General features: G+C 44.3%; 1 protein-coding gene across 1 annotated transcript; it reads right to left on the minus strand.

The window, feature by feature from the left end:
• Window positions 1–33,207: 33,207 nt before the first annotated feature.
• LOC130884128 (L-amino-acid oxidase-like) lies at window positions 33,208–40,122 on the minus strand. Its single transcript, XM_057785098.1, has 8 exons — window positions 40,035–40,122; window positions 39,649–39,814; window positions 37,734–37,948; window positions 37,290–37,402; window positions 36,300–36,501; window positions 34,781–34,849; window positions 34,434–34,570; window positions 33,208–34,175 (listed from the first exon to the last, which is right to left on the minus strand). The coding sequence occupies exons 2-8, from the start codon at window positions 39,698–39,700 to the stop codon at window positions 33,368–33,370; spliced, it is 1,596 nt and encodes a 531-aa protein (XP_057641081.1). The 5' UTR covers window positions 39,701–39,814; window positions 40,035–40,122; the 3' UTR covers window positions 33,208–33,367.
• Window positions 40,123–60,948: the final 20,826 nt, after the last annotated feature.

A 60,948-nucleotide genomic window follows, 5' to 3' on the forward strand; every position in this document is an offset into this window, starting at 1 on the left:
ATCGTGTGTGCACACCCCACAGGGTGTGTGTGGGGGTCAGAGAACAGCGTGTGGGTTCTACTGTGTGTTCAGGAATTGAGCCGTGTCATCAGACCTGCACAGCCTTGTCCACTCAGCCGTCTCACCAGCCCTGGAAACAGGTCTCCATGGCACCTCGGCACCCTTGAAGCCAGCTGTGTTAGGTCCACACTGTGCGGGTTTCCTGATGGACATCAAGTTGGTGTTTTTTCAGAGGAGCACAGATTCCTGCTTTGACTTAGTGGATCATCCTGTTGGGAATCCCACAGGCTTATGGCTCATTTCCTGCAGGGCAGAGTTGCCTTTGAAAAGCTCTGGGCTGCCTCCTGTGACACACCAGAGCCCCTCTGTAAACTATTTCTGTTCAGAGCAGCAAGAGGCTTTGTTGATTTGTACAGTGACATTTTAGGATGGGTGACTGGGACATCACAAGGTCTTGTAAGTTTTTGCCCATATCCTCCTGGAAGGAACTGCTTAGCTGAATAGAAGTTGGCTTGGGGGGGGGGGTGGTGGGAAATCATTTCCCACCCTGAATCCAGAGCTGCAGTCTTCCTGCCTCACAAAAATGTTCTGTTTTTCTTTTTCAGACAGGATCTCAAGTAATGGCTCACCCTCCTGCCTCTACTTCCCATGTTCTGGGACTGCAGGCGTGTGCCACTGCGTGCCACCACGTACATCACGCCTGGCTGAGTTCTGCTTTCTTCTCTGAACTGAGGATGTGAGAAGCCTACAGAGGAAATGCAATTTAAAAGATTTTCCTTTCCTCCCCGCTGACCTGGAGCACTGGCTCCTTCCTCAGGGTGGCTCCTGCGTAGTTGTGGGTGTGAGTCTGGTTTCTACACAAACTGCTGACCAGTTTGCCTAATCTTGTGGCACTGTTATGAAACCCTAATTAAATTTAGAAAAAGGTCTGAGCAAAACCCAAGGAATCTCTGAATTTACTACAGTGTTGATTAATCCCACCTCCAAACTCACTGCTGGGTATTTCTTTTTTGCTTTTCCTAATTTTTTTTCTTAACCTAAAATATTTTATTTGACTTTATTTTGTAAGCATCTGGGTATTTTGCTTGCATGCATGACCGCACCACATGTGTGCCTACGTAGGCCAGAGAGGTCATCAGATGCACGGAAACTGGGGATGCAGATGGTTTTGGGCCTTCAGGTGGGTGCTGGGAATTGAGCATTCAGTCATCTCTCCAGCCCCTGCTAGGTGTTTCCTAAAGGTCATGATATCTTAGCAAAGTTAGTGGCTTTGCTCTGTTGAAAGAAACAGCCCTCCCTCAGAGGAACAAAAGATATGGAACCAAGTATGGGGACCATGGCCTGAGAACATAGATTTAGGTTTCCATGAATACTGTGGTGTAGACAGAGACTGCTTTTCGTTTCTCAGCCGCCCAGACTGGAATAATCACACAGAAACTATATTAATTACAACACTGTTTGGCCAATGACTCAGGCATATTTCTAGCTAGCTCTTACATCTTGAATTAACCCATTTCTATTAATCTGTGTATTGCCACAAGGCTGTGGTTTACCTGTAAATGTTCTGAGCGTTTTTCTCCTTCGGCAACTACATGGCATCTCTCTGACTCTGCCTACTCCCTCTCTATCTCTTCCTGGCTATATTCTGCCCTGCCATATGCCAAAGTAGCTTTATTCATTAACCAATAAAAGCAACACATATACAGAAGAACACCCCACATCATCTCCCCTTTCCTGTCTAAATAGAAAGGAAGGTTTTAACTTTAACATAATAAAATTACATATACAAAACAGTTATCAAGCAAGAATTATAGTTACAATATTTAGTCCATTTACATTTGGCAAATTAAGGAAAATACTCTATCATAAGTCCTATCTTTGTGAGCCTAAAGTTTTACGTTTCATATATTCTTTATTATAACTAGGGAAAACTATAATTATAACTATCTATTCTTCAACTCCATCAAAGACCCCAGAAGGATATAATATTACCTAAGTAAACAGGAAGTGCATTGTAAGCAACTTCCAAAACTCTAGAATTTATAAAGACATCTAAACAGTCACCCAAAGTTCTTCTGTAATGTTGGAGCATCCATCTTCAGTCTACAGGCCCATAGTATCTGTCGGACTTTTCCATGAAGCAGGAAATTTGAAAGACTGCTTTGTCTATATTGGCAATTTGTCAGTTACTTTCTTCTGTATTCTACAGAATGTCTGGCAGATTTTTTCATGAAGCAGAAACCCTGAAGGACTGTCTCACTTTCTTTAGGCAAGTTTAGCAGTTATTTTTCTTTCTTTTTTTAAAAATATTTATTTATTTATTTATTTATGTATACAATATTCTGTCTGTGTGTATGCCTGCAGGCCAGAAGAGGGCACCAGACCCCATCACAGATGGTTGTGAGCCACCATGTGGTTGCTAGGAGTTGAACTCAGGACCTTTGGAAGAACAGTCAGTGTTCTTAACCTCTGAGCCATCTCTCCAGCCCCTAGCAGTTATTTTTCTGTGGGTCCTGCATATTCAGTTCATACAGCACACCGTTAAGCAGTCCAGGCAAGAGCAGTTTCTTGCCCAAATAGCTAGCCTTGTCACATTGAAGGCAAATTCCATAACGAGTTTCTTTGATGCCCATTAACCTCTCTGAAGAAATTGGTGCTGCCAGAAGCAGACATGTCTCATTGTTGAGGAAAGTCTAAATTCTTAAAACATTTAAAATGCTATATTCTATAGGTGTTTAAAGATTTAAAGAATATCTATTTATCTGAAATATATCTCTGTACATCTAGAAAATATAACTAAAATAGCTACAGTTTGACTATTATAGATGACTATTAATTTGTATTTCTTAACTATACATTACATTTTTAAATGAGCTGCACAAATATACTACCCAAGCAAGAGGAGAAATACATAAGCACAGTGTAATAAATCAACCTTAAATTTGTATCAATAGACCAAGGTCCATACCAATGTAAAGTATTCATCTCTATATGATATACCCCTTATTTATTTATTTATTTATTTATTTATTTCGAAATTGACTGTGCCTATTAATATAATCAACCCTTTTAAAGTGAAGATAAGCATTTATAAATAATCATTCTTGAAATTTGGGCATTGTTTTATACAAACTGCTTCCTGCTTTTTGTTGATTGAAGTATTTTCAGGGTTCATGGAGAACTTTCAGGGGGTCTTGTTCCATCAAACCACATTAGCCTGGAGGGAATCTACAGGTTCTCATCTTCTATGGAAACAAAAGCAGAATCTCTTTTCCAAAGCAAAATTTCCGTAGACACAAATTTTGAAGTCAAGATACCTTTATGCTGTTTTAATTTAACAGCCCTCAGAAACAAATGTCTCTCCGTAGTTAAAAAATTCAAAGAAAACACAATAATATGCATAATCCAGACTCTCTGGGTATTTTCCATCTTTACGTGGCTTATTTTTCTTTACTCCTTTAATCTACGACTGTTTGTACTCTTTTATATTACTTTTACTGTCTCTTTAAAGACTTTCCTTTTTAAAAAATAACTGTTCATACTCTTTCCCCTCTTTCTTCCAAGTCTATGTATATTTTTAAACACACTGTGTCTTGTTTAGAGGTGTTTTATGTCTGAATCTGTTCTGTTGTGTATCTAAAATCTTTTTCTGACAAGGAGCAATGTAAAATGGTAAGCAGTGTGGTTGTGGCAGCCCTGGATGCTGGCTCCACCTCTCTTGGCCTTTCAATATGGCAGAGTTAAGTTTATAGCCAGTTCTGGGACTGCTGAGTGGGAGCCCTGCTTACCACTCCAACTCCGGAAAGCACCGTGCAGCACATAAACCCTTTTTGTCTGGGTAAAAGCTAAATCTGTCATGTAGTGCACTGTGGGGCCTGGAAATGTCTCTGTGTACGGCGGCGATGGGAATCTGCCATGCTGTCCTGCCTGTGCACACCTAGCAGACCCAATCCAGCTGTTTTCCCAGGTAGGGTGCTGAGCAGCAGGCATGCTCTCAGCAACTTTTCTTCTCACCCTGAGCAGGCATACAAACCCCTGGACCTGAAGCATGTGGCTGGCCGTGTGGATTAGCCCCAAATGTATGGGCACCATTTTGTAGGTGGAGACTGCTTTTTGTTTCCCAGCCACCCAGAATAATCACACAGAAGCTATATTAGTTACAACACAGTTCAACCAATGACTCAGGCATATTTCTAGCTAGCTCTTACATCTTGAATAACCCCTTTCTATTAATCTGTGTGTTGCCATGAGGCTGTGGCTTACCTGTAAAAGTTCTGAGTGTCTTTCTCCTTCCGCAGCTACATGGTGTCTCCCTGACTCCCCCCTACTCTCTCCATATATCTCTTCCAGCCTGGCTATATTCTGCCCTGTCATAGGTCAAAGTAGCTTTATTCATTAACCAATAAAAGCACAAGGACATCCCATACCACTGTAGTCCATCTTGATTAACAGGTTCATAAAGTTGTGTAGGAACACAACAGAGAAAGTTGTAGACCAAGACACTTTTCAGTTGTATTGGTGGGAACATCAGGCAGGTGACAGCCAAGTAGGGGATCCAGCTAGAAGCCTCATCTATTGGATGGTATTCTTAGCCTTTTGGTTAGGAAGCTAGGGGCCTTGGGGTCTGTACAACCAAAGGGTTTCTCTAATGGTCACGAAGATGTTATGTCACACACGGAGGAGTGTGATAAATGGTTATTAAGAGGGTAGCTATGCCCCAAGATAATTCAGCTCTGGATTTGCATCATTCTCTCCATGTCACTGAAGTTCTCCGATATTTAGTCAGTCAGTGTTTGTGGTTACAGCTTCTTTTCAGGAATTCCCCTTCCCATCACCCACAAACTCCTCGAGTGAGACTGGAAAGTTAGAAATTGAATGAGATAGTTAGAATTGTAATGGATTTATAGTGACTTGATAGATTAATTTGGGGAACCATGCCATTTTTACAGTGTTGAGCCTTCCAGTCTGTGAACATGGTGTGTTGTTAAGCATTCATTTGGTTCTTTTAAATGTCTGTCAATGAACTTTTATATCCTCCCCAGCCCTCCCCTTTCCTGCTTGTAAATTATTTCTCTCAGGAATTTATTTCAGTAATGGGAAGATGCAAAGCTGACTAACACAGACACTTGGTTAAAATTAAAATCTTCAGGCCACTGATAAGATGACTCAGTGGGTGAATGTGCCTGGGACTGAGTCTAGGAGCAATTCTAAGACCAAGCCTGGAACTGAGCTTGAGACTGAGCCTGAGGCGGAGTCTGGGACTGAGCCTGGGCCCAAGCTTGAGACTGAGCCTGAGATCGAGCCTGGGACTGAGCCTGAGACAAAACCCGAGACTCAGTCTCGTGGTTTGAGTTTGGTTTCTAGGACCCACCACCTGGAAAGAGAAAACTGACTCCCTCAGGCTGATCTCTGGCCTCTACTTGCACATTTTCCTGTAATTTTCATTCTTATTTTAAAATCTGTTTTATTATTTTATGTGTAGAAGTGTTTGCCTATATGTTTGCATCACAAGGGTGTGGTGTCTGGTATCAAGGACGCCAGAATTCACTGTCAGATTCCTTGAAATGTAGTTACAGATGATTGTGAGTCAGTACGTGGGTGCTGGCAATCAAACCCTGGACCTTTGGAAGAGCAGCCAGTGAGTGCTCTTAACCACTGAGCCATCCCTCCAGCACCAATTTTATTTTTCCTTATGATTGGATAATGCTCCATTGTGAATATATACCACATTTTATTTTTTTTTCATTTATGTGCATTGCTGTTTTGCTCACATGTATGTCTGTATGAGGGTGTCAGATACCCTGGAACTGGAGTTGCATTGTGAGTCACCGTGTGGGAACTGAGCTCCTGTCCTCTGCAAGACTGCTCAGCTATCTCTGGGGTTCCTGTTTGTATTCTCAGTGATGACTGTCTCAGTCAGGGTCGCCGTGGCTGTGATGAAACACCAAAGTCAAAAGCAACATGAGGAGGGAAAGACTTTATTTGGCTTTCGCGTCTAGAGTCACAGTCTGTTGAGGATAGCCAAGGCAGGAACTCAAGCTAGATGGTTGAGCCTGTAGGCAGAGCTGATGCCGAAGCCTTAGAAGGGTGCTGCTAGGTGCTGCTGCATACTTCTTGCTCCTCATGGCTTGCTCAGCCTGCTTTCTTATAGTACCCATGACCACCAGCCCATAATTGGCTGGGCCCTCCCACAGCAATCATCAATCAGGAAAATGACCACAGGTTTTCCCTACAGGCCAATCTAGTGGGAGCATTTTCACAATTGAGGTTTTTTTCTCCCAAGTAACTCTAGTTTGTGTCAAGCTGACATTAAACCAGCCAGCACAGAGACCGTTCTGACCAGAGCTGGAATCTCAATGTGACTTTGATTTAGATTTCCTTGATGACTAAGAATGTTGAACATTTTCCAAACATTTTTTTTTTTTTGGCCATTTTTGCTTCCTTCATCTTCTGAGAACTCTCTGTTCATTTTGTTTCCACATTTATTTATTAAATTAATTTTATTTTTTAGACAGAGTCTTACACATCCCAAGTTGTCCCCAAACTGCCACATTGCTGAGCATGACCTTAAACTGTTCATCCTCCTGTCTCCACTTCCAGAGTGCTTGGCTAGCCGGTGTGCGTCACCTGGTTTACCAGGTGTTATGGATGATCGCAGACTGAGTCATATGTGTAGCCCATTTTGAGGTTCCCATGCATCATAGGCATTGATCTCTGTTGGGTGGGTGAGGGCAGAGCTGGCCCCCGTCTGGGGGGTTGTGTCTTTACTCTGCCGACTGTGCAGCAGTGTGGAGAAGTTCTGGAATTACGCGTAGTTCCGTTCCTTGGGTCAGTTCTGCAGCTTTTGGCGTCCCTCTCAGAAGACTGATGTCTGTGCTACATCCTGATGTGCCTTCTTGATGTTGCACACCTTATGTGAAGATCTTCAAGCCCTTTAAATTGATTTTCATGCTAAGTGAGCTGTGGCAGTTTGAAAGAAAATGGGCCCTGAAGCGAGTGGCGCCATTAGAAGGTGTGGCTTTGTTGGAGTGGGTGTGGCCTTGTTGGAGGCGGTGTGTCACGGTGGAGGCAGGCTTTGAGGTTTTCTATGCTCAAGCCATAGAGACCGCTTCCTGTTGCCTGCATATCAAGATGTAGAACTCTCAGCTACTTTCCCAGCACCTTGTCTGTCTGCAAGCTACCAAATTGCACTATGATGATAACGGATTAAACCCCTGAAAATGTAAGCCACCCCAATTAAATGTTTTTCCTTTATAAGAGTTGCTGTGGCCAGGCAGTGGTGGTGCACACCTTTAATCCTGGCACTTAGGAGGCAAAGACAGGCAGATCTCAGTGAGTTCGAGGCTAGTCTGGTCTATAGAGCAAATTCCAGGACAGCCAGGATGGTTACATAGAGAAACCCTATCTTGAAAAACAAACAAAAAAGTTGCTGTGGACACGTTATCTCTTCATAGTAATAGAAACCCTAAAGCAAGATCTGACCTCGTTTTACACAAGGGCATCCAAATTCCCTAGCACAATTTGTTGGAAAGGCTCTTTTCTCTGGCGTATGGGCCTGGTTCTGACTCGACCATGTCCCACTGGCTACTCCAGACCTGGTTTGTGTCAATACTGCAGTGTCTCTTTCTCTTGTCGCTCAGTGGAAGGGGGCCTTGATGGGGTCCCAGGGCCATTGTCCCGTCTGGCCACCCTCTCCTTTATTTGGCCTTCTGTTGGGGGGCAGAGCTTGTTGGTGTGGCCGCACTTCCTGTGGAGGATGATAACGTGGGGTGCAGGCTTGCGTGACACCTGTGGTGGATCAGCTCTGTGCTTTTGGAAGAGTCATATTGTCCCTGCTGTGGTCTGGGAAGACTTCCCTGCTCAAACACACACAGAGATACACACAGACACAGACAGACACAGACAGACAGACACACACACAGATTTCTGAGATTTTTTTTAAAAAATGTGATTATTTATTTCTACATCCCGACTGCAGTCCCCCCCCCAACCTCCCCTCCTTTCCTAGATGTTGCGCCAAGTCATTTGTATAACTTACATATAACAAATTTATTTAATGAGAGTGTCTGTAGTTATGTCAATATCCAACAATTAGCAACAACTAGCCAGGCAGTGATGTTAATTGAGGAACTCCTTGATGCTGGGGATTTGGACTCTGAGACTATGTTTATACAACCATCTCACCCTCAGGAGGGTATCCTACGCGGCAAAGGAATCAAATGAGGTCCGAGGGTCAGACAGTAAAAGGTTTATATGGTGCTAAGAAGTATGGCTTTTCCCTAAAAGACAGTAAGCTCCATATGAGTATTTTAGATACACTTATTTATTGTGTGTGTGTATGTGTGGGCATGCCCAGGCCACAGACCACATGGGGAAGTCGGAGGACACCTCCCTGCTACCCTCTCCTTCCAAGACAAGGTTTCTCTGTGTAGCCCTGGCTGTCTGGAATTCACTCTGTAGACCAGGCTGGCCTCCAACTCAGAGGTCACATGCCTCTGCTTCTTGAGTGCTGGGATTACAGGCATGCGCCATCACCACCCAGCTTTTCTTTCTTTTTCAGAGGACAGCTTGCGGTAGTCAGGTCTCTCCTTTCATCATGTGGGTCCTGAGGACTGAACTTAGGTTGTCAGGCTGGCAGCAAGCCACCTTATCTGTTGAGCCATCCTGTCAGACCAGTGTGTGTATGTGTGTGTGTGTGTGTGTGTATGTATGCATGCATGTATGCATGTATGTATATATTTCTAGTGCTATTACTAATGTGATTATTCTAGACTCTGACTGTCGCTTTCTACCTAAAAATCCTTCTATGGCAAGCATTGTGGTACAAGCTGTAACCCTGGCTCACCACAGGCTAAAGCAGAAGACTTGTTTCTAGAAAGAAATCACACTGGCACCAGCCTGGAATATGATGTCAGTAAGGAAGTGTGGATATGCCGAAGTCAGTAAGAAGGCAGTTTCAGCCCAGTCATGTAGTGGTATTTCCTTTGTATTTTAATAAATAGAGCTTGCTTGAAGATCACCTTAGTTTCATTCTAAAGATTCGTGGTGACAGGATCGCCATTTCAGTTTGAGGTAGAGAGAGGTAAGAGCCAGTAGCTGGCTGCTTTGCTTTTCTTATCTTCAGTTTGAGCCCCAATATTGGTCTCTGGGTTTTTATTACTTATGCTACACAGTGACGGGGAGGGTGGGGGAGGAGGAAATGGAGGGAAAGAGAGAGAGAGAGAGAGAGAGCGACAGACACACACACGCACACACACACACACACACACACACACACACTCTTAGCCCAAAAGATCATATATTGCCAGGCATTATCTAAATACTTTATGAGGACTGCCCTCTTTGTTGCTCTCAACAACCATGTGAGATTGGGGTTATCTTCATTGTATAGATTAGGAAGTGGAGGCCTAAATTAAGAAGTAATTTGTTTAAGGCCACAAGGGTACTGGCTTAGGGACTGGCTTCCTGGCCTCAAAGTCTAACCTGAAATCTATACCCTCATCCTCCCAGCATGAAACAGGGACAATAGGGAGAGAAAGAAGTAGCTTGGGGGCTGGAGAGACGGCTCAGTGGTTAAGAGCACCATCTCTAACTCCAGTTTCAGGGGATCTTCTGCCCTCTTCTGGCTGCCTTGAGCACTACACGCATGTGGTGCACCAACATACATGAGGACAAAATACTCACACGCAAAAGGAAAAATAAAGGAAAATTAGTTAAAAACTTTAAAAAAGGAAGAAGTGGCTAAATGGAGACTATTAAGGAGTCCCCAGCAAGACTGGGTGGCAGGTAAGATAAGGATTCGTAGGACGACAGGAACTGAAGCAGGCATTCAGGCCCAGGCAGACCCTGGTCCTCATTGTGTCCTCATTGTGGGGGTAGTTTTGAGGGGAACTCTTTTTTCTCTTGCATATTTACTCCTATCTCCTTCAGGGAGACAGAACTTGACTACGAGGAAAACATTCAAGCTACTCACTCTGTCCCTTATCTTTCTCGGAGTCAGTCTGCATTTTTCTCTTCTGTCTTACAGGGATGGGCTACCAAGTAAGAGCCTGGAGCTGCTGAAGACTATTTTGCTTGGATTGTGCTTGGAAAGAAACAGAAATCCCAAACAACTCAGAGGCAGGTGGTTAACATTTTTCCTTCCGAGGTGGTTTCCATAGAGGACTGGCATGGTGGCGTTGCCCTTCTGAAGCCCTGAAAATTCCAACTGCTTTCTGCTCACCCTCAGCATGAAGGGGTCTGTGAGAACATACATACTGTCCCCGGCACACATTTCCAGATGGGGGTGGAAGAGGGAAGGAAGACGGTGCACAGCAAATTTTAGCATTTTCCTTAACGCTTTCTTGAAGAAAACTGCTTCTATCTTATGGACCCGCATGCCTCACTCTGAGGGAATCCTGAAGGTTTGTATCCCAAGCAGCTGCTTCTTCAGTTCCAGATGAAGAAGTCTATTGAAGGGGCTGGGTTGACTTCCTGCTCTTCCAGAGGACTTTGCCGCCATCTGCTGGCCTATGTGGGTATCTACACACCTGTTATACACATAAATCAAAATTAAAAAAAAAAAAAAAAAAAAAAACCAAACCCTGGGGCTGGAGAGATGGCTCAGCGGTTAAGAGCACTGACTGCTCTTCTCAAGGACCCGGGTTCAATTCCCAGCACCCACATGGCAGCTCACAACTGTCTGAAAATCCAGTTCCAGGGGATCTGACACCTTCACACCAATGCACATAAAATAAAGTTAAATAAACCATAAAAAAAAAATTAAAAAAAAAACCCAGCATGTTATGGTGGCACATTCCTTAAATTCCAGCACTTGGGAGGCAGAGACAGAAGGATCTCTGTGAGTTCAAGACCAGCCTGGTCTACATAGAGAGTTCCAGGACAGTCAGGGCTATGTAGAGAGAGATTGTTTCAAACAACAACAACAACAACAACAACAACAACAGCAACAACAGCAACAATAACAACTCTTTAGAAGTCTATTAGTAAAAGAGGAAACAGGTACTACATTATTTTTACTTATTTCCTTAACTGCAGTTGGTGAGAGCTGGCCTACTCCAGGACCTACTACATCTTAGATGTCAGAACCAAGCAGAGAGGGATTACATAAATGACAATGGTATTTATTCAGGGACAGCAGTGTACTGAGCCCTTTCAGGTAGGTTGAGATGAAAGGAGATGTTTAAAGATAAAATGGTCATCCTTGGCCACAGTGATATCAGTCTGAGGTTGAACATACAGTAAGTCGCCAGACACACATCCTTGAAGGTGTGTGTGTGTGTGTGTGTGTGTGTGGTTGTTGTGGTGACGTCTGTGCAAGCTGGTGGTTCTGGGCATCTTTTGGGATGACGGCTGTTCAGGTAACCTTGTAAAAGAATCTTTTCTTCATTAACTCCAAATTTTATTGATTTGTTTAGGAGAGACATGAGGGATTTAATTTATCCCAATCTGGCCTCAAACTTGCCACATGATATCTTGAACTCCCAATCCTTTGGCTTCCATGCTGGGACAATAGATGTGTATCAGCCTGGTTTACACATCAAGTCGAAGAGCTAGGCTGCAAACCTGGGGCTTTGGGAATGCTGGAGAGGCACATTGGTAGAAACTGAGCTGTATCTTGGCCCATTTTCTGAAGTTGGCTAGTATTTTGGATCTCAAGTTTCTATCTTTTACTGTCGTGAGATTCCCCAAGATTCTGGTCCATATCTCTATGTGTCTCTGTAGCATGCTGAGTTTGCAGCTTGCATTCTGAAAATTTTGCTTGTGCTATGGAGGTAACCTGCCACCAGATGTCGTCGGAGCACCTTGGGCAGAGCCACACAATAGATCTGGTTGTCTAATGCCATAAACAACCCTCTCTGTCAAATAAAGCCTAAGTTCTGTGTGTTAAATACAAAGATGGTTTTCTCAATGGAAGGTTTTCAAGTAAACCACTTGGTTATCACAGAGATTGGTTCACTGAGGGCGGATTTATGACTTACATTTTGCTAAGTGCCATATTGACTGTTGTTTTATTTAAAAATATTTATTTATTTTATGCATATGAGTGTTTTGTCTGCATGTATGTTTGTGTACCACGTGACTGCCTGGTGTCTGTAGAGGTCAGAAGAGAGTATTGGATCCCCTGGAACTAGAGTTATAGAAGGTTGTGAGCCACCATGTGGTGCTGGGAACTGAACCCATGTCCTCTGGAAGAGCAGTCAGTGCTCTTAACCATGGAACCATCTCTGTACCAGACTGTTTTGATTGAGACTAGTAGTTAGTCCAAGGTTGGGGTAGCAAATGTGGATCGGTTGGCATGAATTTAGGCTGTCTCCATGAGAGCTTGTGTATGCCCTTCTCTTCAGCAGTGTCTTCCCTGGACCAGAAGAGGGTGTTGGGTTTCTTGGAGCTGGAATTACAGGTAATCATGTATGTATGGAGGTCAGAGGAGAACCTGAAGGAGCTGGTCTTCTTCTTCCAGTATGTGGGTCCTAGGGGTTTGTCAGGCTTAGTGGCAGGTGTCTTTATCAGGTGAACTGTCACATTGACTCACTGATTACTTTATAGTTGGGTTTTTAAAAAAATTGTTGAATGATAGGGGATCTTTATGTTTCTGCATAAAACCCTTTGTCGGGTCAATGGTACATGATTTTTTTTAAAAATTATTTATTTATTTATTACCAATTCTGTGGCTTTCTTTCTCTCTGTCATTTTTTAATTGATTTTATTGAGCTATACATTTTTTTGCTCCCCTCCCTTCCTCTCCTCTCCCTTTCAACCCCCTCCCATGGTCCCCATGCTCCCAATTTACTCAGGAGATCTTGTCTTCTTCTACTTCCCATGCAGATTAGATCCATGTATGTCTCTCTTAGGGTCCTCATTGTTGTCTAAGTTCTCTGGGATTGTAATTTGTAGGTTGCTTTATGTTTTTGCTTTATGTTTAAAAACCACTTATGAGTGAGTACATATGATAATTTTCTTTCTGGGTCTGAGCTGCCTCACTCAGCATGATGTTTTCTAGATTCATCCATTTGTCTGAAAATTTCAGGACATCATTATTTTTTCTGCTGTGTGGTACTCCATTATATAAGTGTATCACATTTCCCTTATTCATTCTTCAGTCGAGAGGCATTTAGGTTGTTTCCAGGTTCTGGCTATGATAAACAAAGTTGCTATGACCATAGTTGAGCACATGTTATTGTGGTACGATTGAGCATCCTTTGGGTATATACCCAAAAGTGGTATTTCTGGGTCTTGAGAAAGGTTGTTTCCTAATTTTCTGAGAAATCGCTATATTGATATTCAAAGGGCTGTACCAGCTTGCACTCCCACCAGCAATGCAGAAGTGTTCAGATGATGATAAGTTGTCATCAGTGTTTTTGATCGTGGCTATTCTTATAGGTGTAAGTTGGAATCTCAGAGTTGTTTTGATTTGCATTTTTCTGATGACTAAGGATGCTGAGCATTTCCTTAAGTGTCTTTCAGCCATTTTAGATTCCTCTGTTGAGAGTTCTCTGTTTAGGTCTATACCCCATTTTTTTTTTTAATTGGAATAGTTTTTCTTTTGATGACCAATTTCTTGAGTTCTTTGTATATTTTGGAGACCTGACCTGCAGAGGTCTCTGATTCCTGCCTACTCCCTTGGAGGTCTCTCTAGACTGATGCCCGGACCCACAGAGGTCCTGGCTCAGGCCTAGTCCCTGGGAGGTCCCAGACTCATGCCCGGACCCACAGAGGTTTCTGACTCTGGCCCACTCCCTCAGTGGTTGCTCTCCTGTCCTCTCTGTCATTTGTATCGTCTGACTCTCAGCTATTGTAAAATTTGGGGGTGGTCTGATGTATCTGTTTCTTTCTTTGTTGACTGTGGTTGTCAGTGCCATGTACAAAGTCTGGTGCCATGATGCTCCCCTACCTATCATGTTTCTCCCAAGAGTTGCACAGTTTCAGGTCTTATGTCTGGGTGTCTGATTCATTGTAAGTTGACTCTTGTAACATAAAGTTTAATTTCATTGTTTTGCATACGGGGGCCCAGTTCTGTTACCATCACTGTTAAAAAGTCTTTGTTCTCTTGTTGAAATTCATGCAATCATTTAATCACATACTCAGGGGTTTATTTTTGTTAGTTCTGGTCTATTCTACAATACGTATGTCTGTCTTCATAGTAACACAGCACTGTCTTGATAACTGTAGCTCTGTATAGGTTTTAAAGTCATGAAGAGGGGTACCCTGCATTTTGACTTTCAGTGTTGAGGCTATTCAGGGTTTCTTGAGAATTTATTCATATTCTAAATTGATTTTTTTTTTTGAGACAGGGTTTCTCTGTGGTTTTGGAGCCTGTCCTGGAACTAGCTCTTGTAGACCAGGCTGGTCTCGAACTCACAGAGATCCGCCTGCCTCTGCCTCCCAAGTGCTGGGATTAAAGGCGTGCGCCACCACCGCCCGACTTAGATTGATTTTTCTATTTCTGTAAAATTAGTGGGTTTTGGATAAAAATTATACACATTCTGTATATTGCTTTCTATAGTGTTGACATCTTTTAAAAAAGATGTGTTTATTTATATGTATCTGAGGTTTTGTCTGCCTTGTGCATACCCTGTGTATGCAGTGCCTGCTGAGGTCAGAAGTGGATGTTGTGAGCCACCACGTGGAGGCTGGGAGTTGAACCCGAGTCCTTTGCAAGAACAGCCAGAGTTCTTAACCATAGAACCATATTTCCAGCCCCAGCCCCCTTTGATTTTAAGGTTTAGTATTGATATCTTAACATATGTCCTCTCTCCCGTGAACACAGAGTGTTTCTGCGGATGAATGTTACTGAGTTCTGTAGTTTTGTAGTTTCAGTATGCATGTCTTTCACATGTGTGGTTAACTTTACTCCTAAGCATTTTCTTTCTTTGAGATTCTATTGTAAAGGGGCGTTTTCCTTTAACTTCCTCTTTGGATTGTTCATTGTTAGTGCATAAGAACACAGCTAAACTGATTGGTGTATGTTGATTTTGGATCCTGTAGCTTTGCTGAATTCTTTTATTATTATTAGCATTTTTTTGTAAAATCTTCAGAATTTTATGTATAAGATTATATTGTTTGATTTTTGAAAAAAGATTTGTTTTTATTATTTTTAAGTATGTGTATACATGTGTGTCTATGTGCGAGAATGTATACATAAATGTAGGTGTGCTCACAGGCCTGCAGAGGGCATCAGATCTCCTGAAGCTGGAGTTGCAGTATTTGTGAGCCTCCCTACAAACAGCCTATGTTCTTACCTGCTAAGCAGTCTCTCCAGCTGCTCATGTTGCTTGTTAATAGAGGCAATGTTGCTTCTTCCTATTAAACAAGGATATTGTGGTAGTTAGAATAAGAATGGCCCCCATAAGTTCATATATTTGAGTGCTTAGTCATCAGGGAGTAGTACTACTTGAGAAGGATTAGGAGGTGTGGTCTTATTGGAGTAGGAGTGGCTTTGTAGAGAAAGTATATCACTCGGGGTGGACTTTGAGCTTTCAAAAGCCCAAGTCAGGCCCAGTGTCTCTCGTTCTTCCACCTGCATGGGGGTCCAGGTATAGAACTCTCAGTTACTTCTCCAGCACCATTTCTGCCTGTGTAGCACCATGCTACCTGCCATGGTGATAACTGACTAAACCTCTGAAACTGTAAGCAAGTCCTGATTAAATGCTTTGCCATGGTCATGGTGTCTCTTCACAGCAATGGAGCAGTGACTAAGACAGATACCTTTGGTTTTCTTGCCTAATTGTTCTGGCTAGGACTTCTAGCACTATGCTAAGTGTTGGAAGCAGGCATCCTTGCTTTCTTCTTAATGTTAAAGGAAGAGTCTTTCACCATGGAATGTGATGTTTTCTGTGGATCCTTCATACCTTATTATAGTTGATTTATTTATTTACTTAATTTATTTGTGTGTGTGTGACTCTGTGTGTGTGTGTGTGTGTATGTGTGTGTGTGTGTGTGTGTGTGTAGGACAGAAGATGGCAGTGGCCATCCTCCTTTGTTACTCTTTGACGATTATTTTTGAAGCAGGGTCTCTTCCTAACCCAGGGGATCATTTTTATTTCAGGTAGAATGGGAGCTGGCAAGCCCTATAAATCTTCCCTGTCTCTACCCCACTTGGAGCTGGTGTTACAGTATACACAGGATAGCTGACTTGTTACATGGATGGTGGAATCTGAACTCTATTTCCCACGATTGCACAAATGCTCAAAACTGTGGAGCTATCATGCCCCAGTCCAACAAACCTTCCAGACTGTCTCGCTTTCCCTAAGTGCCTCTCCCTGTTGTTGTTGTCCATCTGTGGCCTCAGTCTGCCACCCACCATGGACATGAATTGCACTTGTCACTGCTTTCAGTCACTTCCATCTAATATTCAACATTATACAGCTGCTACTGTCTGACCTTTGGGCCACACAGGACAAAATCAGTTCTTTCTGTGAGATTTAGACAAACCAGAATGCTGAAGATAGTAGTCACCCCCTTCTTTCTCAAGGGAAATAGAGGGTTTGGCTGCTTTCTTATTATGATATGCTGGAAAGGGCTTAGACAAAGATGTATAAAAATGTCATGAACTCTTCTACTTAAAAAGCTGTTGCTATGGGGATGGAGATATGGTTCATAGGTTAAGAACACTTGTTGCTCTTGCAGAGGACTGGTTTGATTCCCAGCACCCACGTGGTGGCTCACAACCATCTGTAACCCAAGGGAATCCAATAGGTGCACATGTGGTATGAATACAGGCATGCATGCAAAATATTCATATACATAAAGTAAAAATAAACAGATATAGCTGGGTGTGGTGGTTCATGCCTTTAATCCCAGAGCTCAGGAGGCAGAGACAGGGTGATCTTTGTGAGTTTGAGGCCAGCCTGGTCTACAGAGTGAGTTCCAGAACAGCCAGAGCTATAAGGAGAGACCCTATTTCAAAAAAAAAAAAAAAAAAAAAGAACCCAATCAAACTCCAAAAAAATGTAAAATAGAAGAATAAAAAGTTGTTGCCTTTTCTTGATTGAATATCAGTTTGGTTTCTTTAAGTCTTTGCTGGTTTCTAGAACCCCCACAATTCTATTTCCAGTCAATCTATTGTTTACTTTTCTAGGGGGAAATAATGGCCAAGTATTTTTGTTAAATCTTGTTGATGTCACTGTCAGAAAGTTCTAGAAGTTTTTGTTACTTACTTATTATCATTTTCTTTTTTCTTTTTTTTTTATATTTTGGTTTGTTGAAACATTGTTTCTCTGTGTAGCCCTGGCTGTTCTGGAACTTGCTCTGTAGATCTGATTGGCTTCAAACTCAGAGATCCACCTGCCTCTGTCTCTCTAGTGCTGGGACTAAGGGCGTATGCCACTATGCCCAACTTGTTGCTATTATTTTTATTATTCTAAGCTTTATCTTTTTGTATATCATGACTGTGATTAGGATTAGATTTTATAGACAACTGTCTCATTTGATCTATAATGCTACCATATTCTTACTATATAGCTTGGTGAATGTAGTGGTTTTAATGAGAACAGTCCCCAAAGACTCATGTATTTAAATGCTTAGCCACCAGGGAGTGGAACTCTTTGAAAGGATAAGAAGATTAGGAAGTGTGGCCTTGTTGGAGAAAATGTGTCAGTGGGGATGGGCTTTGAGATGCCAAAAGCCCATGCTAGGTCTTCTCTTTCTCTCTCTCTCTCTCTCTCTCTCTCTCTCTCTCTCTCTCTCTCTCTCTCTCTCTCTCTTCCCCTCTCACTTTCTCTCTCTCAGTCAGAGAATTATGATGTAGCTCTCAGCTACTGCTCTAGGACCATGCATGACATTATAATGATAGTGGATTTAACTTATGAAAAACTGTAAGCAAGGCCCCCATTAAATGCTTTTTTCTGTGAGTTGCCTTGGTCATGGTGTCTCATCATGGCAATAGAGCCATGACTAAGACAGTGATAATTGCTAATTTTTCTCTGTGCCTCAGTTTTCTTCACACCCAAAGGAAGGACAAGGCAAGCACCGTTCTGAGAGGAGTGTGCCAATGTCGTTCATGTGGATGCAAAGGATGGAGAAACATGAGTGGACAACCGTGTGTGCTGTTGACAAATGTGCTTGCTATGGACACTTTTGCATCTTTTTGATCTAGTGACCCATTTGTACCCTGGAGACTCAGAGGGGACTGAGCTGATTAAGACTGAGAAAGTCTTAATGGGTTAACTTTGTTGCTTAGCTGAAGGAGAGAGCTCCGAGAACTGAGGAAGCAGGCCAAGTTTGGACAGTGGGCTTCTCTGTGTTCTAGGACCGTGGGTTTCCTTTCGCTCCCATTTCCTTATTTGTACCATGGTGCCAGTTTGAATACACAGCGTTTCTCTCGCATGTTTTTTATTGATCTAATCATTAGCTTGTTTATAGAAACTTCCTGAGTCTTCCCTGTTCATGTGTTTCCTGGGGGCAAGGCTAATTGTTTTGTGTAGCATTTCCCAGAACCTAAATGGGCCTTCTGTACTCAGTTCCCTGAGAATTTTGCTAAAATATGAACCAGAGTCTGGGATTAAATTTAGGAGTCAGGGCCTAGGAGCAGCTTGGAGAGCTGACTTAATTTTGGGAAGGAGTTCTTTGTCTTTTTTGTGTGTCCAGTTAACTTTAAAATTTTCTGGAACATTTGCCATGTATGATCACGCACACCTTTAGCCCCAGCACTTGGGAGGCACAGACAGGCGGATATCTGTGAGCTGTGTTCTTATCAAAAAATCTGAAATATTATAAAGAATTTTTTCTCAAATCTGGAATTGATTTTTCCCCCCTTAGGCTAGTCTTTTTTTGGTCTCTAACTAGAAGTAGCATTATGCTGTGAAGTGAGTTAGACTTCCAAGTCAGACAGCCCTGATGTCATTGTCGAGTCAATTAAAAGGAGAACAATACATCTCTCAGAGCAGTAGAGGTTGAGGATCTAATAAACACTCTATAATAATAATCCATAATCTCTGGATGTGTTTTTGCAAGATCTTAAACTCTCTTGAATACAGCATAATGTTTTCCTTATTTTTCAGATGATGCATAAACTCAGAAGATTTAAAAGGTTAATGGGTCAAAAGTAGCCTGTATCCACCATTTCAAGTCCTACTTTGATATATATCTTATCCTCAGCATCAATGCCTGTTTTCTGTGTTTGTGGATTTATGGAACCTGCTCCCCAATTCCTTGTTATAGTTTGTTCATGAAGAGGCCCCCAGGAAAGCTAAAGTGTTGAAGGCTTGTCCTGTGATGGTGATCCTACTGAGGGATGATTATATCAGGAGGGCTCTAATTGCACAAATGACTAAAATCCATCTGAAAGGACCTCGAAGTTGGTACAAGACACCCCAAGACCAACCTTTCAGAATAAAGGAAAGTTATTTGCCCCAGAGGGACAAAGGACAGAATAAGAGACAAAGACAAGAGACAGAGGATGAAAGAGAAAGGAAAAGGAACAAGAGAGACAGAGAAGGGATATTTGCCTCTGAGGAATGAAGCACTGTCTCTGGATAGAGAGGAGACAGATGCAGCCCATAGGCAAATGGCGGTTTATAAAGGGAAAGAGGAAAACCCTGTGTTAATTTTAATTGGGCACGTTAATTTGGGTAGCCAAAAGGGGGTTTATGATTGCTAGACTTCAATACTTTGATAGATGGACCTTGGTAGTCAACCTCAGGGAGAGGGAGTGAACAATAAGGGACTAGATCTTGGTGGATAGCTTTAGGAATACAATCTCATGGTTTAGAAAGGTAGAGGGGATGGGGAGAAGGATAAGGCCTGCTAGAGCCGTGTTTGCCATGTTCAGGCTGGCTAGAGCCCTTCATTCTCTACCTTTTGTTTTATTATTTGGTCACTGGGTGTTGGTAAGTAGGTGTCTTTCTCCCTGGATGCTTTCTGCTGACATGGGGGTATCGTTATTAGGGACACAAGGAGGCTGGGATGTTGGTCAAGATTGGGAAGATCAGTCTAGGTTCTACAGGACCATCTGAGACTAGGGAAGTTGTCCTTGAGGCTGGAGCAGGATGTAGATCCCAAGGAACTAGCCGGGATGGGTGCTGAAGTTGCCGGAGCAGATGGCAGTTGCTTTGAAATCTGCTAGAAAAGATAGACTAGGGACAGAGGTAAAGTTAAACAGTGTAGAAAAAATTTAAAAATATTTTTTCCAATTTATTTATTTATTTACTTAATTTTACTAATGTTTGCCTCTATGTATGTCTGTGTAAGGGTGTTAAATCCTGGAGTTACAGACAGTTGTGATCAGTCATGTGGGTACTGGGAATTGAATCCAGGTCCTCTGAAAGAACAGTCAGTGCTATTAAATGCTGAGCCATCTCTCCAGCCCCAGAATTTTATTTATGTTTATCTTGGCTGCACATTTAAAATTGTTTGGCCCATGGTCTTGGTAGTTGGGAAGAGGAGTCCCAAGTCCAAGTCCTCCCAAGAAAGGGGGAGAGATTCCACCCACAGAGATAGGCAGTAGCTAGGAAAACTTAGGCTATTGGTTGGCAGGGGTATTTATCTGGAATCTGTTTGAGAGGATCCAGGAAAATTTAGATTGGCTATCTAAGGTTAATTGGGAGAACATTTGTCCTCTGAAAGCAGGGTCTGGTTGTATTGGGGAGAATATAATTTGAGAGACTTATGTTACATCAGAAATCTTCCCTGGGGTGTCTGGGTGGGTTTTAAAACTGAGATATTTTAGTTACATGAATGATTGGGAGTCTCTTGGCAAACGGTGAGAGAGGCAGTCTGTACAGGTTTTTAGGGTTCATGTGGAAAGGTTGGGAGAACTTTGGTTCCTAAAGGGGAACTTGGATGGTCAAGGGGCCAAGCAGTCAGTAGTGGGGATGGGACAATGGCAACTGGAGTATTGCCAGTGAGAGGAACTGTGGCTAATGGAGGGCACCGAAGAGAGGCACAGGGAAAGTAGTGGGAGGCATGAAAGGGGGGATCCATGAGGTTGAGACGAGTGAGAGTTTGTGGGATGACCTCGATCCAAGTGAGGGGTTGGCCTCCAGAGTGTGTGTGTTTGAGATGATATGGCTTGGGTTTATTTATGTCTTGTAATTGGGAGTGTGGGATTTGTTTAGAGTGTTTCATGTCTGAGGACACCTAGACAGTTAATGAGCTTAGGGAGCTGGTTGCTGGTAGATGTTGGGCAATCATGGGGCAGAGGAAAAATAGGCGTGTGAGAAGGGAGATGAGATTTGTGGGGAAAGGGTGGTCTTGAAGGAACAGGGCCAAGAGGGTGAGGATGAACACACGAAGTGGGTTAGGAGAGCATCCTTTGTTGAAGGAGGGCTAGGTATGTTTTTATTTGGGTCATGTAGTAGGGAGGCCTGGAGGGAAGTGGGGAGGGTGGACAAGGATGAAAAGGCAGCTTAGCGGACTGTCACGGCAGCACAATTATTGTCTTTACTGATAATGGGGGAGTCTGTCTGATGCCACCTGGCAGGAAGGAGCTACCATCTGTATAAAAGGTGTAGGCAGAAATAGCTAGAGAACCCTCTTGTGTATGAGAGGGACAGAATCGAGGTGGTGGAAGAGATTGGAGTCCTTTATAAGTTAGGAGTTGAGGGAGACTGAGGTGGGAATAGTTTGTGAGAGGGGATCCCAGAATTTGCTTGTTAGATTTAGAGGTGTGTAGAGACACAGAGGCAAGAGTGTGTAGACTAGGAGGTCAGCTGGGGTTTGTATTGTCTAGTTTTGGGGAGGCAGGTGACAGGGGCAAAGGCTGATCCAGGGAAGTGTTTATGTGTTATGGAAGTGTAAAGATGGGAAGGTTTGTGTAGATTAGGAAGGCAGAGGGCTAGGGTAGAAAGGAGAACGTTTTACGTTTAAGAAACTGAGGATGGGAGAAAGGCAGTCATGAGAAGGTACAGGACTGGTTTGATGCAGGGAATATATCAGAAGTGAGTGAGTATTTGGTGACCCAGGGATGTAGGAAGTTGGGCCATAAAGGCAGAGATAAGGAGTGAAGATAGGCAAGGTGGTCTAAAGTGGGGTGTTTATGAGTTGGGGTGAGAGAGAAGTCAAGATAGGCATCTTGTGGAGAGGAGAGTGGAATTTTAGAAGGAGGGATCTGGTAACCCCTGGAGCTGAGGAAATTGGGGAGTGAGACAGTGTCAAATTGGCCGTTAGAGAGGAAGGACTATAAAAGAGGAGGAGCCGCTAAACACTGAAGCAGATGGGAGGGGACACAGGAAGGCAGGCCAGGTCTACAGGGCCTGGAAGGGGACCATAGGATGGGGAGGAACAATGGCAATGTTTATGGAACAAAAGTCTGGGACTCGGTGGCAGGTTTTGTTAGGTTTTTGGCTGTCAGTATGGGAGTATTGTATGCTAAGTAGTTGGGGTATAGAGATGATGGGTTTGAGTCCCAGGCAGAGCTTAGTTAGAGGTGGGGGTATTGAGCTTTGGAGACATAGGCAGAAGAATATTTGAGTATGGTGTGCATCGAGAGGAGAGGTGGTACCCCATACAGTGGGGTTGACTAGAAAGTGGGCAGAGGGCAAGAGAGGTTTTGGGATTCTGGAGAGTGGGGGAGTACGAATAGAGGCCGAGGAAAGGAAGAGGAGGGATGGAGGGGTGTCTGGCAGCTGTTATCAGGGTAGAAGGCAAAATTCACGCTAGTTTTGGAGAGAACATCCTTTCCTAGTAAGGGAATAGGACAGGAAGGAATGAGGAGAAAGGAGTGAGGAAAGGAAAAACCTTGAAAGGAGCAAGTTAAGGGAAGAGTCTGGAGGGGTAGGGCCGAAGTTTGTGTGAGGTGTCAGAGAAACTGAGGGAACATCTGTCTTTTGGATTAGTCACTGTCAATTCTGTAGAAATCTCGTGAAATCATGACACCTTTCCCTTCTATACTATCCCAGCTGTGTATAAACCTGACTTTTTATGTAGGACAACCAGATACCTCCCCCTACACTGTGAAGCCCTGGTGTGAAAGCATTCACTCAGCCTAACCTTTGTTCTCATGGTCAAAATCTATATAACTAGTCCCCCACAACTTTCTTTTTTTTTTTTTTATTCTTTTTTAATTAAAATTTCCAACTGCTCCCCGTTTCCCATTTCCCTCCCCTCCTCCCACACATTGCCCCCTCCCCCCACTCCCCTCCCTCATCCCCACTCCTATTCTCCTCCCCCCAGTCCATTCCCCCTCCCTCTTGATACTGAAGAGCAGTCCAAATTCCCTGCCCTACAGGAAGACCAAGGTCCTCCCACTTCCATCCAGGCCCAGGAAGGTGAGCATCCAAACAGGCTAAGCTCCCACAAAGCCAGTTCATGTATTAGGATCGAAACCTAGTGCCATTGTCCTTGGCTTCTCATCAGCCTTCATTGTCCGCCATGTTCAGAGAGTCCAGTTTCAACCCATGCTTATTCAGTCCCAGTCCAGCTGGCCTTGAAGAGCTCCCAAGAGATCATTTCCACTGTCACAGTGGGTGGGTGCACGCCTCGTGGTCCTGATTTCCTTGCTCATGTTCTCCCTCCTTCTGCTCCTCATTTGGACCTTAAGAGCTCAGACTGTTGCTCCAATTTGGGTCTCTGTCTCTCTCTCGATCTATCGCCAGTTGAAAGTTCCTGTGCCATTCTCCTTGGCCTCTCGTCAGCTCTCATTGTCCGCCACATTCCGAGAGTCCGGTTTTATCCCATGTTTTTTCAGTAGCAGTCCAGCTGACCTTGGTGAGCTCCCAATAGATCGGCCCCACTGTCTCAGTGGTTGGGTGCACCCCTCATGGTCCTGACTTCCTTGTTCATGTTCTCTCTCCTTCTGCTCCTCATTATAACCTTGGGAGCTCAGTCCGGTGCTCCAGTGGCCCACAACTTTCTTTATTGGCAGTTCTCACTGATAAGAAAGGAGCCGCAAACAGGAGGCAACATGTCTGCTCTAATAGCAGACTCAGGAAGATGTAACCTATTCTTCTGCTCTAACTTAACAAATTACTAACATTCTGTATTTACAGTTCACCTTGGTTTCAATTAACATAAGATCATAGCCCAGGAAGTTAGCTGTTTATACAGGAAAAAGGCCTGAGTCACTAAAACTAGCTTCAAAGAGAAACATTCTCACTTGGGCACCCTGCTGGAGTCAAAAGCAAAGTCCTCAAAAGAGATTGCTTTTAACTCAACCAACTACAGGCACCTTGCCTCCCTCCCAGGCTCTTGCTATAACTACCAGCACGTGTTCCTCACCACCACGGGGCTTTACAGCCAAGCTCCCTCTGAAGCATGAGGTGCCTGCTTGTCAGATCCACAGGTGTTTTGTGATTCTGTGAAATGCATGCTTGATATTATCGTTACTGCCAACGGAGTTGCTAACACCTCTATATCCCTATATAAACTGAAAGCCTTGTGGAGAATGGCCCCTTTATTTCCCCCTTTTTCCTTCTTCCCTTCCTCCCCCCCAAAAATAAAGGAACCTGCAGGAGGAATGTGCTCAAATCAGTCTGTTTTACCCCTCTGACCCCTTTCCCCAGGCAGCTTTTGCCTGGCATACCTTATCTAAACTGGACCCTGTGGGGGGTGCGGAGGCTGGTACTCAAGAACCCCATAACATGGCAGGTCTGTGTCCCTGCAAGAGTCCCTCTGCCACCAAGTTTTCATACAAATGCCAGAGTCGTTTGCATCCAAGTAGCTGACTGAATTAGTGTTCTGCTGTCTGTTCTCCCCGCCTCCTCTTCCCTCTTCTTCGCACAGCTGATTCTGTGCTTTTGGGAGCCCCTCATTTTTATATCCAGTGGGTGGAGAAAAATTGACCATCTTGCTGCTCAGGTCTGTACCTGTACTGCTTCCTGACCCATTTCTGCTGGACACTATGAATTATTAGGAAGTTAGGGTGATACATGGTCTTCCCCAGGGTCCTTCCTCTCTCCTGGTCCTGCCTTCTGCTCCTTTCTTGTGCCTGAACTCTACCGAATCAGAATTCCTACCAGATACAGGCTTGAACATCTTAAGGAAAGCGTGCCTTTGACATGACCTTGTAGGTAAGGGCTTGCCAAATCTGAATAGCCCAAGACATAATTTAAAAAAACTCCTTTGCTGCAGAATAATCCTTTTGTACACTGTGAATATGTATTACTACAATTGATTTAATAAAGGGCTATATGGCCAATAGCTAGGCAGGTAGAGGTTAGGTGGGACTTGCAGATAGAGAGTGAGGGGAAGAAGGGTAGGAGCTTCCAGCAGACGCAGGGGAAGCAGGAGATGAAAACGCCAAGCTGAAAAAATGTACTGCCACATGGTAGAACATAGACGAGAAATATGATTTAATTTAAGTTAAAAGAGTTAGTTAGTAATGAGCCTAAGCTATCAGCCAAGGATTTATAATTAATAATAAGTCTCTGTGTGGTTATTTGGGAGTTGGCTGGTGGGGCAGAAAAGTCCGCCTACATTCCTTTCTCTGTGGGTCAGATCATAGCGTGTCATTTATTTGGCTTCTGTTTTCCCAGGGACATTGTGCCCCTGACTATGGTGAACTGGCTGACCTTGGAAACCCAAGGGAGCTGGCTCCCTCAAGCCCTGGAGTGGCTCAGTTGATTTCCTTGGCTCTACCCTGGGATCCAGCGGAGATGCAGTCTATGTTGTGTATCTGTTGCTTTTATCTACCCACAATATTTAAAACTGTTTCATCCCTTGTCTTGATAACCACTGGGGCTGCCTGTAACACACTCTCAGATCTTAGCAGACTGACGCCATGTTGGTGGCACCAATCTGACCTTAGAACTCAGCACATAGACCCCAAAACCTGACAAAAAGGGAACAGAAAACTAAACCATAAAAGACCTAGCCATAGTGCCAAGATCCAGGATAACCCATCAAAGACCTAGCCATAGTTCCAAGATTCAGGAAAGTCCCTAAATGTACTAGCCTTGCTTTTTGGCTTCTTTAGTTTTGGTTTTCCCCAACTGTTCTTGCTAACTTGAATGTGTCAGCCAGGAGGTGGATTTTGTGCATAAAATACAAAGAACAACTAAGCTTGGGGTTGCATGATTTGGGCAAGGTTCCCCTGCAGCTGCCAGGTAGCAATACAGACTTTCTTTGATTACTAGAGACTGAGCAGTCAGGATACTAGGGCTCTTGAATTCCTTGGGCTGAGCACTGAGAACTGACAGTTCCTAGGGGGTACAACACCCTGAGAAGTTCCAGGGCCCCAGGAATGTCTTCTGTCTCTGCTTCTGTCAGTCCAGAGACTTCTGACACCTCCACCCTACGTGGGAAACTACAGAATCGGTGCCTTCCAGAGGTGAGTCTGATTATGGCATCTTCTGAATAATACATTTAGGAAAATCTACATGCACTCCTAATTCCAGTGTCTGGGATCCTGAGAGACATCACTGGATCCCCTGGTTCCCATCTGTGTGGTGGCCACCTCTGGTTGTCTTAATTGTTGCATGTCTGTGTGCCTCAGTGTGTTTCTGCCAGTTCTTTGGTTCGAGAGACACGTCTAAAGAGGAAGGGGGTAAGCAATCTCAAGTCACCCTTGACGTGTGTGTTAAAACACTTCAAGCAGGGTTTTACAGTCTAGGACCGATATATTGATGGGTGACTTTCTCTGGTGTGAGATCCACACCCCTGGCTGAAGACCTGTGTCCCCTTGCCGAAGACCTGTGTCCCCTTGCTGGGGACCTGAATCGCTTTGGCTCATCCAGGTTAACCAGAGAAACCCCAATTCTGCACCTGTTCTCTCAGCCACACTGGAGAAAATTTACTCCCCCCTTCCTGGGTCATGCCCAGGATTGGTTAAATGATCCCCGCAGCTTCCCTTCACCACCAGTGTGAAGCTTGTTCTGCTCCCACTCCTGCTGTGCCCGTTCCTGGCTCTGACTGCTTCTCCATTGCTGCCCAAGTTCTTGTCTTTGCTCTGCTCCCTGCAATGGTGCTGGACACGTGGCTCGCGCCTTTGTCTCCCTTGTCTTGACCCTAAGAGTGCCTTTGTGAGCCACCATTCTCTCTCCTTGTCTCACTTGCTGCTTCTTTCTCTGCACCCCTGCTCATGGTCTCCTGCCCAGGTCCTCATGTGGAGATGGGAAGGGACCTGGCCCTTCACAGTCTGGCCCCTCAATGCATCCACAAGGACCCTTCTCCATCCGTCTTCTGCCATCCGTGTGGTTGTGGAGTGTGCACAGGGAAGGGGAAAGAGCTCCCAGATCCCACACTCCCTTTGTTTCCTCCTGTGCCCACGCTGGTGATAGCTGCACCAGGGAGAGGGAGACAGTTTCTCCAGCTGTTCTGGGGTTGCCGGAGGAGGTAGTTTTTCCTACCTTGGGCTCCCTCTCCCCTCTTCGCATGCATACACTCGGAGTGGCTCTGGGAGGAACGGCCTTGGGCCAGAGGCAGACTCCACCCTCTTCCTAAAGAAGGTGACTCCAGAAGGCCCAAGACCTGGAGGTTCCCCTCCATTCCCTTTCATGTTTTTTTTCTCCTTCTCAACTGGTGATTGGTACAATTGGAAAACTCAAAACTCGTCATTCTCTAAAAACTCCAGGCTCACATTAATTGCCTGGAGACCGTCTTTTATACCCACCAGGCTAATTGGGATGATTGCCAAAAGCTCTTGGACATCTCTTTATGGCCAAAGAGTGGGACAGAATCCAGCTTGAGAGTAGGAAAGCTGTCCTGGGCCTAGGCAGGAATTCCTGCCTGACAGTGTAGCCTAGATAGAGTGGATATTCCCCTTTGCCCAACCTGACTGGGAGGGACCCCAACAATGACCAAGGTAAGGAGGCCTTGGACAATTTTCACCATGCCCTTTTAGGGGAATTGAAAACCCACTGATTTGTTTCTAAGATGAGCGAGGTGATTCGAGAGCCTGGAGAATCACCTGTTGGTTCCTGGAGCACTTTTGTGAGGCTTACTCATGTTCACCCCTGAAGACCCAGACACACCAAAGCCAGAACCAAACAAAACCAAAACACCAAACGAGCAACCAATATCGCTTTTGTTGTACAGTCAGACCCAAATATTTGAAAGAAACTTCAGCTGGAGAGATGGCTCAGCTATTAAGAGCACTGGCTGTTCTTCCAGAGGACCCAGGTTCAATTCCCAGCACCCACATGGTAACTCACAACTGTCTGTAAGTACAGTTCCAGGGAACCCAACGCCACCACACAGACATACATGCAGGCAAAACACCAATGCACATGAAATACAAATTGAAAAAGGAGGAACTCTAGAAGTTAGAAGGAGTTTAGGCTATGAATAGGTCCCAAATGCTGGAGATTGCTCAGAGGCTCATAATAATCGTGACTCAGTAGAAGAAGCAAACAAAAGATTGCCCTGAGCAGTAATGCAAACACTCAGTAGGGAGACTAAGGAAAGTGATCCCATGGGGGAAGCCCAGAACACCATGAAAGAAGAGGGAGAAGGACACTTGTCCTGTGTTAATGACTGCAAAGGGTGTCCTTACCCAGACACCAGGACCATGGGAGAGGCCATGATCTACTTATCCAAAAGACTTGATTCTGTTTCTGCCAACTGGCTACCACGACCATGCTAGTAAAAGAAGCTGACAGGCAAGCTTTCAGTTAGGAACTGTTCCTAACCACCCCACACTCTGTAGAAGCACCCTTGAGGGAGACCCCAGACAGGTGGATGTCCAATGACCAAATAATGGTCAAGCGCTTCTTGTAGACCAGCCTACTATCAAATTCTTTAAAACTTCAGCCATCAACCCAGCTAACCTACTGCCAGATGATAACCCAGCGGGGCCCCTTTACGATGGCATGAGGGTGACCGATGTGATCCAGTCCATCAGACCTGAACAAACAGATGTCCCCCTGCAAAAAGCCAAAGAGGTACGGTATACTGATGGGAGCAGCTTTATTCAAGATGGAATCAGGGATGCTAGGCTGCAGTTGTCACCGTGGACAGGATAGTATGGACCCAGGCTCTCAGCCAAGGGACATCAGCACAAAGCACCGAGCTCTTGGCATTATCTAAGGTGCTTCTCTGGGGGAGGGCAAAGTCATTATTGGGTACACAGTCAGTATGTATTTGCCATAGCCCATGTCCATAGTGCTCTCTACAGGGAGTGGGCACACCTCACCTTTGTCGGGAAGGAAATTAAACACAATGAAGAAATGCTGGCCCTACTAGAGCCCCTACAGCTGCCAAGAGAGGTAGCTGTTGCCCATTGCTAAGGTCATCCAAAAGGGAAATCTCTGAGGCCCAAGGACACAGAACAGCAGACTTAGCACCCAGAAGGCAGCTCTAGAACCAATGGGACCTCTCCAGATCATGGTCACCTTGTCTGAACCTGAATTGCTCCAATGCCCAGATTATACCCAGGAAGAGGCCGGATGGTGGGAAGAGATGTCAAGCAGGACATAAATGAGTGGAGGTTTTTTACAGAATGGAAGATCCCAGTTCACTGCTGCTCTCAGAAGAAAAGTGGTTGTCAGACTTTACCAGGCCACCCGTTAGGGGGCATCAAAAACTGTTGAGTTACTCAGGCCCATATATTATATCCCTCAACTAGACAATCTTGTTGAAGACACGATGTCCTGATATACCATTTGTGCACAAGTGAACCACAAAGAAGGAAAAAAAGTCTTGGGAGAAATCTACACCCAACAAAACACTTCTGGAGAACACTGGGAAATAGCAGCATTTCATTTGTATTTTAGTAAATAAAGCTTGCCTCAAGATCAGAGAGTAAAACAGTCCCACTGGTCAGCCTTACAGACCAGGCAGTGTGACACCTTTAATCTCAGTAGCCACACTAGTTACCATAGAAACTGGTCGGTGCATGCCTTTAATCCCAGTGGTGCATGCCTTTAATCCCAACCCTAGAGAGGAATATAAGACGGGAGGAGACAGTGCTCAGCCTCAGTCTCATTCTGAGATTCCTAGAGGCAGGATAGGCATTTTGGACTGAAGTAGAGGTAAGAGCCAGTAGCTGGCTGTTTGCTTTTCTGACCTTCAAGTTGAACTCCAACTTCTCCCTCTGAGTCTTTATTAATCGTGCTTTCAGAAGTGCAATTTACCCATGGTTCTTATATATAAGTATGCTTCTTGGTTGTCTTGGCTGCCTTCTCTGGATGGGTGGAAGCCTATCCCACCTGAATGGAAACAGTCTCAGTGGTCAACGAGAAACTCCTCCAAGAGTTCATTTCTAGATTTGGGTTGCCCTTCTCCCTGAGGTCCAGCAATGGCCTGGCCCTCATGGTCAAAGTTTCCCCAAATCTGGCAAAAGTCCTAAATGTTGCTTGAAAACTAAGCTCAGGGCAGGTAGAAAGGATGGCTAGGACCTTAAAAAGACTTTAGCTAAATGTGTCCCAGAGTCTAGCAAAAATTGGGCCAACCTTCTATAATATACCCTTCTAAGGGCCCCCATCACCCTATTTGAAATCATTTGGGAGGATGCCTCTTTACTCCTTAAGCTATTCATAAGACAGACATTACTAACCACCCCCTCCTCAAGTCCTTGCAGGCCTTGTAACAGACTCAGAGGACTATTCATCAGACAACTCTAGAGACTGAGACTTTTTCCAAGTCTGAGCCTGCCCACAAGTTTTAGCCTGGAGACCTTGTGTGAGGATCCTGACCCAGAGCCTGGATCTAGCGTAGAAAGGCCCATGTCCTGTGGTCCTCCCCCACAGCTGTGAAGGTCACTGCTCACCCATGGATCCTGCATACCCAGCTGAAGGAGGTTCCAGAAGACACCCACAAATGGGTTACCACTGCATTCTCTGATCTCCTAAAGAGACGACTGACAAGGAACCTATAATTATGGTTGTCCTATTTTGTCTTCTTTGTTTCCCCGTGGGAAAAGCTCCAAACCCCCATAAGCCAGGACCTTGGGTCTGGGAATTAAGAAGGACTAGGACTGGGGAGCTCATAGCCAACTATCTACAGAGACCCAACCCACCTTCCAGGTAAGCTATTATAGACAGAGGCTCCTGGGGCATGGCTCACTCACTTTTAGGGCTGTGGGTCCACTGGGGAAGAGAAGGAGCCCCCATCTATCCAGTACCATGCTTGCCTGACTAATGCCCTATGCCTCTCAGCTGCCAGAAACCAGAACACTATTGTGCTCAGTGGAGTTGCAAAACCAAGTCCTCCTGGGGGTACACTGATCCCTTCATAGTCCTAGAGGGAAATCTATCACCTACCTGTGGCCACAGACAACGAAATCCCATATCCATAAAGGTTAGGGATTGGCAGGAAACCCATTACTGGGAAACTGGCAGAACCTGGGGAGTCAGGTTATATATGAATGGTCCAAACCCAGACAGCAATTTACTATTGAAAAGAAACCTGCTGCTAGGGTCATCTGGCCCATTGGGCTCAATGGGCCCATTGGCCTGAACCAGCCCAACTTGGCAACCCAGAGATTCAACCCCTCCAAGGTGGTAAATGTAAGCCCTAAGCCTCAAATTTGCCCAGGAACTCCCTCAGTAACCTTGAGACTAAAAGCCAAGGAGCAGCAGAAGCCAGTCTCTTGGAATTTGGTATCCTAGATGGAGGGTATTTGTTTCTTTACCATTCTTAGCCAGACATAGATAGAGACTGCTGGCTATGCCTAGACCCCAAACCCCTATATTATGTTGGGATTGGAGCCAATCAAACAATAAGCTCCACTTCCAACCCTAACAAGTTGTAAAAGGGGTCAGTCTAAGCTCACCCTGGGCTAACCTCCAAGGGAAGGTGACTATTTAATGTCACCAAGATACCACCTAGAGAGTTCCCCTGTGCAGATTCCAATATCTAGGAACAGCAGCTTAACCTGGAGAATGGTGGTCGAGTGTATTTCCAGGCCTTGAAGAGTATCTGGCTTGCTTGCAGTAACAACTTAACCAAGTGTTCTTCTGATTGCTTACACTGCTGGAGAGCCCATTCTTTTGAGTCTTTGTATATGTCATAGCACAGGTGCGCGTCTGTAACAGAGAAGAGGACAGGGTCCACTATGATCTAGACTATGGGCCCTTAACACCATTTTTTTCAGTCTGGAGCCTAGTCACTCTGATAAAAGCAGCTTCATCCTGGACTTCTGGACAAGAGACACATCCCCCGAAAGCCCCAGTTTGATTTCTGTCACATGGAACTAAAAACGTCCTGACTGTCAGTCACAGTTGGATATTCAAGAAGAGACGTCTAGATTTAACAATGGGCCATGTTGCAGTAGAAAATGTGAATTTTCTTTCCCTCCTCCTCCCTCCCATATCTTATGCCAGTCCTCCACAAAACCCCAGCCAGCACGTCATCATGCTGACTCCTGGGTCCTTCGGAGTCTGTCAAATGAGGAGTGCTTGTGACTCAGTTTACCTTTCCTTTTAACTTAGTTGATCCCCCAAGACCAAGGAATAACTCTTGGTTTCTAAAAATTTGCAACAAAAATTGAGTACGTTTTGGAAATTGATCTCTGACCACATAGCGAGGCAGACAGAGGGGGGCGTTGATTTTCAGTTTCATACTCTCTGTGTTTCTGCTTCTCAGCCAGGTACCATATGGTGCCAGGTGTATGACTTATTTAGTAAGTATTGGCAGGCTAAAGGAAATAGCACGTGTGCATGGCACACACACACACACACCATAAAATATGTGATCTCAGCTCTTAGGGGGTCTTCCGATCTGGCTGGGGACACAATATCAGTAAGGTCTTCTGTTCACTTGGCATTCTAGAAGAGAAGAATTGTGGCTCAGAGGAGAGAGGACCTTGGAGTTGGGGAGGGGTTGACGGAATGTTTGGCAACATAGGCTGGTTTGTTAAAGACAGGTGGGTTTTGGTGAGGGGATGAGTGGAGGGGGAGTTGTGATGAGCATGGGGTCCCCTCAGGACTGTGTGCCAACTGTGCTTGCTATGGGTAGGGGGTCTGCCTGGTGAGGGGGAGAGAGTCTCTCAGGGTAGCTGAGATCCCACTAACGCACAGCAGAAAAGAAACGGTTAAGAAGGCCCCCTCCTTTTCCACCCACACTGGGCCAAGATAAGAGGCCTTTGGCTCAGGCATACAGTGATGGAGTTTGTATGTGTGGTGGGTGTAAGCGCGTGTGTCAGTCTGCCAATCAGTGTGCCAGTACCCTGGGGTTTGTCTGCTTGTTTAGGAACTTCTAGTTTTAAGTGACACAAGCCAGGTGCAGAAGCTTTTCTTTGTTTGTTATTGCTTGGCAGAAGGAGACAATTTCCTTCAAGCTAAAGGCAGATTCTGGGATTCTCCAGCCTTGACTCCCACCCGTGCCCCCTGCACCCCAGCTCTGTTGTTTCCTGTAGAGAGCCAGGCAGAGAGCGAGACAGGAAAGGGGCAATGTCTCTTGCCAGCTTCCCAGCTCTGCTCCTGCTTGCACCAAGAGACCAGTGGTGACCTCTCTCCTGGGTTTCTGCCTCCTTTCATCTTCCAGTCTCCTCTTCAGACTCCCCTGCAGACTGTTTTTGGGGAAAAACACCCCGATTGTTGGTAAAAGGCCTCTAGCGAGGCATCTGTCCCTGAGTAACCTCCTCATCCACCATGGCCTGAATGTCCTTGGCAGCCCTGAGGCCAGACTTGATGGCAGTGTCCATCCAGCCGTGGGGCAGGCTGGTGTGCTCTCCAGCAAAGTGGATGCGACCCTCTGGTTGGGAGAGCTGCTTCAAATAGTCCACAAATTGATAGGGTGTGAACTCAGCAAAGGCGCCAATGGTGAGGGGGTCTAGAGACCCCCAGTGCTTGACCGTTGCTTTTGGGCACATGCGCTTTAGCTCCTCCTTGGGTATGTGGTGCACAGCAGCCAGATCATCCAGGATAATATTCACCACCTGGTCGGGTTTCATGGCAGCGAAGAAGAAAGAATCATCGCCCACAGTGTAAGAGGCCAGCAGCATGCCCTTGCCACCTGGCAGGCTGTGGCTGGGATAGATAATATAACGCGAGGGCCGATCTGTGATGGAGTTGCCTCCCCGGATGCCATCCTGTTCCCAGAAGCATTCGTTGCACACGAAAACCACCTTGGTGGCACTGGTATAATGCACGGAGCGCAGGGCATGTGCTTTGTCTGGGGACAGGGGTGGCTGGAAGGTGATGAGGCGTGTGGCCTTGGCGGAGGCTGAGTTGATGACGTAGTCAGCAGTGAGTCTGCGCAGTGGGAAGATGGGCTCATCGGTGCGGTACAAAACTTCAACCTTCGACCCGTTCCTCACCACTGCTTCTACTCTGGATCTCAGACGGATGGTACCAGACTTCAGGCTAGCATTGAAGCCATTGGGGAGTTGGTCAAAGCCACCAGTGATCTCTGAAAATCTGCAGGGGTGGAGAGGGGATGATGGGACGGGAGACACTGCCAGGTCGTACTGTATCCCAGTACTGGCCATTCCTCTGGTCTGAAAAGGGAAGAACCTATCTCCCTGCTCTCTCATGTGAGACACTTTATAAACATCACCTTCATGAATATACAGCCCTGTGTCATTCAGGCATTGTTACTTGAGTGCCCCCATATGGTAAATACCCAATAAACCAGTGCTAGGGACTGGGTTCTTCCTGGCCCCAAATCAGCCTTACTCATCAGTTTTGGAGAAGATGTTAAGACTTATTAGGGACTCCAGGAGGGACTTGTGGTATCCAGGGTCCTCGTTCAACAAATCCCCGATCATCTTGGTTGCTCCTTTGCTCAGCTTTCCTTCCCTCACCAGATAAGCCTGTGCGGAGGGGCAGCACAGATGCAAGGATGGGTTAGAGGGCTAGCATGTAGGGAAGCTTTAGCAGGGGTTAGATGGGGGCTTGAGGGAGACAAAGGTTTTGGCAGTAGGAAGAAGGCATTCTGTAGACAGGATGCTGCCCCAGGGCCTTGGCTGAGCACAGAGGCCGTCACTCCACCGCCATCTCCTGCGGCCTCTTGTTTCACTTACCTTGGTAGAATAAGAGTCATAAAGGGACATCAGTTGGCTGCAGTTGGATGTCTTCACATCTTGTTTGAGCTGCAGAAAGGAGGAGAGATATTCATCAAGCTGGGCTTCCAGGTAACCAACCAGGACATCTAGGCTGCTGTTGACAAGGTCACAGGGAGACAGATGCTTCGCACGCTTTGAGATTAGAGACCAGGTTCTTGGGATGTCCCCTGGAGAGGCTGGAAAAAGCCGGGAAAGGGCAGTTCCCAGAGCTCCTGGACACTGCTCCATCCCTTCATTTAAAGACACTCGTGCTTTTGTTGAGACAGGGTCTTTTACACAGCCTAGGCTGGCTTCAAACTCACTGTGTACCTGAGGCTGCTCTTCAATTCTAGATCCTCCTGCTTCTATCTCCCAAGTACTAGGATTAAAAGCTTGTGCTACCACACCTGACTTGAAACAAAAGACCTGTTCAAGATGAAAATTTAAGGTGAATATTCAGTTGGTAGAACACTTGCTGTACAAGACTGAGGACTTGAGCCCTACTCCCCAGTATCCATATAAAAGTAGGGTGTGTTGGAGCTGGGGAGATGGCTCAGTGGTTAAGAGTACTGAGTGTTCTTTCAGAGGACTTGGGTTCAGTTCCCAGCATACACATAGCAGCTCACACCTGTCTGTAACTCCAGTTCCAGGGGACCTGACACCCTCACACAGACATACATCCTGGTCAAACACCAATGCACATCAAATTTTTAAAAAGTTATGGTGTGGTATCCCATGACTGTAATGTCAGCTCTGTGAAGGTAGAAACAGCAGGATCCCTGGGGCTTGCTGGTCAGCAATTCTAGCAGAACTAGTAAGCTCGGTTCAATGAAAAACTCTGCCCAAAATAAAATAAGGTGGGAAGCAATTGAAGAAGACAGCTGACGTTGACCACTGGCTTCGACACAAATATGCACACGCACCCATGTTTACCTAACCATGTACATACATATACACACGCACAGGTACATATGTACGCACAGACACAGACACCCAGGCACAGACGCTTTAAGGTAAAGACTTTCACTTGTCATCTAGGATGGCTGATTCACTACCAAGGGCTGCCTAATCCAGTTGCCCCTTTCTTTACACTGCTGCTGACCAAGTCCTGTTTCCTAGATTGCTCAGAGACAGAAGAGAAGGGTTGAGGGTGGAGTTGAGGGTGGTGACATCGTTAACAGATGTGATAAGGCAGGAGGACCAATCATAAGAGTGTTGGGTGGGGTCAGGTGATCTGATTCCAGGTATTGATTTGCTGTGTGACCTTAGGCACCACCCCTTTCCTTCTTCTTTTTTTTTTTTTTTTGGTTTTTCGAGCCAGGGTTTCTCTGTGGTTTTGGAGCCTGTCCTGGAACTAGCTCTTGTAGACCAGGCTGGTCTCGAACTCACAGAGATCCGCCTGCCTCTGCCTCCCGAGTGCTGGGATTAAAGGCGTGCGCCACCACCGCCCGGCCCACCCCTTTCCTTCTTGATCCCAGCTGGGAAAGGCAGCAGATACCTTAATGATTGCTTGGTCGAAGAGGTTTTGGGCAGTTTTGTTCTTCTCTGTGGGGTCCGTGGGATAGCCCAAGATCTCGGGGTTAGCTTCGACTTCCCAAGCACGATAACGCTGTCCATTGAATAGGTACCAGGTGTTGTTATCATACTGGATGAACTTATTTAGCTTCAGACCAAACTTCTTGACATAGGCATGGGTTAGCCTTGAGACAGAGACAGGCATAATAACATCCTTGTTCCTTCTGGTCCCTTATTAGAATCGATTCTGGTCTAATTAGGGTAACCTGGTGCCTAGGAAGCTCAAACTAACTACTTGTTCAATTGTAATCTCATTTAATGTTGTGGGCATTAGCTCCCCACCTCCCAAGGCTGTGGAGGGTGAGAAGTTCATTGAATTAAGGCCCTTTAGGAGATCTCAGCTAATAGTATAGACAGATGTCTTTTGTTTCAGACAGCATTTGAGATCCCACCATGCAATTCTAGGTAAATTGGAGGCTGTATTTAATGACTCCTACTTTGGGCTGATGCAGTTGTTTGTGTTTTCGGTGGTTTGGAGGGTGAGCGTGGGTTCAATTTATATTAAAGGCAAGCAGGAAAAGAAAAAGAGAAGAGAAATATCTGTGGAGACAGGGTCTAGAGAGAGTTAGTGCTCAACAAATGGTAGATATTAATAGTAACATTATAATTTCTCAGCTTGCTTTGATGTAATTGACAAATATGAAACTGCCCATATTTACACGCTACAGTTTAATGAGTTGGCAGTAATGATTGTAATTGTCCGTTTGGGATCTACCACTTCCTGTGACCACGGCTTTCTGTGACCTCAGTCTTCTCTCTGACATGGGAGTTGAGTATCAGCCCTGACTTATTGGGTTGGATCACATGACACAGTGAGTCTGAAAGATCTTAGACACAATGGCAGCAGGGTCCCACCTGCCTTCCCCGTCATTCCCATTATAGCCCTTTGCTCCTTCTTTTGTACAGGACTTACCTGTGGCTTTCTGGGATTCGCATTGGTCCTAGTTCGAAGTACCAGCCTTCCGTCTTGTTTCTGACTGTGACCACCCGACCTCCGATGTGGTTACTGGCCTCCAAGATGGTGACCTGGAGTTCAGAGAAGCTGCTGTCATTCTTTCTTCCCATCCCACTTATCACCTCCACATAGCTGTAGGCTCTGACTTGAAGGCCATGAACATGCAGGATAACCTCACTGGGGCTGTTTGCTCCAAGGGTCCTGAGTGATTTCCTTGCATAGTCTTCATTCTTTGCTCCATAAGGACATGAATGGCATTGACAATGATTAAGGGCCAGGGGGAGTTCAGAGACTGGTAGGCACCTGCAGTTGTGCCTCATTCCCTGTCAGGCCACTCACTCCTTTTCTCCCCAAAGAGGCAAATTGGAGGCTTATGATCAAAACCTTTCAAGATCTTCTTACCTTGTGACCAGCATCTTGTAGGCTTTTCGCTGCAGCTAGGCCTGCTAAGCCAGCTCCTATTACCACTACACTCTTGGGCAGTGGGGAGGCATGGAGCCCATTCTGGGCTATGAGGAGGAAGGTCTCGTAATCAGGGCCCTGGAAGCACCTGAAAAGGTCCTCGTAGAAAGCAAGGCAGTTGGAGATGGATAGCAGGATCCCCAAAATAAAGATTCCTGGGGGCAGAGAAAACAAGAGCGTGGCCTTTCTGGAGCCCAGGCTCTGGGACCTGTTTATCCAGGATGAATTTGACTGTGGGAGCGGGTGAAGGGCAGTAAGGTGAGGGCAGGGCCTGACAAGTGCGTGGCTGGAGATCCGGATATTTGGCGTTACGTCTATATGAAGGCGATTGTGTTGTGCAGGGCATTGTGAACCATAGTGTTATTGGTCTGATTAATGTGTGACTGTGAACACAGCCTGCATGCTGGAAGCTCGTGGGTGTGGGAGGTTCACAGTTCACTATACATGTATCTGCTCCTGATGGGGAGTGTGATGTTGTGCTTACCTATGAGTGTGTAAAGGACTGTGGTCGTGTATAACTGTCAAGTTTGTGGGTAGGAGGGTGGTTGTAGTTCGTTCTTACTTTGTATGACTGCAGAGTTTATGGCTGTACGTGATGCGTTTGTGGAATGGTGTGGTTGTTCTGAGTGTGTATGAGTCCACGGGAAAGTGAGACACACTGAGCTGGAGTGGGAGTTGGGCTGGATTTGAGAGTGAGTGGGGGTCCAAGACGGTGGAGGCTTGTGTGGGGTCTGGAGGTGAAGTTGTGTGGGGAAGAGAGTGAGCGAGCAAGAAGAGGGAGAGAGGGTTGTGTGTGTATGTGTGAGAAGGCGAGCGTGCGAGGGAGGAAGGCTCAGGTCTCTGAGTGGGGAGTGAGAAGTGATCTACGGTAAACACGCGGTCCCTATGTTTTCTCCAGCCTCATCTTTGGTTTCTCCAGGCCTCCCAGGTATTTAGTGTGGTATCAAGGTTAGAACTCATCGCTCAGATAGTTGGTGACCGCCTTGTAGTGAGCCTTGAGTGACTTGATTTCCTCTTTACAGTTAGCTAGTCTTGTCTGACACAAAGGGCCATGGGCTTTCCTCAGCGTCACCTGCTCTTAAGTGGACCGGGCAAGGACTGTGACTCTGAGCTTCCCCCAGAAGCTGAGTTTTGAGAGCCCCTGTGTTTGGTCTTTGCAATGTCAAGGCAACTGAAGCTCCTCAAAGGAAGAGAATTTTTAGGGGCCACTAGCTAAGGAGGTCCATTAGACCCTTCCCAACACCCAGACAGCCTTCTGCTGGGACAGCTCACTAGAAAAGAGGAGCAACATCACCAAACCCAAGGGAGAGAACCTCTAAGCCTCCATCCCTCTCCCCACCCCACCCCACAGATCTTCCTTAACCTTTTTTTTTTTTTTTTTTTTTGCTTTTTCGAGACAGGGTTTCTCTGTGGTTTTGGAGCCTGTCCTGGAACTAGCTCTTGTAGACCAAGCTGGTCTCGAACTCACAGAGATCCGCCTGCCTCTGCTTCCCAAGTGCTGGGATTAAAGGCATGCGCCACCACCGCCCGGCTTTCCTTAACCTTCTTATCCAGTCTCCAGCCCTTACAGTTTCCCCTGAGCATTTGTTTCTTGGCCCCTCCGTCCCTTCATTTGAATGCACCCAACCCTTAGACCCGTCCTCCACATCCCTCTCCATTAAACTCATTTTCAAGCCCCTGATCCATCCTCAGGTCCTGCTGAAGCTGAATCCCTGTCTCAGTTCTTACTCTCTTTATTCTTATATGACCCTCGGCTGAGACCCACGTCCCTCTCCCCTCCAGCACCTGTGCCTATCTCAGCGTCTAACACTTCTTTGCTCAGGCTTTCCCAGACCTGGAGGAGGTCCCCACTTACCACTCATCTTGACCATGGTCCTGAAACTCTTGCTGAGCTCTGAGCAGCTCATCCTCTCTTTATGAAGGAACAGCACCACTCTGGCAATATTTGGCCCGTATCCCGCCAGCCCGCCTCTGGCCTGACTGACTCAGCCAAGGAAGGTGGCCCTGCACTAAGGCCTGACCTGTCAGGTGAGATGACAATGATAACTGACGCCACCCTCCCCTCATCTTCTTCATCCCATCTTCTACAATCTTCTCTCCTAGGAAAAGCCCCGTCTCCCAGCCCAGCCCTCCTGTTGCTAAGGAACAGAAGGGGAACGAGAGTAAGTAGACCACTCTAAACTTGCTGTATTACCCTGGGAAGGGGTGAGGACTGGGTTAGACATCGGTCTATGAACTTACGGCACAGACCAGAGCTCCTGACTACCCCCACTACGGAGTGCCTTCTTTCCCACTGCTGGTCCACTCTGACCCTTTGTTCTGATGTTTGTTTGAAATAGGGATCTGGCCGTTAGCTCCTGTGCAAGGATCATGCTTTTCTTGTCCCCCCTCCCTCTAAGGGTCCCTGGTAGGTAGACAGGTAGGCAGGAGTCTCTGGCCTGACCCATTTGCAGAGGAGAACATTTTCTGTCTCTTCCCCTAGGACCTCCAGGGCTTCCTTAGACACAGTGTACTTCTCTGGCAATGGATTTCCTTCCCATAAGGAATGGAGCCAGGTAGCTGTTCTGCCAAGATTAGCTTTTGTTCACAGACTGGCTGGCAAGGGAAATGAACAGAAAGTCTGAACCCAACCAGCAGCATAGGGCTTGGGAGAGGGCAGGAGTGGGGGCAGATAGGGCACACAGTATCCAGGGCCCAAGACTGGGATCCTGGCACCAGGAGTAGTATGGGGGAAGGGCAGTAGCAATAGAATTGACAGAATTGGGTTTGAGTCCTGATTTGTCCTGGCAGAGTTATGTGACTTGGGATACAGAACTGATACCTTTTTGAGTTTGGGTTTTCTTATTTGAGACACAGCCAACAATACTTTCTTCCTAAGAATTTGATTTGAGGTTTATTATTATTATTTTTGCCTTGTTTTTCAAGACAGAGTTTCTTTGTATAGTCTTGGCTGTTTTGGAATTCCCTCTATAGACCAGGCTAGCCTCAAACTCAGAGATCTGCCTCTGTTCCACAAGTGTTGGGATTAAAGGTGTGTGTCACTACCACCCAGCATTTTTTTTTTAAAAGAAGTGTTTTGTTGTATAGATTAGGATGACCTTGAACTCCAAGTCCTTCTGCCTCAGCTTCCTGATTGCTTGGATTATATCACCATATGCCTCATACCATTTCTAGGCTGACCTGAGAGGATGTGTGGAATGTAACTGTCTTCTTTAGGTTTGTCATGAGCATCGCCATCTTGAAGCAGAGCAGGTATGGTGATTTGGGAAGACCTTGCCCATAGGTAAGTCCATAGAATAATCAGACAATGCTAAGTCTAGGATAACCTAATTACCCTATTATAACTGCAATATCCTGTTGTAACTATTATGTAGTTAGTAGCTAAGTCCAGGATAATGAGGCTGCTAACACTTTCTGTGGAAAGAGGTTGTGTGTGGGGGTTTCTCTAGTCCTTCATTTGAGAGTCCGGTCACCATTCCCTCCTGACCCAGCTGCACAGGATCTTGGGGATGGTAGGATTTATAAGAGGCAGAAGGTTGAGTTGGGGTGGGACTTTCGTGGTAGAGCAACCCATGAGTCACCCATGTTCCTGGAAGTAAATCATTATTTCAGCAGTGTATGAAGAATCTAGCACAGCACCTTGGGAGTGTGAAATGGTATCTTTCTATGGTTTTGATTTCCATTTTCCCAGTGGCTACTGATGAGGAGTATTGTCTTAGGGTTTCTATTGCTGTAAAGAAACACCATGATCACGGCAACACTTTTTTTTTTAAGTTCACTATTATTATTTCTTATTTTTATTCTTTGAAAGATTAGTTAATTGATTTATTTTACATCCCAACCACAGCCTTTCCTCCTCTCTCCCCTCCCTATGCCCCCATCTACTCCTCCTCTGTATTGGGCTAGCCATTTCTGTGGGTTTTCCTCTGAAGTCCCTGGCCCCTATGACTCCTACAATCCCTCCTCCCTCTCCTCAGCAGGACTCCCTGAACTTGACCCAGTGTTAGCTGGATCATGGCAACTCTTACAAAGGAAAATATTTAATTGAGGGTGGCTTACAATTTCAGAGGTTTAGTCCACTGTCTTCATTGTAGGCAGACATGGCGGCGTGCAGGCAGGCATGGTGCTGGAGAGGGAGTTGAGAGTTCCCTATCTTGTTCTGCAGGCAGCATGAGCAGCTGTATTTCACACTAGACATAGATAGCTTGAGCAAAGGAGACCTCAGAGCCCACCTTCAAAGTGACACAAGGCCACACCCATTCCAACAAAGCCATAGCTCCTAACAGTGACACTCTCCACAGGAGCCGTTTTCTTTCAAGCCGCCACACCTTTCTTTTACATGCTTATTGGTCAGTCATATATGCTCTTCAGAGAAATGTTTATTCAGGACATTTATCCATCTTGCCAATGAGTTCTCTCTATATAAATTCTTGCGCTTTAAAGTTTTGTTCTTGAATATTTGTTTTATATTATGTGCATACCTATTTTGCCTGTAGGTGTGTCTGTGTACCACATGTGTGCAGTGTGGAGGCCAGAAGAGGGTCTGATGTTTATGACTGCCCACGTAGATGCCGGAAATTGAACCTGGGTCCCTGGGAGAGCAGCAAGTGCTCTTAATCATTTAATCCTCAACCCTGGGCTTTAAGGCTTTGAAAGCTATATTGTAGATATAACCTTAGTCAGATATTTCATATGAAAATGTTTTTACGTGCATTTGTACTATCACTTTCTTTTTTCTTTCCCGATATTTTATTTTTTCACCAATTCTTTGACAATTTCATACAATGTATTTTGATCATATTCGCCCTCACCTCCTCCTCTGAGCTTTTCCCAGATCCATCCCCACCTTTCTAACTCCCCAACTTTGTGTCCTCTCTTAAAACATTTTATTTACTACCCATCGACTCCACAGCAAGCTGTTACTGTACTGTAGGTAACAGACCGTCCCCCGAAGCGCAATCAGGCTGCCAGGTCCAGGCTGCCTTTGTAGATGCGGTTGAAACGAGCTCCTGATTTTCCTGTCTCCATCTCCCAGGGACTGGAATTACAGGCTTGTGATGCCACACCTGGTTGAATTTTCTTGATGGTATTCTTTGTCTTATAAAGGTTTCTACTTTGATAAAGTTCAATTAATTTTTTTCTCGTGTTACTTTTGGAGTAGATCTAAGAAACGATTGCCTGACCCAAGAACATGAAAATTTAATCCTATGTTTTGTCCTAAAAGTGTCATTTAGGTCTTTGATTCATTTTGAAGTAATTTTCTGTGTTATATATGGCAGGGCCCAGTTTTCTTCTAGCACACGGGTATCCATCAAGAGGAAATCTCAATACTGAACATCTATGCCCCAAATACAAGGGTACCCTCATATGTAAAAGAAACACTTCTAAAGCTTAAATCATACATTAAACCCCACACACTAATAGTGGGAGACTGCAACACTCCACTCTCACCACTGGACAGGTCAGTCGGACAAAAAATTAACACAGAAATAAGGGAAATAACAGCATCTCAGTGCTATTTTTGAAAACACTATTCCTTCTTCATTGAACAATCTCTGTGTCCCTGCTGAAAACTAATTGTCAACAATTAGTTTATTAATAATTATTAATTACTTTATTATTAATTATTATTAATAATAATAAGGCTATGACTGGACTGTCATTTCTAATCTGTCACGTTACTTTAGCGGTAGGTTTTAAAACCGGGAAACAAGACGTCTCCAGCTATATTCTTACCTCTCAAGGTTGTTTGACACATTCTGAGTTCCTTGACTATTCTAAAGAAAACTAGCAGCTAGGATTATGACGGAAGTACATTGATTGAGTCTGCTGATTAATCAGTTTAAGATGTATTGACATCTTAACAACATGAAGCCATGGCTGGAGAAATGGTTAGCCATTCAGAGTATGTACTGACTGGGAGATGATGGCACACACCTTTAATCCCAGCACTTGGGAGGCACAGGCAGGTGGACCTCTGTGAGTTTGAGGCCAGTCTGATCTACAGAGTTAGTATGGGGACAGTCAAGGCTATACAGAGAAACCCTGTCTCAAAAAGCAAGCAAACAAAAAATAATATATACTGCTCTTGTCAAGTTCAGTTTGAAGCACCCATGTTGGGTGGCTTACAACTGCTTGTAACTCCAACTCCAGGAGATCTGAAGCCCTCTTCTGGACTCTATGAGCACCAGCAACCACAAGCTCACATGCTATCCCTTATATACACATAATTAAAAATAAAACAAACCTTTAGAAAAACAACTTAAAGTCTGACACATCTAAAGTGTCTACATCCACATTGTAAACTCAGTGGTATCTGACTTTTTAGGTCACAGAGCTGGCGTGCACAGCAAGTATATACCATCAGATGTCAGTGTGCGTTCTAGATGACCACAAGTAGTCCCTGAAAGCCAGGGTGCATGGGGAAGTGGCGCAAGTGCTACTTTCTCCTCCACAGTCTGAACTTAGTCTCCCTGGTGAGTTCTCTGTGATTGGCTGAGGAGGAACACATGCATGCTGGTGACAGATGGTTCTATGTGGTGTGCCTGCCCTACTTGCAAGTTGATAGAACACCATGTGTCTTTCTGGAACATGCCCGAGGACAATGGTGAAGAGAAACCCTCTGGGGGACAGGTCACTGAGCAGGGTATTTACTTGTTCCTTTGACTTAGAAGAATAAACAGTGTACAGGGAAAAGACTATATTGACTAATGCCCATTGGCCATGAGTTGGCTGGATGTATGGCCAGATAGTCAGGGACTTGGATAGAACTCGATTAGATATTTTGTGAGCGTGAGTATGGGGAGAGATCTGTGGATAACCATCCTTGAACTGAAGAAAGTTAAAAAACAATGTGTCTCAAATGAATGTTCACAACTCTAGGATCCTCATAGTTACCTGCTATCCCCTTTGTCTTTCTCTAGACACTAACCCAGAAAAGCCTTCTGAAGTGTTCATCTTACCAAAGTCGGCTGACTCAATGAGGCTTTGTCAGCTTGGGTCCAGTAGAGCATCCCTGGTTGTTAGAATTGCAGTTAGCTTTTAGCTTTGCTTTTCTCAAGGCTTAGCACCTCTCTGGAGTCTGTGGGCTTGTCTTATTGAGAAAGAAAGCTCTAGAGTCTCCCTTATTCCTCAGGCTGACCTCTGGGCTGGCAGCCCCATGCCCAAGGTGGAGTGGGAACGGCTCTCAGCAGCAGGTGACATTTTGGTCCGAGTTCCTGCACAGCCATTATTATAAACTTAGTAATTAAGCTTAATATGTACTTTGTAGATTCACCCTTGACTCAGGAGGCAAGTAGCCAGGTTTTGTTGATGTTCCCATCATCTAGTTGCATGATCTTTGCCAGATTGCTCCTCTCTTCTGGCTTCATTTGTCTGAAAAACAGGCAGATGGAACCACTCTGGACTATTCTGAAGTATTTCTGATATTTAAATCAAGGTGGTTAACATTTCATCCTGTCTACAGCCCTAGATTGTTGCTTTCCTGAGGCAAGTGACTCCAACTCTGTGAGCCTCAGTTTTCTCATTTGTCTAAGGTGAGATGAATCATCTTCTGGATTGGACTGCCCTGTAAGAAATGGAGTGAGGCAGAGGCAGCCTGAACTTATATAGAGTTTGAGGCCAGCCTGGTCTATCTAATGAGTTGTAGGCTACATAGTGAGACTGTCTCAAAAGAAAAGTGCTGGAGTGAGGGTTAGTGACATGTAGGAAGAGTTAGGTTAGTGCTGGAGTGAGGGTTAGTGACGTGTAGGAAGAGTTAGATTTGTGCTGGAAAGGATTCGGCCTGGTTTCTTCCCTCCGTCCCTCTCTCCGTCCCTCCCTCCGTCCCTCCTTCCCTCCCTCCCTCCCTCTCTTTTCCCTTTTTTCTTCCCTCCTTCCCTTCCTCTCTCTCCCTCCATTCTTTTCTTTCTTTGAATTTGAATTGTCCCCAAATTCTGTAGTATAAATACACCTATAGTGGTCATAGTCAAGGACTTATCATTCTATTCTTGAATGTGTCTGCGCTTTGACTCATTACCAAACAAACCCAGTAGACCAAACATCTGTCAGCACACACACACAGACGGAGTAAATAAAATGTATTCAAATAATTGGCATAGAAAGAGTTTTGAGCATTTAGTGTCACTGAGTTTTTAATTAATCAATTAATTTTCTTTCTGGGGAAAGGGACAGCCCTGGCTGGCCTGGAACTCCCTTTGTACCCCAGTCTGACCTTGAACTCATAGAGATCCTTCTGCCTCGCCTCTCTGCCTCCTGAATGCTGGGAGTTTCATGATTTTTTTTTTTTTTGCATTGTTTATTTTTTGTTAGTTGGTTGTTAGTTCTCGGGATCAAAGCTAGGGCTCAAGCATTTTACTTGATTGCTTTGTCTCTGAGACACATTTCCGGGCACACAACCTTTGTTTTTAGTGTAGTTTGTTGAAATATTGTTTTATAATTTCTAAATTGTTGTCAGTTGTTCTGGTGGTCTGACTTGGAAGGGCCTTACGGTTCAACCTCTTTCTAAATAGTTGGAAAATAGAGCACAGGCAGATCTGGGCTGGTCGTCCATAGTCGCCACATTTAACTCTCCCAGCAACCACGGAGGGTAGAGGTTGCTATCAACACTTCAAAGACGAAACAACTGAGTCAGAATAACAGGGGGTTTAAGAGAACATGCAACAGAACTTTCTAGATCCAAATTCTGCCTTTGCACCTGTGAGACGTAAGTCTCTGGAGGATCACATTATGGGGTGATACCGATAACTTCTAGACGCTTCTTGCCAGAACCCGATTCAGGGCCTGGCATAAGGTTGGCAGACTCTTAATTATCACAAGAGAGACTGTGTAAGTAGGTATTTTATAGATGGAGAATGAAGAGCTCTGATTTGCTTAGGAGAGTTCAGGAAGGAATGGAAGGCACCATAGAGCTTAGGTACTCAAGGAGAAATCAGAACAAAGATTTAAGTCGTCCGTGTGTCCACCAGTGTTCAGGTTCCCTCTCCTTTGCTCTGAGTGGCACAGGCTGGAAAAGGAAATAGGTCACCAACCCTCCCTCTGTGGCTTGATTTTGTCTCTGTCCCCAGAGGCCTCTTTTTTCTTTAGTGTTCTTGTTGATAGTATTTGTGGAACTCCATCTTGGCACAGGGGCGGGATGGGTGGGTGGAGGCAGGGATTGTAGGACCTCAGTCGCCTGTCCCCCTGGAGAAGGCTGAGATGGCTATCTATTTTGTCACATCCAAGGATATTTTGGGTAAGGGCTTCAGGGGCAGCACTGGCTTACTCTCTGGAAGAAGTCAGAGGCCCTGAATTCTCACAAACCTTGTGGCTGTTCTGGAGAAAAAGCTGCCTGGAATCCCGACTCTCTGGACTTGGCTGCCCAAGGGGCTTCCTGATCAGATCCTTGGTTGCCCTTGGGGCTTCCTGATCTGATCCTTTCCGGTTAAGAGCCACCTAGTAACAGTGCTGTGGCCCCACTAGGTGAGGTGACTTTTCATCTTTAAGCTGTTGGCAAGACCCAGGTGTCTGTGAGACTGGTGGTCAGCAGTAGCTAGGACACTACACCCAGTTTTTTTGTGTCTACACGATAACCACTCCCCACAGTCCCTTTGTTCATTTCCTGCTCCTTCCCAGCTGGCCACCATGGCAGCCCGCTCTCATTGCTTCCTCCTTCCTTTCTCCAGTAATTATTATTTATTGAGAATTCCAGTGTGTTGCCAGATCGGTCATAATTCCCCGACTCAATTTCCACTGATTTCGCCTGCCTTTCCAACTCAGCTGCCTTCTTCTTTAAAAAAAAAAAAAAACCTTTATTTAATGTTATTTTATGTGTGTTGGTGTTTTGCCTGCATGTATTCCTGTGTGAGGGTGTTGGATGCTCTGGGACTGGGCATCACAACACACAGTTGTGAGCTGCCATGTGGGTGCTGAGAATTGAATCTAAGTCCTCTGGAAGAGCAGTTGGTGCTTTTAACTGTTGAGACATCTCTTCAGTCTCCACGTAAAGTTTTTTTTTTTTTTTTTTGTAGCATTTAATTCATCTTTTAAATGACTGCAAGATCTGTGGTATTGTTCCATTTTTCATTCTTGATGTTGGCAAGTTTAATTTACTTTTTTGGTTCTTGTTTGTTGACTACTTCAAAGAAGCACTTAAAAACATTTAACATCACGAAAAATTGTTCATAATTTTGAATTACAGGACATAAAAATCAATAGGAAATATCTATAGGTAAAAATATTTGATTTTAGAATACATGAACATGGGTATAAAAAGAGATACAGGACACATGCTAAAGCTAGAAGTAACTAAAGAGGCTAGCCAGGTATAACGGTGTGTGCTTGTGATACCAAACTTGGGAGCCTGAGGGGGGAGTATTCTGAACTTGAAGACTATCTGGGAAACATAGTGGTACTCTTATCTCAAAAACAGAACAAAAACTCAAGATACACAGGCCTTTGAATACAACTTTGAATTCTACAGGAATTATTAGGCTGAGACTAGATTGCTGTAGGGGTGTGGCCTCTTATACTATAAATGCTGATATAAAGCACATGCTCACTCCCTCTTCTGGCTGCTGGATTTGGTTCCTGTTTCCTCATTTGTGCAGAGGACTGTGATCTGTGAGTTTACCCCTAAATAAATAACCCTTTATAATACTGAATTCTGAGCTAGTTTGGGATTTCTTTTTAGCATCCTTCTTCATTTGGCGCCCATGTGGATCCCAACTCCATGCCAACTGGGTGGAGCAGTTTGAAAGGCCCAAAAGGTCTGCAGCCCAAAAGGTCTCTCACCCCTGCCTGCTTTCATCTACTAAGTGGTTTTCTGAAAAACCCCACCACAGCGGAGTTAAGTGCAGTGACTTGCAAATTTCCCAGGCTTGCACATGCTTCCTCCCAACTTCCACTTTCCCTGATGCCTGCTGACTTGTGCAGCTTCCAGTTTGTGCTCTCTGCTTGTGATCTCTGGGCTCCTCATTTCATGTATGGAATTGATTTAATTGCTTTTAATTTTTGACAAAATTAAAAAAGCATATTTGTCAGTATTTAATCAGGCACCAAAGCAAGAAACCAAAGTGGCACAGGACTGTTCATGCTGGCCGCCACCACTCGCATCTCTTCACCATGCGGCTGCAATTGTGACACCCGCTGGACAATAAAGATAATTACATCTATAGCAATTTACTGAAATCTAATAATAAAGGTAACTATTTGACTAATAAATAAATCAACAAACTTGAAAGTTATATAATTGCAGACAATATTACCATCCAGAAATTTAATGACCTTTTAACTTATACTATGGATTGGTTTTTTTTTTTTTGGGGGGGAAGACATTTTTATGTCATTCTTTTTTTTATTTATTAAAGATTTCTGCCTCCTCCCCGCCACCGCCTCCCATTTCCCTCCCCCTCCCCCAATCAAGTCCCCCTCCCTCATTAGCACGAAGAGCAGTCAGTGTTCCCTGCCCTGTGGGAAGTCCAAGGACCTCCCACCTCCTTACGGTCTAGTAAGGTGAGCACCCAAACTGCCTAGAATCCCACAAAGCCAGTACATGCATATACTATGGATTGTATTCTGCAAGGGTTGTATGGTTTTTCTGACACATTTATTTATTGGATATCGGGACTAAGTTTTCTTTTCCATATCATATCCTTAAGAAAATGGGCTGATAACAGAGCTAAGAATGAGGCACTTTTAGAAATGATACAGTCTTTACAGACTAATAATGAACAGCTATCTGACAGGATTAATACCATTGAAAATCAAGTTACCTGAAAAAATTAATACTCTTGAAATGTATAGCATTAATTTGATAGGCAAAATTCAATCCATGCCAAAGAGTACTGAGAAATTATCTAAAAGAATTCATACTGTTGAATTTGACAATCAAAATCTGTTAAAAAGTTATAATAAGTTAGCAGATATCTCTCTGGGGAGGCAATCTGCACGGTATCTAAATAATGCCCAAGGATAAGATGTTATTTTTAAAGAAAAATCTTCAGACCTTGAAATCACATGTGCAGAATGAGGACCAGAGGCTAAGTGCCTCAATGAAATCACTAGAAATATATACATGCCAGGAGATTCAGACTTTACAAAAGACAGTAATAAAATGATTTGAAATGATTGAGGAATTGGAACCCTATCTCAAGTGAAACAAAGCATGACATGGGTTGAATGCATAGGGACAGAAGGACAGAGAGGAAGGCTGAGGCCATATGTGGGCTAATATCACATTGAATTTATGGGGTTGTGACCTAATGGAATACCCAGATTAATATTTCTGCAGTCCCAGAAACTCATATTTCTGGGAAGGATATTATAAGGTACTATATACAACGGTAACTAGCCATTCAGGCTGTACAAGAACACAAAGCAACCAGCTTTTTGTTTCATTGATTCTTTGGATTGTTTTCTGTGTTTCTATTTTGTTGATTTCAGCCCTCAGTTTGATTATTTCCAGTCTTCTACTCTTCCTGGGTGAGTCTGCTTCTTTTTTTTCTAGAGCTTTCAGGTGTGCTGTTATGATGGAGGAAGGTCATTGGTTAAATAATAAAGAAACTGCTTGGCCCTCATAGGTTAGAACATAGGTGGGTGGAGTAAACAGAACAGAATGTGGGGAGGAAGAGGAAGTGAGCTCAGATGCCATTTCCTCTCCTCTCTGGGGCAGATGCAGGGCAGCTCCTCTCAGAGCCAGATGCCATGAAGCAAGCCACCAGGTCAGACATGCTGAATCTTTCCCGGTAAGACTAGTGCTACACAGATTATTAGAGATGGGTTGATTGGGATGTGAGAATTAGCCAGTAAGGGCTAGAACTAATGGGCCAAGCAGTGTTTAAAAGAATACAGTTTGTGTGCTGTTATTTCGGGGCATAAGCTAGCCAGGCGATCAGGAGCTGGGGCGGCAGGAACACAGCCCGCAGCTCCCACTACAGACATGAGCCGGGCTATGGGAAGAGGCCCGCAGCCCCCCCAACACTGTTAAGTCTCTAATGTGTGCTTTCGTTCTTTTCTTTATGTGGGCACTTAGTGCTATGAATAGTTGAAGCTGAAAAGGAATTGGTTGTCATTGAAGAAAAATTACAGGAAGCACATGTAGATAGTGTGAATCCAAATCTTCATTGCATTCTAGTCATATTTCCTTCTAGAATTTTCCCTACAGGAATTTTAATGCAAAGGGAAGATATTATCTTAGAATGGATCTTTTTACCACATAAACCAAGTAAAAAATTAAAAACTTATGTGGAAAAGGTCTCTGGATTAATTATAAAAGGAAAATTGAGACTTTGTCAACTATCAGAAATAGACCCAGCAGCCGGGCGGTGGTGGCGCACGCCTTTAATCCCAGCACTCAGGAGGCAGAGGCAGGTGGATCTCTGTGAGTTCAAGACCAGCCTGGTCTACAAGAGCTAGTTCCAGGACAGGCTCCAAAACCACAGAGAAACCCTGTCTCGAAAAACCAAAAAAAAAAAAAAAAAAAAAAAAAAGAAATAGACCCAGCAGAGATTATAGTGCCTTTTACTACTGATGAAATTAAAAAAATTATGGGGTGGTCTTATGACCTTTGTGGAATTGGCCCAGCTCTGAGCAGCAGGAGTAGTTTTGGTTAGAGCAGAGATACAGACATTATCTTGAACTTATACAATGAAGCATGTGATAAACACGGCAGATTCAGCATCACCTAAGTGGCAAATGGCCAGGCCCTGGCGTTGGTTCTACCATTCCCTAGATGGAAGATCTTTGCCAAATCACTCATGTCTTCTGGGTCACTGTTTATTTATCTGTTCATTTATCAGTGCAATGGGCAGGTAGAACCATGTTTGACTATCTCTTGGGGCTGCAGTCACTAAAAAAAAAAAAAGAAAACAAAACCAACCCCCCCCCCAAAAAAAAACCCCAGGATATACAGTTCCTTAGGGCAAGAATAAGGTTCTGTTATGTCTGCCTACTTTTCTGAATCCTCACCCAGAAAAGTGTAACAACCCTCCACTCCGGTTTTTATATTTATTTATTTATTTATTTTGATTTTTTGAGACAGGGTTTCTCCGTAGCTTTTTTGGTTCCCGTCTTGGAACTAGCTCTTGTAGACCAGGCTGGCCTCGAACTCACAGAGATCCGTCTGCCTCTGCCTCCCGAGTGCTGGGATTAAAGGCGTGCGCCACCACCGCCCGGCTTTTATTTTTATTTTTTAGCCTGAGCTAATGGGCCAATCACTTTATAACTAATGTAGACCTCTGTGTGATTTCTTTGGGACTTAACAATTGCGGGAACCGGGCAGGACAGAAAACCTCTAACAACACATGCCTAACTCAAATGTGTGTGTGTCTCTCTCTCTCTTCTTGAGATCCTCTGTATGAATCCATAATAAAATCTCCATGACTAAAAACAAAAAATCCAGGGTGGCTGTTTCTATATGTGACACTCAGTGGGTTCTGTCTGCTTCTCTCTGAACCTGTTTCCTTATTATCCTGGTGGAGAAGAATCTCTGCCTGGACTCGACTGCTTCTCAGAGCTGATGAAGATCAGCAACAGGAGTGAGGAGAGTTGGGGTCAGAGCTGTGGAACAAGGCTTAGCAACAGCATTGCAGGGGCCAAGGTGCTTCTGATTAGTGCTGATTGCTAATGACTAAGGTGAAAATACACCCATCATGACCAATGTCATGGTAGCAACACATGCCACTGAACAGCAGTTGAGATTACATGTCAGTATACAGGATTTCAACCTGCAAATGCACCACACTAAACAACCGCTAGAACACAGAGCACAGGAAAAAAAAAATCATCATGATGTGTAGAGTTCAGAGCTTGTGTTGCCTTTACATTTGTTTTAAATGCTATGATACAAACTCTAGGCTCAAGCTCTATTTACTCAGGTGCTATGCAGTTGAGCCACATTCTAGGCACTCTGTCTTGTTTTCAATACAATTTATTTAATTGTCATTTTATAAATAACCTTTAGTATTAGCTGTGTTTAATTAGCAGCTCACAGGAATTCTAACCCCTTATCTAAATCATCACTCTCAGCAGGAAGACTTTTTCATTCTATCTTCTCCTGAATCCGTAGGAAACCAGGACACAGAAGGCAGAGATGGAGATTCCAAGTCAGGAACACTGGCCAGAACTTGTGGTATGGGGCTGACATTATGACATTTTATTCCTCTAGCTATCCTAGAAGGGAAGAGGATACTATTGGAATTCTGTAGAAGAGGCAGCAGAAGCAGAATAACACCAAGTTCAAGAGAACGTGATCCAGAGGTTGATATATTTGGCTCCCACTTCTTATTTGCACCCAAGAGACATGAGCCTCTCGGAGAGTTTTCTCATTCTGTTGCCATGGAGAACGTGAGACCAAAACAGGAATAATACACTTTGTAGGTGAAGGGCTCTGTTTGCAGTTAAGACAGTTAAGAATATGTTCTTATTTGTCCTTTTAGGTCAAGTTTTCTATTTGTAGTTAAGTGGCAGGTTCCTGTCTGTCCCATGCTAAGTCCTTGTAAGTTAAAGTTGCTAAGTTTTCTGTTTGTATTAGAGAATAAGTTGCTGTTTCTTAGATCTGATGGAAACTGTAAAACATGTTTTTCAACCTGCACTGAACTTGCAAAGTCACCCACATGATGCATATCCCACACCCTTGTTCTTCCCTTCCACTGGATTTTTCTAACACCCTTGGGAACACTTTCTCCTGCAAACAGGACTCCAAGTGACCAGTAGGGGCCGCTCTTTCCAATTTCAATTTAAGGTGAGACAGGCAGCTGCTCAGTCTAAGGTACATCCCAAAATACAGCTTACTTTACTTGAACAGTTGTGAATTTGACTTTTTTTTCTCTTCACAATTCTCAGGTTAACATCTGGAGTTCCCCACTGAGATAGGACCAGTCACCCAAATTCTGAGCCGGATCCTTGGTTCCAGGATGTTCCGGAAGGCTGAGCTGCCCCAGGGCTTGTGCAGTTTGGTTTGATGATCCAAGGCTCCAGGGTGTGCCCATTGTCCCATGCAGGACTCCCAGAGTGAATGGCTTGAAAAAGGAGACAGTGAGCATCACCCCCAGAAGCCTCCTTTTGGTAAGTCATAGAAGTCTTTTTAGTTTTCTAGGACGTATGGTTCTAGTTCTGTGGGATCCCCATTTGGGAACAGGAAGGATTTGACAAAATCAGTGGATCCCTGTTCTGGGCAGTGAGATGTCACGTGACTCTTGGTTATTTCTGGTTAATTGGGAGTTCAGACAGCTGACCTGCCTTGAAATCCCGAGGATGCCCTGGCGAAGAGCAAGAGCTGAAAAGCTCCGGAAGACCAGGAGAAGCTTGGCACCTGGGTGCCCATCTACAAGTGCACAACAGAGCTGAGGAACCATAGGACATCCCTGGGGGACAAGCTAACTGTGTGGAGAAGTCCAGCTTGGGATGTCAGGCATTCTGGGAGCCAAGGAGAACTCAGAGATGTCCGGCCTCTGGTGGGTTCCTGGCACCTGGATTGTACGGAGAGGCTATTGAGGAAAAAAGGCTCTTTGTTAAGAAGATTCATTTGACCAAACTTGTGGACCTCTGAATGGCTCCAATGCTGACGTCATTGTCCTGTGTTTTCTGTGATCACTTTTGGTCTGTGTCTTGCCTTGTGTTTTACCTGTCTTTGTGTGTTCCGACTTGGGGTGACTGAAGCTGATCAGAAACAAGAGTAGCAAGACTGGTAAGTTTCCTTGCCCTCTGGCCCCAGCACTGAGCTGCATAAACACTTACTGCGATAGCTCATGGCATCACTGAATCGCTGATCTTACAGCCTCCCACTGCACTAGAAGGTTCCATTGCCTTCCCTTCTCTCTACCGTGCAGGCAGGCACTAGAGCTGGCTGAACATTAGATTCAACAGCAGCAGATACTGTGGCAGGCCTTCTCAGAATTACAACATTGAAGGATGACGGGAAGCATTCAGTGATTGCTCCCGGGCTTTAATAGCAGGGAAGGCTTGGTCTGTCTGCTCTGATGTGACTGTCAGTTTTGTTGCAAACATGGAGACAAGGCAGAAATGGGTCAGGCTCAGATGAATGTATAACATATTTTGTTCCAGATGGGTCTCTATATGTGAGCTTCCAAAACTTCCATGCCTGCTTTGATGTCTAGGGCTTGGAATTTATCTTTGAGCTTTCTGGCCACCGGGCAGGCCCAGTTTAATAAAAATTCAAATGTCTTTTGGGTGTAGGTAATAAAGTTGTTTTATGCTATTCTACTTTATTGGAAAGATGGCTCTGGAATTGGGTTATGGCTCTTCCCGTTTTGGACCCAGGCGTGCTTTTAAAGTCTCTGTCTGGGGTCTGGAGAACCATCTGATGCTACAACAGAGAAGAGACAAAACAGAACAGCTAAAAAAGATGAATGTTTTCATTTAATTGCCTAAATGTTTTGCCAAGATATAAACCTTATCTCAAGATTTTTAAGTTTATTGGGTATGGATAAAAATCTGTAACAAAAAAAGTTAACTTAAAACTTATAACACAGAGTTGCTAGTTAAAATGTATGCATAGGTAATCTTAAAGGGACTGTGTGGTCTGACAGCATCTTGGAGTACAAACATGTGACTTCATCGCCATCTTTAGGTAGCCATGTGGCTGACAACCATCTTTGCTAGGATTGGAGAAGATGAATGTTATGTGACTTTACCACCATCTAGGTTAAAGGTTACCACACAGTCTGGGCTAATCAAGGAGGCATCAGCAGGTTTCCAAGATATTTTAGATTAGGATGGAATTTTGTATGATATTTCCTGTCCTGAAAACAAGTTTTATGAAAGATAGAATTTAAAAAAAAATGCTTGTTTAATAAAATATTAAAGTTTCTTCATGCTGACCTCTAAGGTGATTCCATGACCACTGTGGAGTCAGCCCAGCTCTGAGAAACAGGAGACTTTTTGGTTAGAACCCATGTACAGCACATAGCTTGAACTCACACATTAAGCATCTGATAGATATATCAGATTCAGGCTCATCCCCAGAGGCAAGTGGCCAGTCCCAGGAGTTGGTTTGACCATTTACTTGTTGGGTAATCTTTGCTAAATTGCTCATGTGCAATTGGGCAGATAGAACTATTCTATGGAATCTCTAAGTGCTGTAGTCTTTTTAAAAATAGAGCATGTGCAATCCCTTGGAGCAGGCATGTGGCTCTCTTATGTCTAACTCAATTGGTGTGTGTGTCTTTCCCTCTTGAACCCGTTTCTATACATCTATAAAATCTCCATGACCAAAACCAGGGAGGCTGTATCATTCTATATGTGACACTCAATCACAGAACTGCCTACTTCTCTGTGAACCTCTATTTCTTCATTAATCTTGGTGGAGAAGCCTTTCTGCCTGGACACCACTGCTTCTCCAGAGCTGATGAGGATCAGCAACAGGAGCGAGGAGAGTTGGGGTCAGAGCTGTGGAACAAGGTTTAGCAACAGCACTGCAGGGGCCAAGGTGCTTCTATTTAGTGACAATTGCCAATTAGAAAGGTGTAAATACACCAATCGTGACCAAAGCAATGATTGCAACACAGGCCATTGAACAGCAGTTGAGATTACATGTTATTAAATAGTATTTCACCCAGCAAATGCATTACACTAAACAACCGCTGGAATAGAGTTCACAGGAAAATGGGGTTGGTCGTCAGGATGTGTAGAGTTCATAGCTTGTGTTGCTTTCAATTTTTTTTAATGCCATTATTCAAACTCTAGTCTCAAGCATTCTATTTACTCAGGTGCTATACAGCTGAGCCACATTCCTAGGCACTCTGGATTTGTTTCCAGTAATATTTATTTACTTGTCATTTCATAATTAATTTTACTATTGGCTGTGTTAAAGGAGTAGCTCACAGGAATTCTAGCCCCTTATCAATCATCACTCTGAGCAGGAAGTTCTCCTCCTATTGAATCCTTGGGAAACCAAAACACAGGTAGAAGGCAGAGATGGAGATTCGAGTTCGTGAGCACTGGCCAGAACTTTGGCAGTGTGTAGACATCATGACATTTTATTCTTCTAGCCAGCCTAGAAGAAAAGAAGCTACAATTGGAATTCTATAGGAGAGGCAACCAAGGCAGAAAAACATCAAATTCAAAAATGCTCCAGAGTTTGATATTTTTGAACTTAAAGTCGCATCTAAGAGACATGAGCCTTGAGAGTGTTTTCTCACTCCAGAGGCATGGAGATGTCAATGCTGATTCCATGTTGGTATATCAGGTTATGGGACTTTTGTACACTATGAAGAGGTATTAATGTGATCTGTATAAGAAAAACCTGAATGTCCAATATCTATACAAGAGCTATAGGTAGGTCTTCTGGGCAGATAGACAAAGCGAACAATTGAGGCACTCAGGAGACACCACAGAGATGTGGAGATTAATTCAAGTTACAAGAGCTAGTGGGACAAGCCTGAACAAAGACTGAGCTGTTGTAATTAATAATTCTTCACATTGTTTCTTGTGACTTCTTGTCTCAAAGAAAATTCTGTCTGCAATGTCAAGGTTGACATTTTTCTGTTTGCTCTTTTGCTTATGTGCATGAGTGTTTTGTCACATGTATGTGTCTCTTCCACATGCATGTCTGGTTCCTGGGAGATCAGAAGAGAGTACCACATCCTCTAGAGCTGAAGATACAGATGGCTGTGAACTGCTATGTTAGTGCTGGGAACCAAACTGGGTCTTCTGTAAGCCCAGCAAGTACTGTTTCCTCAGGTCTAACTCTGCATCCCCCATTGTTGTGACATCCCAAGGGACCATTTCATAGGCCTCAGCACTTTGTAATAGCACAACCTTATGCTATTACCCCAGCTTCCTTCTCCAGACAGTAACCCAGAAAACTTTCCCTAGTACACATCTTAGTAAATGAGTCAATTCCCACATGGCACCTCAATGAGGCATAGTCAGCTGGAGGCCAATTAAGGAGTCCCTGGTATGTTAGGACTAGGAAAGCTGTTTGCTTCCCCTGATTCAAATCTCACCATATTCTCTTTGAGTCCTATGATCCCACCTGGGTTAAAGGGAAACTGTAGAGTTTCTGTCTACATCTTGCTGACCTCTGGGATGGTCCCTTGACCTGCAGGAGCAGGAGTAAAAAGCGGCTTATCGGCATCAGCAGAGAACTTGGTTGGAGTTGAGGTGCAGCTATGAGCTTAGATGATTAAGCATGTGACATACATGGCAGAGCCAGCCTCCACCCAAGAGGCATGGTGAAGTTCTGGTGCTGGCTGTGCCATTGACAGCTCTATGACCTTTGCCAAACCCCTCCTCTCTCTGTGGTCACTGTTTATTTATCTAAGAAGCAGGCAGGTAGGATCATGATTGACAGGATCTGGTTAGCTCTTCTGTCACTAAAGGACAGAGTGGCTGTTGTTTTGACCTGTTCTCAGGCTGGTCACTTCATGCTCTGAACCTCATTAGATCTGTTCAAGGGAATGTGAATGTTTATCTGGACAGTACTATCTCTTCTGAGCTAAAAAGTGGGTCAATGACCTGAATGAGAAGAGTTAGGTCTGTTGTGTGCAATTGATGCTTAGCAACAGCACTGCAGGGGCCAGGCCAGGGGCTGAGGCATCAACTATCTTGTTTGGATAGTTGTGGTATAAATACACCATTCCATGTCAATGTCATGACAGTCATGACATGTGTCACCAAAAGGGTCCAAAGTTGTACATTGTTCTACATCTTTCGCCAAATGAATCCAGTGCAGTAGGTAGAAGCTTTTAGGCTCCAGACTGCAGTATAATGTGGGCAGATCATCAGGATTTGAAGAGACTTGAACATTCATTGTTATTATTTCGGGGGTCATTTTCAATGCTATGAATCAAATTCTATGCCTCACACATATTATCTAGTCAGGTGCTGTGTATCTGAGCTGCGTTCCCACCACACTGTCTTTGATCGCATGTTAAACAAAATGGGAGATTGGTGGAGGTCAAGACCATGAAGGGTTCATCCACTGAAACAGTTTACCTGAGCTAATGGGAGGTCACCAACTCCAGTTGGACTGGGAAGGAACAAGCATAGGACCAAACTTGTCCTTCTGAATGTGGCTGACAGTGTATGGCTGGGGCAGACTGATGGGCCACTGGCAGTGGCACTGAGATTTATCTCCACTGCATATACTGGCTTTTTGGGATCCTATTGTCTTTGGGTGTATACCTTGCTCAGCCTAGATGTAGTAGGGAGGGCCTTGGACTTTCCACAAAGCAAAGTGCCTTACTCTCTCTTAGGATTAGAGTAAGGTGGGGTGGGAGGATGTGTGAAGAGAATGGGAGAAGAAAAGGGAGTGGGAATTTGGATTGGTATTTATTTAAAAATCTAATTTAAAAAGGTTTAAATAACCTTCCATGATAGTGACACACGTCTGCCCCTAGCAGCACTAATTTACGTCAAACAAGGATGATAAACATTGAAAGGTGGGTCATTTGTCTATCTGTTGCTTTCATTGGTTAATTAATAAAGAAACTGCTTGGCCTTTGATAGGACAGAAAATTCGGTAGACGGAGTAGACAGAACAGAATGCTGGGAGAAAGAAGCAGAGTAAGGCAGTCGCCATGCCTCTCCTCTCCGAGATGCATGCAAGTTAAGAATATTCCCGGTAAGACACCACCTTGTGGTGCTACACAGATTATTAGATATGGGTTAATCAAGATGTGAGAGGTATCCAGTAAGAGGATAGAGTTAATGGGCCAAGCAGTGTTTAAAAGAATACAGTTTCCATGTAATTATTTCGGGTAAAGCTAGGCGGGGGATGCAGCCCACCGTTCATACTACAGAAAAACCTCCATATGGAGTTTGTTTTTGTTGTGGCAAAGTTAACCACTGGGCAACAAATTAACCTTGCCTTGACCTCTAACATTATGTTGTCCAAATTAGATGAGCAGGACACAATAGAAGGCAACTGCCAAACTTTGCCAAAACAGTAGGACAGAGAACCCTTCAAAATCCCTGTTTCATGAAAAGATCTGTCTGATATTCTAGGCGTGTAGGCTGAAGATGGATGTCCCAATGACACAGAAAAACCTTGGTGACTGTCTAGGCAGCCAATTGCTCCTGTCATTTTTATAGTTTTGGAAGTTTTTGCTCTTTATTTCCTTCTTACTCAGGTAATATAATATCCTTCCTGGGTCTCTGATGGAGTTGAAGATGAGATAGAGTTACAATTTTCCTTTCTATCAAATTCAGAAAAGAAATTCACAAAAGAGGTACAAAGTATATAAAGTTGAAAGACATAAAAGCCCAAATTTTTTATCAAAGAAATATTTGAATGTCTAAGAAGAGAATGTTGGGTTGGTAATACACATTAGAATAGAAAGGAAATTAACTCCTCCAGTACAAAAAGAATTTTTAATAAAATGAATCAAAATTACAAAAAAAGTTAGGCATGTGTAACTAAAAAAAAAGACTTTTTTAGATGTTTTAATAATGAATTAATTAAGTATTGACATCAGAATTAATAGATTAAATTGTACTTTTTAGGTACTAAGTAAACTTCAATTCTTCTGATTTGTGTTAAAAGCACCTAATTGGTATTTTGAACACATATTTGAATATATATGCATTTTATACATAAAAAAGTCAGAATACTGATTGCTTAGCCTAGGTACCTATATACAGTGCTTGCTCTACTTTGTTTATAAGTAGATGCCAGAGTAACAGAAGTACAATGTTCTGTGTTCTATGTTTAAGGGAATATTCTATGTTTTGATTTTAAATTTTTAAGTGAGTGAAACCTAAGCTGCTATAAATATGAACTTATGTTAAAAAATAAACAAGCTTCAAATTTTAAAAAGGACAAAAAAAGAAAGTGAATGAAGTACAAAATTTGGATTCACCAGGATAGGCTAGGTAGTGAAGTAGTTTTTCTGAATTTACCAAAAACAAATGGACTAGATAATGTGAATGTAATTATTACTTGATAACTGTATATAGTTTTATTATTTTAGAGATAAACATTACCTTTTCAATTAGACAATGGGTACAGGAGATGTTGGAGAATATTTGGTCACACTATGAATCTAAATTGTGCGCTTGAGTTAATTAAGCAAAAATAACTCTGGGTCATGAGACTGAGTTAGCAAATAGTTGGCAAAAAGTAATCTTAGAGTATCAGAAGGCATGGGGAAGATATAGAGAGACACACTAGAAGAAGTAGAGAGGGATTTAGGGTGGTGAGGTTTTGTCGTTGTTG

This window comes from Chionomys nivalis, chromosome 11 (assembly GCF_950005125.1).
Source record: "Chionomys nivalis chromosome 11, mChiNiv1.1, whole genome shotgun sequence".
Lineage (NCBI taxonomy): Eukaryota > Metazoa > Chordata > Mammalia > Rodentia > Cricetidae > Chionomys > Chionomys nivalis.

Bases quoted from the DNA above. Each gene is read 5' to 3' on its own strand.
- LOC130884128 (XM_057785098.1), bottom strand. From the start codon at position 39,700: ATGAGCTGCTCAGAGCTCAGCAAGAGTTTCAGGACCATGGTCAAGATG. The intron at 37,949-39,648 runs GTAAGTGGGGAC...CTCTGCCCCCAG, and splicing joins GACCATGGTCAAGATGAGTG to GAATCTTTATTTTGGGGATC. The intron at 36,502-37,289 runs GTAAGTCCTGTA...CTCTGTCTCAAG, and splicing joins CGAATCCCAGAAAGCCACAG to GCTAACCCATGCCTATGTCA.